The sequence below is a fragment of the Lontra canadensis genome, unplaced genomic scaffold (assembly GCF_010015895.1).
Source record: "Lontra canadensis isolate GAN:19392208 unplaced genomic scaffold, GSC_riverotter_1.0 scaffold266, whole genome shotgun sequence".
Classification (NCBI taxonomy): Eukaryota; Metazoa; Chordata; class Mammalia; order Carnivora; family Mustelidae; genus Lontra; species Lontra canadensis.
In genome coordinates this window covers 63,739-135,671 of record NW_022631260.1, presented here as the reverse complement: position 1 = coordinate 135,671, position 71,933 = coordinate 63,739, and the positions used below count along the sequence as shown (strand labels likewise).

Below are 71,933 nucleotides of genomic sequence, written 5' to 3'. Positions count from 1 at the left end.
ACATTTTTTTTTAAGATTTTATTTATTGATTACAGAGAGAGACACAGTGAGAGAGGGAACACAAGCAGAGGAAGTGGGAGAGGGAGAAGCAGGCTTCCCACCAAGCAGGGAGCCCTATGTGGGGCTTGATCCCAGGACCTTAGGATGACGACCTGAGCCGAAGGCAGATGCTTAATGACTGAGGCACCAAGGCACCCTTCCACACCAACATTTCTTATGGTGTCTTTTTGGTTACAGTCATCCTAGTGGGTACAGAGCGGTAGCTCATTGTAGTATTAATGTGTTTTTACAATTATCTTTCCTCCTTTTCCTTTTTAGACATGCTCCAATCTCCAAAATGATGTTTTCTGATGTGGTATGAGCACCCGTCACACTATGACATAATTGTATTGTGAAAATAATAGATGAACAATGAACCTGATGTAGAACCAGAGGTTTTTAAAGTAGGTATTTGCAATCCTCGCTGGAGTTTAAGACATTCATTAAAGATTCTAATATTATAGATGATGCTATGGCCCTATTGCATTAGATCATTTACAACAAATGACTTCATTTATCTACTAAACATGATCTGAGTCGTGCAGAAACATTCTCTAAGTCTTATCCATCAAGTTTACAATGGTCTAAGTCAGTATTATTTCTATTTTGGAAAAGACTCTCAGAAGGGAATAGAGTTGCCCAGTACTATATGGTGGATGAGTGGTGAGGACGGATCTCCTGATCCTTAATGTTAATATAGAAAGTAATATATCCCCAGAATGAGAAGAGATCTTGGAAGTCCTATATCTTATCATTCAGTATAAGAATTCCCATAGTTAAGTACATGATTGAATACTTCCAGTGGCGTGGAAGTTCTTCACCATATGAAGCAGCCCATTCTGTTGGCAGTTCTGATACTTCTTTCTTTCTTTTTTTTTTTTTTTTTAAAGATTTTATTTATTTATTTGACAGATCACAAGTAGGCAGAGAGGCAGGCAGGGGTAGGGGGGAAGCAGGCTCCCTGCTGAGCAGAGAGCCCAATGCGGGACTCGATCCCAGGGCCCTGGGATCATGACCTGAGCCGAAGGCAGAGGCTTTAACCCACTGAGCTACCCAGGCACCCCCTGATACTTCTTTCTTATACTGAGTCACCTTCTGTTCCCAAGTCCCTTCTACCCCCTGCTACTCATTCTGTCCTTTAGAACCATGAAGAGTAAAAGTACTTAATAGATGTTCAATAAACATTTGTTGAAGGATTGAAATTATTCTCTAATTCTTTACAGTAAATGTTCATGTATTGCTTTTATAATTAAAAATAAAAATGAAGAGAGAAAACCACTAATCTTTCTCCTGTACACATACACACACACAGACACACACACACTCACACCCACTCATACCTCCCCCTCCATCTCACCATGTCCGGTTTTTGTTTCCTCTTTCTCTCTCGTCTATATTTTTACTGGTTTTCATATGAATACACATGTGATATTTTTATTTTAGAAAATTTGTAAACATCAAAGAAGAAACATTTTATTTTTAAGCAAACTTGTTTTATACTCTTCACTTTGTCACTTCCTTTGTTTTTTAAAATGTGAGATCCTTAATGGCTGTATAGTGTCCCATCATACAGACATGCCATAACATATTTAAATATTTTCTTTTTGACACACATTTAAGTACTTTCAAATTTATTAAGAGAGTGACGTCCTCTCTTTCAGTCTTCTTCTTGCCAAATGAACCATACCTGTTACCTTAAAAAACCTCCTTATATGCCCTTTTCCCCCTCTGGCTTGTTTTAGCGTTTGACATGCTCTAATTTGCCAATCTCTCTCTTCCAAAGTTGTTTGCAGAACTGAGCACCTGGTCCAGACAGAGGACAATGAATGTAGAGTTTGCGCGAACTGCTACCATGTTTCTGAACAATTCCGCATTATCCGTGCAGACTGAAATGGCAACTGTTTTTCTTCTTTCTTTTTATTGGGCTTCTAGGAACACAGATCTGCCCAGCCTCACACAGCTGAACTGCTGCTCTTTATTTCTAGCATCTCAGGCTATTCCTCTGTGGCGATGTGAATTCTAAGGTCTCTCCGTTTCTGCTGCATTGTGGGCCATGTGTCCCCATGCGGTGGCTGGCCACTTTACTTGGTCCAGCGGATCCTCTTTAACACCAACAATTTGCATCACCTTAAAAATACTCTAGATTTAAGTCTAAGTGATTAAATGCAAACAGCTTTTCTTACTTGAAAAGACTTTACTTCCCAATGGATAAAAGTAGGGAAGCTAAGTGATATATGAGGTTTCATAACTCATTTGTCTTCCTCCCGTTTTGCAATGTGGGAGCTAATACTGGAGATTAAATAATGGACTTCGTTGACTTCAGTGCACCTGCTGCCGAATGTGTAAATGCATCCCTGCTCATACAGTCAGACATGACTCGCTAAGCAGCTTCCAAAGTAAAAGTAGTGACATGAATAATTCTGCCTGGAAATAAGGTCAACCCTGTTCTCCTGAGATCTGCACTGTGAGCAAGGAGCAAAGAGCTACATAAACCTTGTACCTCGAAGAACTCAGAAGATCTGTCCTCCTCCCTTCCCCCAGTGCCTAAACACCAAGAAATGAAATACGGGACAAGAGATTTTTAAAATCTTGGTTTTGTGGAAAGAAAGAGCATAATCTATTAAGTAAGAGACGGTTGCCATGTAAAACTATTCTTGAAAAAACTAGGAAGTCTATAAATGCATAAAATAGGGATACATACAAAAGAAAGAGTTAGTAGTGATTTTTTAAAAATTAATGATTGGAGAAGAGTTTTTTAAAATCTAGACTTAAAACAATTTTCTATAATGACCATATATTACATTATAATTTGAACAAAATTAATTAGTGGATTTATTCCTTGTACTTTGATTAAATTAAAAGGCACAGATCTTTTTTTTTCTTCCTTGTGATAAATTATTTGAATACAAGGAAATCTGAGTGGGAGGCTGGACAAAATTATTTCAAAGTTTGTTCCAGCCCCTAAGGCTTTATGAAGTCACTGTCAAATTCAGTAGGCAAAATAGATGGCAAGCCATGACACAGCACAAATCATTATTTTGTAGATTTCCAGCTGTGAATAACAGAAACCACTCAAACTAACTGAAGTGAAAAAAAAGCAACATTTTTTTTTTATAAGGACACAGACAGGGCTGATAGATGGTTGCACTTATATGATGATGCTGGTTATTTATATTTTAAAATGCTCTGTTCATGGGATGCCTGGGTAGCTCGGTCGCTTAAGCATCTGCCTTCAGTTCAGGTCATGATCCTAAGGTCCTGGGATCAAGCCCCGCATCAGGTTTCCCGGTCAGCGGGGAGTCCACTTCTCCCTCTCCCTCCACACCTCTCCTCCTCCTTCCATGCCCTGCTTGTGTGTCCTCTCTCTCTCTCTCAAATAAATAAATAAAATCTATTTTTTTTTTTTTTTTTACAGGGGGAGGTTCTTCCTTCCTTAAAAAAAAAATGCTCTGTTCCTATTGCTCTGAGACCCACAAAGACCTCCTTATTCCTCAGTCAGCCCAACTTATTTTCTGGGGATTTCTTGGGATTCTGTGTGCCATTACAGAAAGGGTAATGCCTAGAAGGGCAGTAGACTTCCAGGACCGTGTAGCAGCCATCTGACCCTGACCTGTTTTTTTTTTTTTTTTCTTGTGCCACTGTTAAGTATTTTGAAAGTCTCTGCCTAGGATACATGGAGCTCAAGGACAGAGATTTAACTGGGCCTCAGGAAGGCACTAAAACCAGGCTCCTAGAAGCTGTCCAGCCTCTCCTACTGTTCTTTTCTCTGTGCATCTGTTCCATCCTCTCTTCCTGCCTTCTCTGCCTTTGTGTTCATGGGATGGATATTATGACCTTTACCAGTTCTCAGAATTTTCATTTGATACATCTGTCCGCTTAGAGACTGATCTTTCTCCCTTTCTCCCTCCTTTCCTTCTGATTTCAAACATCCAGAGAAGAAAATGAATGGCCAGTCTTCAATCATGTGCCCACTCCAGTGCCAAACATTTATGACCGTATGGGGGGAGGGGAAAATATTGGCCACCATGGCTTTTCCCATTATAACCGCCTAGATGGGGCTTACTTCCAGATAAAATGGGGAGAATTTTCTAGAAGTCCAAGAGTGAGGCATAAAACACAAGGTCCCTGGCACATGGCTTTTTCTCAAACTGCCCTTAATTGGGACTTCTTTTTCCAACAATCTCATCTCTCCATAAAAGGACCTCTAAATAACTTCATATCAATGCTTATAATGTTATATATATAAAAGTACCTAAATCAAACTCTTAAACTTTTGTTCTACACACATTTTTAACAAACTTGCTTACTAGTTTCTATGTCCAAGGCAAACTGGAAGTAGAAATTAAGAAGAGGCAGTAAGGGGGTACCTCGGTGGCTTAGTCTGTTGAGTGATTGGGCATCAGTCTCTTGATTTCAGCTCTGGTCATTGTCTTAGGGTCATGGGATCGCCCTTCATGGGCTCTGGTTGGGCCCTGGCATCAGGCTCTGCACTCAGTGGAGAGTGTGCTTGTCTCTCTCCCTCTGCTCCTACCCCTGCTTGCTCACTCGCTCGCTATCTCTCAAATACATAAATAAATAAAACCTTAAAAAAAAAAAAGAAGGGGCAGTAGGAAAGTAGGCAGGGTTGCCAGGATGGAATCTGTGTGTGTGTGTGTGTGTGTGTGTGTGCACGCGTGCACACGTGTGCCTGTGCATGTGTCTATGTGTGTATACACATAGATTTATTCAGGAATAATTATTTGGGAATGCAAAAGGTAAAAATATATCTGGGGCCATTTTCCCATAAAAATTATTATAAATTTAAATAACCTAAGAAGTCATCACTGCAAAGAAATTAGTATATAATTGTTGATAATTCATTTTAATAATTAGAACCCTCCATTTTGAAAGGCTAAATTATGTTTGATATACATTTAAGAAGGTAGAGAAAATTTTGATGCATTGATGAAGAGAATAATTCTCAAAGTAGGAGTGGGGGTCCTTGATATCTAAAGACATGAGTTTCATGTAGCTGGAAAATTACTATTCAGCAATTCTCCATGAGTACAGAATGCTGGGCAGTTGTTGCTATCATTCAAGCAGTCAAAAGGCTAACTATATTTTTCACTTGAATATTTGGGCAGTGGGATATCTTGGATAGGTCTTTACCAATTCTTTTACCAGAAAATGGGACTGATCATTACTACTCAGTTGTTAGGGTAGAAAAGCTTATATATGTGAAAATCTTTTGAGATCTTTGAAGATGTCAAGAATGTTATTAAGTAGAAATTACATAAAAATCTATTTTGGATTTTTTCAAAAGATTTTATTTGACACAGAAAGAGAGAAAGCACAAGCAGTGGGGAGTGGCAGGCAAAGGGAGAGGGAGAAGCAGGCTCCCTGCTGAGCGGGGAGCCCAGTGTGGGACTCGATCTCAGGATCCTGGGATCATGACCTGAGTCAAAGGCAGATGCTTAACGACTGAGCCACCCAGGGGCCCCAGGCCCCACCTTCTTTTTTTTTTTTTTTTTTTAAAGATTTTATTTATTTATTTGACAGAGATCACAAGTAGGAGAGATGCAGGCAGAGAGAGAGAGGAGGAAGCAGGCTTCCTGCAAAGAGCCTGATGCGGGACTCGATCCCAGGACCCCGGGATCATGACCTGAGCTGAAAGCAGAGACTTTAACCCACTGAGCCACCCAGGCGCCCCCTCCCGTCCCCCGCCACCTTCTTTAAAGCCAACAATGGCGTGTCCTTCTCACATCCCTTTGCTCTGACTCTCACTCTCCTGGTCTCTCTCTTTCACTCAGGACACTGGGCCCATCCAGACAGTCTGGGATAATCTCATCTCAGAATCTTTAATCACATCTGCAGAGTCCCTTTTCCATAAACATGTTCACAGGTTCTGAGAATTAGGATGCAGACTTCTTTGTGTGGGACAGGACTCTGCCTACCACGGTGTGTGCCAACTGAATTCATCCTGATCAAATCTGCTCCTCCTCCCATCTTTTCTTCCTTGGTGACTTAAACCACAGTTCATCAATTACCCATACCGGAAGCCTGGATGTCATCCTAGGATCCTCCCTCTTACTCATGCCCCACATCCAATCAATTCTTCTTCCTGAAAAGCGGTGTAAGTCTACTGAGTTCTACCTGCACTGTCACTACCCTAGGCCAGACCCTCATCATCATCCCTTACCTGTCCCCCACCCAGTCTCCCTGTCACCGGCAGTGATAGATCTCAAAACATACCAGACTCAGGTTTATGAGCAGAAGCTCTACATCTTCTTTAGCACCATCTATGCACCTGGGGAGAAGATGCGCGCATAGTAAAATGCTGAAGGCTCACATTTGGATAGCACTTCACAGACCACTTTCACATTCTTAGCACAATCAGTTCTGCAGCTGTGAGAGTCAGGTACTCCTTTCCTTGTTAGTTCTGTTAAATGACTTAGACTTGGGTTTCGAGACAAAGTTTCATTACTTTCTCAAATCAGCCTCCTACAGGGTCATTTCAAATTCCACACGTTCGAAGACACTTCCTCCTCTGGCTTCCCTCCTTCTGTCATTGAAACCCCCACCCCAGCCTTCACCCACCCTCAAATATACCCTTGACTGACTCCATCCTTATCCCATATCTAGCCAGACGCTGAGACTGGTTGGAATTTCTTTTGAATTATCTCTTGCCTCTGCTCCCACGGTCTCCACTACAGTCAGAATGCCCTGTTTTCCCTTACCACTAAGCCGATTCAGCTGCCTTGTTCCTAGTTTTCCTTCATCCTCTGTCTCACTGCCAGAAATAGAATCTGAAAACACCATTTTATAACGTCGCTCCCTAGGTCAAAATCCTTCCGCGGCGCCTTGTTTTCTATTACACAAACCACAAGCCTCTCAGTGTAGCTTTCAAGCCCCGCGGTACTTGGACCCCTACCCCTACCCATCACATTTACGTAGTTGCCCCAGTATTCCAAACCCTTCTTGGAGACAGGCTGACCACCTCATCGACCCTAGTGGTTTTTCTCTCCATGCATTTGCCCTCGTCAGCGCCTCACTCAGAATGCCTGCTCTTCTCCCTCTGCCTTTCCAAACCTTGTTCTCCTTTAATACTGGCATCAATTTACCTCGTCTCTGAAGCCTTTATTCATTAACCCGTCCTCTGGGATCATGCCCGCCATAACTTAGTGCCCTTACGGCTCAGTAATCAAATGCCTCATGTTGTACTTGTTGTCTCGTTGCAACCAACTTCAGAGCCAGGCCTGTTTTCTGTTTTCTTTTTACCATAAATAATTTTTTTTAACAGATTCCCTTAATTACCCCCAAATTGGAGATTTATGACTGGTTTATTAGTTCAATTCCTCTTAGTATTTCAAACCATTAAGATATTGAAGTCTACTTGACAGTTCAAGGATTTACGTTGATTGACGAATAACTAATAATAGTTGAAAACCCCAACTGAACCATCTCCAGTTTTATCCCACATCTAGTTTCTGAAGCAGGATAGAATATAACTGACAAATAAAAACTAAACACAACCATCATGACAGTGAATTCATAGACATTCACAGTGAGGTCTTCCTTGTATGTCAAGTGCTACATGAGACTGTAAATTTGGAGAAGACTGAAGCAATTGGAAACTGGAAATAGGAAGAGAGTTTGGCCCACTCCCCCAGTCACAAGGAATTTAGCAAGTTTAGGAAGGGTAGTGTACAGAACATAGTCTAATGATCAGATCGACATAGGCATACAACAGAGGCATACGAGAACAGTGTTAGAGTAAGATCTTTCGATCAAGAAAGTGAGTGGTTAATTTACAAACTGACTGAATTGTTGCTCTGAAGGCTGTCATAACCCTGATTTACAATCAGTAACAGCACCAAAGCCAACACGAAAGCAGGCAGTTCTGTAACCAGAGGATCCAAGTACAGGAGCAACTACTCTGAGAAGACCTATCTTAAAAAGATTTCTCTCTACACATGATCGATTTACTAGTTTTGAAACTCAGTTTCACAATCTGATCAAATAGGGTTGTTCAGGTCTTTACAGGGGGAAGAGGAAACTTTCTTTTCTTTTTTTGTTTTTCCCATAAGAAACAACTTTATTATCATACAGTGATTTTTAAGACACTGTTCCAAAAGCAGCACAACCCCTTCCTCCACAAAGTGCACACACACATACACACACACACACACACACACACTACGAAATGTCAAAGTCATTAGCTGTTTGTATCTTAGATGTGGAAGAAGGAATTCCCCAGGTGATTTTTAAATTCTGGGGCAATTACTACATACAGTTTCGAGAGCCAGAAGTAAGAATCAATCTGCCAAGCAACTATTATGAATGAATTGCTTCTCCTTCCAGGTATATGCTGGATTAACTTCTAAAGTAGTTAATTACCGTTCAGATCATGCTGTAGTGACACACAGCTTACATGGAAAACTACGGCCACCTGGGGTTTAAGGAGGTGGGAGAGAAGGAAGGTCATGATTTCTGTTATCTTTTAGACTGTGTCTAATGAGACTAGCTTAAAAACCAAAGAATCAAAAAGCAGGGTTTTTTGTTTACTTGTTTGTTCATTTTAGCCAAACCAAAATAACAAGGTTTATTTTTCTTTAGGTAAATTAATTGTTTAAATGAGTCAACTACTGGTTATTTGATCATTATATAGATTTTACCCAAATTGGAGCTGCTTGTCAAAGACTCAGGAAATAGCCAAATGCTTTGGTTGAATAACTTTCAAATCCATTTTGACTTTGATAACGGACTAAATTTTCCTAGCAGAAGATGGTAGAATACAGGTCCCCCAATTCATTTCCCTTCAGAAGTACCTCATGGCAGGTGAAGAAAACACTGGTCTCAATGGAAAGATCAGGAACACAGATGGCACATGGCAGGCCTGGATTGCTGTTTCCCTCTCTTTGGACCCAAGACGATCCCCATTTCTCATGGCACTCTTCAGTCCCACCAAGTGTGTATCTGGTTTCAGAAACCTTCTCAACTTGGTGCTGTGGGAGCCTGCTACTGTCACAGGACTGCTCTGCCTTCAGTGCCCACAGTTCTTGGTCACGCTGTTTCAAAGAATGAAGAGGTAGACCAGACCAGATGAAGAGTGGTGGGCAGTAAAGCAAAGCTTATTGAGTGATAGTACAAAGCTCCTGAAGAAGGAGTGACCCCAAGAGGGTTACCCTTGGAGTTTCTAAGTTTGGGGGTTTTTATGAACTCTTTTGTGAAACTACCTTAAGCAATCAGGGTGTGCTGAGTCGTGCCAATCAGGGCTGTGATCAAGCATTTGTCTATCTATTAGGCTAATATTTATGTGCTAATAGTCCTTTTGGGGCTGACATTCTGGGGGCTGACATCTTAACTGTCCCTTGCTTGTGATAGGGACAAATGCTTTGTGGTTGGGGTGCCTGGGTAGCTCAGTAGGTTAAGTGTGTGCCTTTGGCTTGGGTCATGATCTTAGGGTTCAGGTCATGATCTCAGGGTCCTGGGATGGAGCCCTGCATCCAGCTCCCTGCTCAGTAGGGAGTCTGCTTCTTCATCTGCCTTCTCCCCCTGCACATGTTCTCTCCCCCACTCCCCTCTCGCTCTCTCTAATAAATAAAGTCTATAAAAAAAAAAACAACACAAATGCTTTGTGGTTAATTGTTTTATTTTAGGATGTTTTGCAGAAGTCATTTCTGCAAAGGCTGCAGAGCAGAGCGTTAGTGCGGTTCTGTTTAAGCTAAAAACAGGATGTTAGGGCTGTTTTGTCTTAGCTGTCCCAACTCCATATTTTCTTGTTGGCGACCCCGGCCCTGACTATCTAACTGTCCAACTAACTCCTAACACTACTAGCGAAATGGACTGGACCTGCAGATGAGACTTATTTACGATGTCTGATTTAGAAAGAATATAAACTCAGGGGGAGGAAAGAAACTGCTAGAAATAGATACTCATTCTCAGAATTTGTCGATATCTGCCAAACCTAGGGGAAAGAACCTATTTGGTTCTTTGAACCTGTAGGGTGCATTGACACCTCTGATGGATTTCAGTCTCGGGATACCTTATCAAAATATTAAAGTTGAAAAGGCCAAAGTCACCTGTCTATGCCCTCATTTCTATGACTCAAGAAACTGCGTCAGGCTTGAACAGTGTTCAGCTGGGCCCCCGGGTCCCCTGCTCCTCTGTTCTTCTTCCATCTCATGTTGCACGTCCACTGACCATGTTCTGCGCCCAACAGATCTTTTGTGTCCTGCTTATATCGTGTGTGTATTTATATAGAGATGTGTATGGATTATTGTATGAAATAGTACTGCATGAAAATGATTTATTAGTAAACTAGCTATTTGACCAATTTGTAAAATTCTTTTGTTCTTTTTACAGATGTATTTATTTATTTGAGAGAGAGAGAGGGACGGAACCAGCGAGAGGCAGAGAGATCCACTGCTCAGTGCAAAGCCTGACCTCGGTTTGATCCTAGGACCCTGAGGTAATGGCCTAAGCCGAAGTCAGAGGCTCAATGGACTGAGCTACCCAGGTGCCCCAATTTGTAAAATTCTAATCACAACTTACTTCAGAGGTTAACTTAATGGTCAAAAACTGCACAACCTAGTTGTCTGCTGATTTTTGAGTAGCAGTAAATTCAGCATCTGCTTCTAACATGGGCAGAAAGAAATGACAATACCAGTTTTCAGAAATTCAAAACATAACAGGGATGATTAAATGATCTATAACAACTCCCTAGGATTTCAGCATTTCCTCTGCTTCCTAAAATTTCTAATTAAAAAGGAAGTCTCACTAGTGTTTTCTTAAGGATTCAGAAAAGTAATATTTAAGGTCTTTCTAGGACCCACAAAGGAGTCAGAGCATAGACCTCTTCTCTTCAGGCTTCCCTTTCACTAAGAAACAGTCCTGGCCTTCCCATTGACTTCTTCTGTTTTTGCCAGGCTATGTAAGGTTGACTTTTCCTCTTGAGGCCAAAAGCAGAGATAATAATACCAACCCTCTGCCACAAAAATAAGAGGTGTGCTACTTTATTTATTTTTAAAGAATTATTTGATAGAGGGAGAGCCAGTGGGGGGAGGAACAGAGGGAGAGAGAGGATCCTCAAGCAGACTCCCCAGTGAGCATGGAGCCTGATGCAGGGCTTGATCCCAGGACCATGAGATCATGACCTGAGCCAAAATCAAGACTTGACCGGTTGGTTGCTTAACCGACTGAGCCACCCAGGCACCCCAGAGGTCTACTACTTTAAACCAGCAGTTCTCAACCTTGGCTGCAATTAAAATCATCTGCCTTTTTAACATTCCCCGCCCAAAGCAATTGAACCAGAATCTCTGCGGCTGGACACCAGGCACTGCTAGTTTTTTAAAACTCCCTGGTGAAGGGGCAACTGGGTGGCTCAGCTGTTGAGCCTCTGCTTTCAGCTCAGGTCATGATCCCAGGGTCTTGGGATCCAGCCCTGCATGGGGTTCCCTGCTTAGATGGAAGCCTGTTGCTCCCGCTCCCACTCCCCCTGCTTGTGTTCCCTCTCTCAGTGTGTCCAAAATCTTAAAACCAAAAAAACTCCCCAGGGTTTCTGGTGTGCAGTCAAGTCAACCAACCCCTGACTTGAACCAAAAGGATGAAATGTTACTGTGGGAGCATCATAAATCAGATGAAGTTTAGGCCCCAGATACACTTCCGAGAGCATGAGAGCCACAGCCCACGCTGTCTTACTCTTCCTCGTGCACATCACTGGACATTTAGCATCCTCCTCCGGAGTGTAATGAAACCGGGAAGCAATCCCAGGCTGAGGCAACAGTTAGAGAGATCCCAGCATTCTGGAGTCAGCTGGTATTACTTTGCAAAGTGCAGATGTGAACCTTTCTTCTCATACTCCTAGCTTGAAATTGACCATGGTGGGAATATTTACATCATGGAAATTGGCAAATTCTACCCGCTGGGGCTTTTTTTGCCCTGGGGGGCCAGTGGTTGAACATTTATCCACACTGAGCTGAATAGTTCTCTAGCTTCTGACCCTAGTCAAACATGAGAAGGGGAAAATTAAAGTCACCCTTGATTCGTTAGCAAGTCTGAACTTACATTATATATATTACTGCTCTTTTCATTATTGACTAAAAAGAGGCGGGGAGTAGGTGAGCCTGGGTGGCTTGGTTATTCGGTTGAGTTTCCAACTCTTGATTTCTGCTAAGGTCATATTTTGGATGTCATACAGCCCTGTGTCAGACTCCCTGGGAGTCTGCTTGAGATCCTTTCCTTCTGTCCCTCCCTACTCCCTACCGACTCAAGCTAAATTGTGTGCACTCTCTCTCCCCTTAAAATAAATAATTATAAATAAATATATATTTTTTTAATAACAGGAATAAAGTCAAATAGAAAGAAAAATTAGGAGTTTGCTACTGCCATTATGATCCTGGTAGCTTCTCTGGTAAGTAGGAGAGGACAGCAAGAATTTAACATGGCCTCATACATCCCTTTTCCTTATCACTTTTGTCTAGGTGTCTGTTATTTATTTAAAAACCTTTTTTTCCTATTATTTCTTTAGGTAGAGACCAAGGTAAAGGAAAGGTGGATAGTTATTGTAGTAGTTAAGTTATAGTATAAACTCTTTAATATGGACACTCCAAACCACAGTGACGTAGGCTTAAAAGAAATTTTAACTGTAATGGAAATTTCCATTCCAAGGCTGTGATGGGACCTTTCACCTCTGGCTACTCCCAGTTCTTGTCATCACATCTGCATACCAACCAGTCAGAAGGGAAGAAGGAGTAAGGGGAACACACACCTCTCCCATTAAGGACACAGCAGGAAGGAGTTACATCACCACCACTCATAGCCCATTGGCCAGGACTTTGTCTTAATGGACACACTTAACTGTAAGAGAGGCTGGGAAATGTAGTCCTGACTGGGCGATGTGCCCAGCTAAGCCTCAGAAAATTCATTATTAAAAGAAGGCGGTGAGGGTGAATATTGATGGATAAGCAGAAGACTTAGCCACACCATCCTACTCATTTAAATGCAAGTTTGTGTGTTCTCATGGCTGGAGGTGGAGGCTTAGGAGGACAGTACTTAAAACATCTTGCAGGGGCACCTGGGTGGCTCAGTGGGTTAAGCCGCTGCCTTTGGCTCAGGTCATGATCTCAGGGTCCTGGGATCGAGTCCCACATCGGGCTCTCAGCTCAGCAGGGAGCCTGCTTCCCTCTCCCTCTCTCTGCCTGCCTCTCTGCCTACTTGTGATCTCTGTCAAATAAATAAATAAATAAATAATCTTTAAAAAAAAAAAAAAAGCATTTTACAGACAACAGTATCTTCTCAGGGTTTTCAAGTTCTGACTTTCCCAGGAGCTTGTTGTGTTAATAGAAGACACCATTTCTGGAAATTCACTGGAGCTCATTTTTAGAGTTAATTTCAATGTGCACATGAGAAAATATCATGTATTATAAAACTTGGTCATAGACTTTCCAATGTAGCATTTTACTTGATATATTTTTGGCCCAAATAATTCTTTTAAAGACCATTTTATTAAGACTTATGAAAACACATGGGTTGTTTTTACAGTCACAAACTACAAAACTGTAGAGCATAAATTTGCTAAGTGTAAATAAATTGGAACTAATGTAATTTCCAGTCTTTCCCTCTCCAATTCACTTTACAGTCATCACACTAATCTTTCTTTAAAAATCACTTCTGTCATAGCACTCTTCAGCCTTGAAGCCTGTGTTTTAAAGTCGAAATGTGTTTGCTTGGCACTGTGGGGCTCCATGTACCTGTAGTGGTGTCCTAACCAAACACATATGAGAGAAAACAGAGGACTGATCAGGAACTTCCGAGTCTTGGGTTCTAGGTCTCGTTCTCCCTCTATGAGGTGAGTGATGTTGGACACACCCACATGGTGGGTGTGACTCTGGGTAGAGCTGATCCTGAAGCTAAGATTCAAGATTGGCTAGACCATCAGGGAAAAGAGCCTTCTTTAAAGTAGTTGTGGAGATCAGCTTCTCGCATTATTCTTGATGATCCCTGCCTTCTGGGGTGCACCCCCTTGCACCCCCTTGTCTAATCCCTTCACCTGGAGTGCAAGATGTGCGTAATGACTTGCTTCTAACAAGATAGAGCAAAAGTGATGGGATGTCGCTTCTGAGATTAGATTACAAAAGAGCAGGCCCTTTGCTCCCATGCTGTCTTTGGTTTGTCTTGCCTTCTCTCTGATGAAACAGGATGCCATGTTGTGATCTGTTCTGTGTAGAGGCCCATGTGGCAAAGAACAGAGAGCAGCCACCAGCCAGTGGCCATGTTGTGAATAGCACTCTTCAGAGGCCTGCATGGCAAAGAATTGATGCCTCCATTCAGCAGTCAGCCAGGCTCTGAGGCCTCTCAACAGCCCTAGGAAGGAGCTTGGAAGTACATCTTACCCCGGTCAAGCTTCGAGATGACTACAGTTTCTGCTGACATCTTGACTGCAGCCTCTTGTGAAACTGTGAGCCGAGGAATCCAGCTAAGCTGTGTCCCGGTTCCAGACCCCCAGAAACTGGTGACAGTGAAGATGTTGGTGTTCTAAGTCACAAAGTTTTGAGATGATTTTTATGCAGTGATAGGTAGTAGATATAGGAGCACTAGAGACCAACTATCATCTGAAAATGGAGGGAAATTAGGAAAACGTTACTGAGATGTTAAAGCACTTAAAACTGAATTTAAAATTTTGAAAATCACATGCACAGTAAAAGACAATAAAAAACTAAATAACACCAATAAATCTTGGTCTAGTGATTAAGAGTTATGCTCAGCCTTTGGCCTTCAAAGGAACATGTTTGATCTTCTGTGGAATGATTGCTGTTCTGGCACAATATAAAATACTTCACGCACTGGGAGGTAAAGGATCTGAGTAAGACATTGGTATGTAGGCCAGAAATTACTGGTTTCAACCAATTTCCCGATCATTGTGATGAAAAAGAAGAGGAACCTCATTTTATGAATATTCTAGATCTCCACTGTCCAGTATAGTCACCACATGTGATTATGCATATATAAGTTACAATTAATTAAAACTGAGTAAAATCTCAAATTCAGTTTCTCAGTCCTACTAGCCACACTTCTAGTGCTCAAAAGCCTCAACAACCAGTGGCCGCAATATTGGACAGTGCCAGTACAGAGCATCTCCAAAGTCACGGAGGTTCGGCTGGGCAGCCCTACTGTAAAGGGCTTCCATGATGCCTCATAACAGTGCTTACGAAGTTTGTTTCACTATTGTTCTCCTCATGTACCGTTAAACCAGTAGACGATGTCAAGTGTTCTTGGGCTACTCTGGAGGAGTTGGCAGCTCAGCCAACCTGGAGGTATTCTGAACACACTGCAGAGCCTCCAAATGGAGTGGAGAGAATTTACATTCTAAAAAGCATTAGAGGGGGGCACCTGGGTGGCTCAGTGGGTTAAAGCCTCTGCCTTCAGCTCAAATCATGATCCCAGGGTCCTGGGATCAAGCCCCTTGTCGGGCTCTCTGCTACGCAGGGAGCCTTCTTCCCCGCCGCCGCCTGCCTCTCTGCCTACTTGTGATCTCTGTCTGTCAAGTAAATAAATAAAATCTTTAAAAATAAATAAATAAAAAGCATTAGAGGGCAGGTGCCATAAAGGACTACGAAAGACTCAGTCTTAAGGTGAGCCAGTGGACGTCACCACTGCTGATACCAGCTCTCAAACATAGACCAACCCACGAGCTCGCTGTGGGCTTTAGTTTCCATCTTTGTCAAATGAGAGCAAAGGGCTGATGTTCTCTTAAGTTCCTTCAAGCTCTAAAACTCAGTGACTATACAGCAATCAACAAGAAGGAAATCTTGCCATTTGCCACTATGCGGATGGATTATGTGGGGTGTATTATGTGGAGTGGGTTATACTAAGGGAATTAAGTCAGTCAGAGAAAGACAAATACCATATGATTTCACTCCTACGGGGAATTTAAGAACGAAAACAAATGAACACTGGGCAAGGGAAGGAAAAATAAGATAAGAACAGAGAAAGAGGCAAATGGTGAAAGATGAGACTCTTAACTACAAAGAACAAACTGAGGGTTGCTAGAAGGGAGGTGGGTAGGGGGATAGACTAAATGGGTGATGGGCATTAAAGAGAGCTCTTGCTGGGATGAACACTGGGTGTTCTAGGTAAGTGATGAATCATTCAATTCTACTCCTGAAATCAATACTACACTATATGTTAACTAACTTGAATTTAGATAAAAATTAGAGGAAAAAAGTACAGAATGGAGAAAAAAACCAACAGCATAAAACTCAATGACTGTAAATATGACACTAATGAAAATTTACCTGTGTAAATTATTTGATGACTCACAGATGCAGGGTAGGAGTCCAGCAACTGGCTTAACACTGCCACCTCCAGATTTCTTCCTACAACCCGCCTCCTTTCTTCTTCCTGGATGATATCAGGGAACAGAAGGGAGAAGAAGGGAGGGAGCAGGATTGCACCTGGGGAGTTCTGCTGCCTTCCTCCAAAGATCCGGCCATTCTGAACTCCTGGTCACCTTGCTTATCCCTCAGTGGGTCTTGTAGGGCCTTGGGAATTTCTTCCACGTCACATGACTGCCATAGGCAGCCAGGTCTGATAGTCTCTAAGTCTTTCCTCTACCTAAGGATACTTTACCGCCGTGCCCACTTCCCTAGGGTTACTTCCTATAGTGGGTTAAGGTGCTTAAGGTTTTCCTCAGCTACCAAGTCTCAGAGGGCAAGAAACAAGTCCTTGTGCTCTTGATTCTCTCAAATTTATCTGTTCATTCCATGGACTCGTAACTTCCAACCCACTCTTGGATTTTTAGGTTTGTCCCGGGGTGGCGGCTCCCACACTCACACAGGACCTCTTGCCCTTCACCTCACTTTCCCTTCATGTCTAACCAAAAGTGGGTTTCTACCTTACCCTGTCTCTCTCAACACTGTTTGTTTTTTTAAAGATTTTATTTATTTATTTGAGACTAAATGAGCACAAGCAGAGGGAGGAGCAGAGGGAGAAAGAGAGAAGCAGACTCCCCGCTGAGCAGGGAGCCTGCTGTGGGGCTTGATCCCGGGACTGCAGGATCATGACCTGAGCTGATGGCAGATGCTTAACCCATTGAACCACCCAGGTGCCTCTATACACGGTTTTCTAGCAAACTTTCCTCTCATGCCCTCTACAAGAATTCTGAAAGCTTCCACATTTTTAGGTTGACATCTGAAAATTTTTATCTCACGTTTAATAGTTGCAAAAGATGTTATCTCTGGTGTGTTTTATATCGTATATATGCTCTAAATAGATTTTTGTCAAAACCTTAGAACATTTGATTTTGCTCATTTAACGTATGGAAAATAACCATACAGAACCTAACTGGCGAAGTCAGTTTTTGTTTTCTAGCCGGTCAGCCAAAGCAACCATACTTTCTGTCCAGACAAGTCTGGATTTTATTTCTCAGTTTAAGTCAATGTTTCAATGTAAGTCCTCATGACAACCATATCATTTCTGAATTCTAATACAAGGAAACAAAGATAAACAGATGAGGCCCTTCGCCATGGAAGATGCTGAAGCCCGGATGAGATGAGGTCCCATGACCCTCAGTATTTTCCTGGGAGCTCACCTGGGGCTACTCTCAAAGAACCTTCCCTCGGGGGCACGCATTTTCCAACTGTCCAGTCATTTGGTGACCCAGAGGTTTTTGTCCCCTTGGGCAATGTACTATTTTAGGATTCTGGACAATGAAGGGTATGTTTTTCTTTTGTAAAAGAGGAGAACACTTTGAAAAAAAGCAGGGTCATCAGCAAATTCTAAAAGTAGGTTAATTTTAGGAAAGAATACACATGGAAGTTGATTATTTTGAAAACCGTTCCTTTAAAGTCCCCAGTGACCACGTATCCCTTAGCAAATCTTCATGCATTCCCAGGGGGACACACACGGCAGTGTGAAAACCAAAGCATTCTAGTGAAGTTCTAGGCTCAGACCCCTGAGCTTTGCTCTTTAAGGGTTGAAAAGAAAACTTCTTGAAAGTAGGCAAAACCTTTTTTTTCCTCTTAACAAAGTCTGAAATTATCTTGCTGTGAACTGAAGAAATTTAGTTTGCCACTCCAGGCTGAGTAATGACTTTGTTCTACTGAAGTATGCAGCCTTTCCCTGAAGTAGTCAAACCCATTGATTCAATGAGTGAGGGGTCATAGGACAACACCACTTACAGGGAATGAAAATTACTTTGGTTTAATATTTCAAGGGCATCATCATGCCTTTATCTTTCATTCAGAACCAGGATGAAACGGCCTGAGTTGTTACAGAGCAGAACTGAAGGCACGGAGGCAGACGCAGATTCGGAGCTGCTCTGAGCAGAGCTCTGGGAGGGGCTGCCCCGAGTAACCCATACCCGCAGGCCGCTGGGGCCTGGGCCTGTGGAATCCCAGCAAGACGACCCTCCTCCCTCAGGGACCACCAGGTAAGGGTCCCAAGCCGTGAGTGAGAGTTTGGTAAGTTCCAGCCTTACGGGTGATGTTGACTCTGGGTGCTGTTTCATAGCATGTCTGTTGAGGCTTAAAAGTTACCCACGACTTTGATTTTCACTAAAAAAAAAAAAAAATTTGAGTGGGAGGAAACAAAGCAGAAGAGACAAGGAGCTGTTAACGTCACAGGGAACAAAAGAAAAACCCAAACAAACCAAGTAACAGTCTCATGGTGCCCTGGGTGGAAAGAGCTCCCATCGACCCCTCTCAGAGATGGCTTTAGTGGTCCCAGCTTCTCTCCAGCTTGTGAAATGCCCTCTCTCCTCATCTTTCTCTGCAAAGCTCTCTCCCATTTCCTTCAGGAAGAACACTTGTTCTTCCCCTTGTCTTGTACAGAACACTTGATCACGGGTGTACCCTGGGTCTTGGAGGCTCCCTGCACCTTAGTGCCCCCTAGTATTCTGTATTTCCCCAAACTCTATTCCCATCCCAAATGGAATTCCACCATCATCAGAATTATCTTGTTATACGTGGAAAGTAGTGAGTTTCCCATTCATTCATTAAGTCTGGGTGAGTGTCTGTCAGAATCTTCCAGAAGGGGTCTCAGCACTGGCAGTAAGAGGGTGGGAGTGGTGGAGTTGGATGAGGGAAGCTTTTTACTGTTCCTTCTACACCCAAACTCTTGGACTCTACCCTTCAAGTTGAGTTTTAAAAAATGAAAATGATATTACTGTTGGTTCTAATGATGAAGGTAATATGTGTACATTGTTTTAAAAAGGCACATCATTAAAAAAATAGAAATTCAAATAATTCACCCATATTTCCATCACCCTGAGAAAAGCACTGCCATTTACATTTTGGCATACATCATTTGAAACTCCAGATTCAGGGCGACTGGGTGGCTCAGTGGGTTAAAGCCTCTGCCTTCAGCTCAGGTCATGATCCCAGGGTCCTGGGATCAAACCCCACATTGGGCTCTCTGCTATGCGGGGAGCCTGCTTCCTCCTCTCTCTGCCTGCCTCTCTGCCTACTTGTGATCTCTGTCTGTCAAATAAATAAATAAAATATTTAAAAAAGAGCTTCTTCTTAAAAAAAAACCCACAAAACTCCAGATTCATACAATATTTTTTTTTTTTTACAAAAAATGGGATTGAAACCTGCCACTTTATAACCTGTTTTTTTCCCAGTGAATATACTTCCACACCAACAATTCTAAGCCTACATCATTTTTAATAACTACAGAGATTTCTGTGGCTTACTTAACTAACATCCTATTGTTGGACAGTTAGGTTGTTTCCAGTTCTTAGATCATGCTGCAACAAGGATTCTAGCACATAGCTGGTAAGAAGAGACTTTCTGAAGTTTCTGTTTCCTGAAAACTTTTGACATTAGCCACTCCACCACACATTTTACCCATATGGGAATCTAGTTTTCTTCACTTTCTTAAGTTCTTTAAGACGCAGTTGTAAAGTCATTTTAGAAAATGATAGTTATTAAATAAATACTATGTTGTTGTATCATTAGGTAAAGGGAGCTCTTTAAAAATTTAAATACAGGCTTTATTTGCATATACTCCAATGTAATATGCCATGTTAGGAAATATTTCCTGTAATTATTATTGGTAAACCTCATAAGGATAATTTTTATCAATTTGCAGCTCATTCTGTCACTCCAGGAAAAGTTGGAATAATCTTAATCTCCTACAGGGAAATCCAATTTACATAAAGTTATATATCCATAAAGAAACAGCTGGACTGTGATCCAAATGACTGTAATGAAGCTGATGATATTTAACAATAAGGTTTTCTGTAATTAAATTGAAGTGAGCTCCAAAAATTCTACCTAGAAAAAAGTTTTCAGATGCCCTCAAATCTAATGGCAGGATTTCCTCTGGAAAGAGAATTTTCTCTGTTAATGCTTTGGGGTTGATTAATTTGTATATGACCTGCTGGCTCTATTAGTTAGATGTATCTTTTTGGATCCAAGTATCAGAAATCAGCTCATGCTAACTTAAGTTAAAAAGAGAAATATGTTATGGGAATGCAGAGGTGTCCTGTCAACAGGGTCTTGGGGAGGTTCTGAAACAGGGACCTGGAAAGCTGGGTAGCCACTCTGGCTAGGAGTCAGGAGTCAGCCTTGCTTCTCTGCACATACGCACTCCTTCTGTTCGCTTGTGCATCAGCCTCTCCTGAGTCTCTGCTGTGGAAAGGGTTTGCCCCACAGCTCAGCCTCGCTTACCTTTAACAGGTCTACTCTCTGGAGAGGGAAAGTCAGTTGATCTTTTGCCCTCTCTCTCCGGATTCCAAATGTATAGAAAAAGAAACTCTGGCCTGGATCACATGACTGCCCCTTCCTCAACCAACTGTGGCCTGGGGGCCAGAGTGCAACACACAAGATGGCTGCCTAGGAGGCGGCTGCCGGAGTGGTCACTGTGAGCTGGGAAAATGCTCAGAAGCGTTCCTCTGAGTATGAAACTTGAGAGAGAGAGAGAGAGAGAGAGAGAGGTGAGTCGTACAGAAAGTCAAACGCCATTAGGTTATAAGCATTGATTATAAACTTGGGAATAGATGAGATGGTGTAGTTACTTTTTCACTGTGCAGAGTAAAGAGGAAAGGACAAGCACAGAATCCTGAGGAATCTGACTAGAGGGCTAAGCAAAGGAAAGGAAACCATTTCTCCCAAAATAAACCTGACTTGTCAGTGAAGAGAACTCCAAGAATGTGTCAAGAGCTGCCAAAGGCATTTGCTTTTCATTTCTGGAATTTATCAAGTTCACTGCCTGTTTCTCTCAAGGGATTTCCTAGGTCCTTTGTCTGTTTCCCTTTCCACCTGGTGTGGGTTTTATAAATTTTCCACCTTGATCAATAAGGACTCAGTTGTGCTTTCTATTCTGGCATTTCTTCACATGAGAAGGAATCCAGGTTTGAAAGGACCCTGAAGCTCACACAATAGTGGAGGCCATTTTAAGAAAAAGACTACAAAATTGTAAATACAAAATAAGGTCCAAAAATATTTATTTAGAATGAAAAGAGAAATGACAATAATCACACATTTTTAGAAGTTGGCAAATGCCACAACATCACAAGATCTAGAAAGTCACATAATTTTTTAAAAATTAACTCCTTTAAGTACCTCTAAAATACTTTTCCCCTAAATTTTTGACATGGTAGTTTTAATCACTGATTCATATGATAATGGTTTTGCAATATCACTTTTCGTAGAGTAAATAGGTAATTTTCTCTTTCCTCTAGCGTGGTTAGTCAAGCTTTAAAAAATTGATAGTTTCGAAAGTTTTCTTTGAGCATCACAATAATTATTGATGATGTCGTGTAAATATTTAAGATCGTTGTCAAATCTGAGAAAACTATCAGGCTTCTTTCCTATAAAATTTGGAAGAGTTTTCCATGGACTAGCTCTGGGGTCCATACATTTCATTCCTGCTTCTCCTCCATTAAACACAGGCATCCAGGGCGGGGCTCTGTGGGACGCATTCCTATTGGGATACAGCCTCAGGCTCTGTACTTTCTGGTGTAGGACACCTCACACAGGAGTGGTCGACAGCTCATTGTGGAGGCTGGTTTTGAACAGGCTAGTGGCTGGGGTGGGAGACAGACCCGGGAAACATGCATCTCAAGGTAGGGGAATTTGAAGGAGAGATGGCAGGAAATTGAGGGAGTTCTGCTAATTACTTCAGATTTTACCAGGAGACAAAGGTGGCTGCGAGAGAGAGACATTAGAGGCAGGCTTGCCAGATTTCAGCAAATAAAAATATAGGACATATGAAATGTGGCACGGGACAGACTTCCACTAAAAATTATTCATTGCTTATCTGAAATTCAAATTTAACTGGGCATTCTGTATTTTGTCTTGCAATAGATGGTGGGCCCTTCAAGAGAAATGTGAAGCTTTGGCATAGTCACCGAGAGAATGAGAGAGCTAACCAGAGGTTAGTGCAAGGAGGGCTCGATAAAGATTAGATACCAGAAAATTCATGGTGGGGGTGGGAGGTGTTTTTCTAATGGAGCTCAGCCACTCAGGTGCATTGGCATTCATGCAGCCTGTGATTCCAGAAACAAGTTTTAAGATATATGATAAAAGATGGGATTCAACTAGGTTTCTCATCTCTTTATGCTTACTGTTTGTGCTTTCCATAAAACCAAGGCAGCAGAAATTTCAAAAGAAAGATGTACTGATTATGGATTGGAATCCAAATCGCAGAATATGTTAACATAAGAATATTTTATTCTACACTTCCCAAACATGCCATAATATATTCACCCAAAGCAATAAATCCCAAGCTGCACAAGCAAATTATAAACAAATGATAGAAGCTGAAGTTTCCTCTCAAAAGAGGCTAAGGAACAGATAATTTAGAAAGAACAGATTTTATTGGAACGTCAATAGTTTTCATGACACAGATACTTAAACTACTCGTTTTCAACATTCCCATATAAAGAAAATTATAAAAGGTTTTTTGTGTTTTTTTTTTAAGAAAAGATAATTTGACAGATGGAGTCTTTTTATGGGATCCATAGAAGTGATAAAATTGAATAAATTACCAAGATTTTATCTCCATTTCTGTAATTCTCCCTAAAGATTTAGAGGTGGCAGATTGAATCAACTGGGAAATAAATTTGCATGTTTATAACATGTCTAAAACAGGAATTAAAGACAAAAACTTCTCACTTGTTTTCGAGAGTGGTTTGTCGGGAGGAAACTTGCTCTCATGAGATCACACATTTCCTAACCAAGTATCAAGGTTCACCAAATGGAAATGTATTGCAAAATGTACACGAGGTTTGGTGAACAGTGTACTGTCTATTATTATCATCAGTGTTAAAGAACAAGCAAAAATAATTACGGACTACAAAGTTGGGGCAACTTAACTAAATTCTAGATAATTTTTTACATAGGAGAGGATTTGGTTATGAACAGGCTGGACTTGATTTTGAGTAAAGTTGAGCCACAGTACTTTGGTTCGCAAGATAGCTCACTTTTGTGATCCCTGAGTCACATATCACATTACAGAGCCTGCAGGCCTGCCTGCCCCTTAAGGAGCAGAAGGACCCCTGCCTGGATGGTGGTGGGATGTTTTATGTACAGTGTATGTGTCTTACTTCAAGAAAAGCACCCAAAGACCAGATGCCCCTCCTTCTCCTACAGAATCCTTAGTGATGATACTCACACAGCCAGCAGGCTCTGGCTTAGACCAGAGTTTGAGTGGGAAAAGGCAGTGAGATGTACAGTTTGCATTGACCATGGGAGATGGTATCTGGAGAATCTGTTAGTCCTATACCCCTCACCTGGTAGGTGAGGATCCTGAGACTCAGAGGGCAGAACTGACTTCTCCAAGCCTCATGCACTCACTGAGTGAGTGGCGGAACTGAGGGCAGCATTGGCCAATAGTGAGCGAGACAAAGGCTGAAATGGGAAGCCTTAGAAAGTGGAAGCAACTTTGAGGGTCTTGTCCTAAGTCTCAAGTCAGCTGGCACTGTCATTTTCCATTGGATTTTGGCATTCTCGAATTCAGGATTTACATAAGGAATATTCTCTGTGTTCTGTCATTTTTGTCTTTTTTGTTTGGGCTTGTTCCATAATAATAGCTAACAACTTTATTTATGTACCCATTGATAAGAAAAATCAGTGGTAGGCTAGGAGTCATGGGGAATGGATTCATCAATTTTTTTTAAAAAAGCAGAAAAGCAGCTCTTGTTTCCTGGTATATTTTTGGCTGTTCACCCCTCTCTTCCATTTGCAGCTGTTTGCCTTTGTTCTTGTATTCAATTAATTTTGTAATGTAAACAGTGAGCAAATCAGAATATTTAAGGATTCTTTCTGTTTATGTATTTAATTGTACTGCAGTGTATTTGAAGCAGGACCCCTCTCATCTCCAACTAAATCTATGGTGGGTAAAAAAAAAAAAATTAGGATTTATTTTCTGCTGGGTGTTTTCCCTCTCTGTGTAGGATTCTAATTCCAAATTAGTGTGGTTGCTATGTGTGGAGGAGAGATGTGTCAAGAGAATGTGGCCCCAGGGAAATAAGAAATTGGAAAGAAGTCAGTGCATCCAAACCAAGCACACTGATATCTTCTTTGAGGAAACATTGAAATATTATTTGGATAAAAGATGGCCCTAGAACAAATATGACGTCGACTTGGCTGGGAGGAAAAGCTGAGAAAACTTATAACTACAGTTCTCTTTTCCTTCTTCTGCCAAGAGCAGAGCCTATCTGCTGGCCCAGCTCACCTGGCTGAAGGCACAGCCGGCGCTCACCTGGGAGACCTCCCTGAATGTTTTCAATAACAGGAACTTTCCTTTTGCTCTGATTGAGTTGAGTGATAGAGGTGAGGCCTTGTATGTAGATGGGGTAGAAATCCCACTACCATGGCCGACTCTGGGGAAGTCACTCAACTTTTTTTTGCCTTAGTTTCCACAGCTGTAAAACTAGGATCATAATTTGTAATTTGGAAAACCTCCATGAAATGAAATGAGGCAAAAAAATGGAAAGCACTTCCGCAGTGTCCAACCTGCTCTCTGTTCCTCCTTGCCCACTCCCCTCCTGGTCTGCTGCACTTCCAGCAGGATTCTGAGAGAAGCGCGCTCTGTCCTCTTTTCCTTATTTTCCTCCCACCTCAGTTTCGGGCCCTATCTAGGCCTTTCTCCAGATCTAGGATCATGTGATATTGTCTGCCTCAAGTTTTGAAGGTGTTCCTTTGCTAACCATCCTATGGATGTAGGCTTTGTTTTCTTGTCCCTCTGAACCTTCTCGACTGCCTTCTGATGTACTGATCCCATCTTTAATTATGGCTTTGCCTCATCTATAGGGAAGACTCTCAAATCTGTTTCCTGTAATGACCCCTCAGACCAGTCTTTGCCCTCAACTGTTCCTAGACCTGAATTGTTAAGAGGAAACCATACTATCTGCAGTTAGCCATTTTGGAGACACAGCCCATGAATGCATAATAACATCACCTGCTTTTTGTAGATATAGTAGATTCCTGTCTCTTGCACCATAATACAACACAAGAGGGAAATGGTGTGGTTCCTGTCCTTGGGTACTCCTGGGGCAAAGAATGTTCCCGTGCCAGTTACATGCACGGCGTCGCTATAAACACGTGTGACTGAAAATAGAGAGTTTTTTCCACATAAATGCTGTCTTACCTTGTCCCTCAATGCTGTCAGTGGGGTCAGGAATAAAGCATTGGCTGTACTATCAAGTGAGAGAGGAGAAAGGAAAGGAAGGAAAGAAGGAAGGATGGAAGAATAAAAGATTTATGAACAGAAAAGGGGAGAGCCCATGAAGGAAGAGAAAAATTGAGGCGGGGGAGGACAGTATAGATGATATACCACAGAAAATCTCAGAATCCCGGTATTCTTGGTAAAGAAAGAAATGTCACTGAGTCGAACTCCCATCAAATGCTTCAGTTTCCTCTAGTGTTTCCACCCAGCTGTGTTATCCTTCTGCCTGAAACTCACTGACAAATACTCCTGGAGCCCAATCTATGCTGCACTGTGAGAATTATTAGAATAGTCATCTAATAATATGTAGAATCTAAAATGGCTTCCTATCGTTTTTTTCCCCCATTGATTTTGGTTTCCCTATGGGGCCTTAAAGCTAACCTATAATCCTTTCCCTGACCTTCAGAACGTTTATGATTTGGGCCCTGTCTATCTCTGGTACTTCTTGTTGGCTGTGTTTGCTAACACGCTGTGCACCGGCCTTCCTGAGAGCCTTCTGACGAGAGCGCCTGATTCCCGCTCTTTGCATGAGACCCCCGAACAAATAGATGTACATGCAATCTTTGAGGTTTCGTGTCAAGGGCCACCCTTCTGGAGGAGCCTTCCCACAGGGCCAGAGCTAAAATAGCCCATGCCTGGGGCGCCTGCGGGGCTCAGTTGTTAAGCGTCTGCCTTTGGCTCAGGTCATGATCCCAGCGTCCTGGTCCTGGCATGGGTCCTGCATCAGGCTCTGTGATCAGCAGGGAGTCTGCTTCTCCCTCTCCCTCTGCTACTCCCCCTGCTTGTGCGCTCTCTCCTAAGCTCTCTCTCTCAAATAAATAAATAAATAAAAATCTTAAAAAAAAAATAGTTCACTCTTGGAAGTCTAAATTGGGTAACTTTTTTTTTTTTTTTTTTTTTTTTTTTTTAATGTGATGGCAAAGCCCCTAGAAGCTAAGTCAAAAGACCAACAAAAAAACTGGGAAAAATACTTGCATTTTACATATTACTGTGATAGTTTTCCTAAAATATGAAGTGTTTCTGCAGTTTGGTGAGAAAAAAACCAATTAGGTTATTGGTCTACTGTAAACAAAACAAAACAAAACCAGGCAAAGGATACAAACAATTCAAGTAAACAACCCACATATGCTGCCCAAATATATGAAAAAGTACTGAAAAAGAGAGAGAGAGATACAGTTTTTCATCTATCACATTGGCAAAGATAAATCAATACTATTCTTATGCCAGCAAGGATGTGAGAAACAGGTACCCTTGTATCCTACTGGTAACAGTATAAACTGGAACAATTTTTATAAAGGTGATTCCATAATATTTATCAAAATTAGAAATGCGCAAATGCACTTTCCGCCCTGGGATTTTTAGTTCTAGAAATTTGCCCTACAGATATGTTCCTGAATGTGGGAATTGATGTATGTACACAGGTGCTCATAGCAGTGTTTTATATAAGAGCAAGAGGCTGGAAACCACATATGGATCTATCAGTAGAGGAATGGATAAGTGGTGCATTCATACAATAAAATAGTATGCAGTTATTAAGAAGAAGGAGGCAGATCTGTCTGTGGCAGTGGAGTGCTTTGAGTGCATTTTAGCTTACAGGCATTTTATATCTGCTATTTTGTATTTTGTTTAAAGAGAGCACCTAAAACTGTATCACCTTCAGATCCCCCCAAATCTGGATACACTCTTGGCCCCAACCCACTTGGGAGACAGACTCACTCCTGTGAGTTAACAGAGGTTCATTCTATAGTGTTAAGGGGGAAAAGGAGGATACGGAGGTATCGATATGGGTCTTGGGGGGCATGGTGGACAGGGTTGGATCAAAATGATGAGTTTGAAAAAGTTTCACGGGTGATTCTGATATGCTTCCCCCTTTTGAGATGCACTCTTACTCCGTGTTCAACCCACAAACCCCCAATCCTGCACAGCCACGCCATCTCCCTCTGCTCCTTTAAGGCTCTAAAACCACTTTCACTCTCAGATGAGGACTAACCTTGCAGCAAAAGTCCAAATGGCCTTTGTCCATTTCACTGTACCTCTCTGCCTTTGTCAGCCTCATTCTCTGGGTCCTGGAGGTGCCCGAGGAAGGTAGACCAGCCATGCAAACTCCAGAATGGTTTCCTCTCTCTGGCTTTTCTGACCTCTGCCTTGCAACACAGCTACTATTGGCCTCATCTTTCTCGAAAACGTGGCAATGTACTGAAGTTCCCAGATCCTTCTGTAAGCCGCTCACCTTTTTGGAAGCAGGCAGCCTCAAAATAGTTCTTATCTCTTTAAAATCACCTGGGTATTCACTTTCTGTTTGTCTCCGTTTCACCCGTTGTCAGACAAACACCTGCTGCTGGGGAGGTTTGGAGAGATTTTGAGGAGGGTGGGGAGTAAACCAGGCTGGCAGGAAAAATTATAGTCTCATAAATCAAGAAAAGAAGTTATGTGGGATTTTTTTAACCATAATTTTTGAACTTTTTTAAAGACTTTATTTATTTTTCAGAGAGAGAGCAAGCACAAGCAGGGGGAGCAGCAAGTAGATGGAGAAGCAGGCTCCTCACTGAGCAAGGAGTCCCATGTGGGTCTCCATCCCAGAACCCTGGGATCGCGACCTGAGCTGAAGGCAGACACTTAAACAACTGAGCCATTCAGGCATCCCTTAACTATAATTTTTTAAAAAATATTTTATTTATTTATTTGGCAGAGAGAGAGATCACAAGTAGGCAGAGAGGCAGGCAGAGAGAGAGGGGGAAGCAGGCTCCCTGCTGAGCAGAGAGCCTGATGTGGGGCATCATCCCAGGACCCTGAGATCATGACCTGAGCCAAAGGCAGAAGCTTAACCCGCTGAGCCATCCAGGCACCCCACATTTTTTTTTTAAGTAAATGAGGCATCGTACTTTGAAAAATGAAGGGGCACTCAGGAGTAACATGATTCCATGTACTTCCCTAAATTTTTCCCTTTCCTCCTTTCCTCCCTTTCTGTCTTTTTAATGAACAAAATGAGCTAAGAACACTCTTTAAAGGTTTATTTTTTGTTGTTGATATTATTTTGTGGTACCTCCCAGGCTGTGGATTCATCTGATTTGCATTTGGACTTGATTTTGAAGATTCTAACTCAAATCTATAATAGTTTGAGAAGAACAATTTATTTTTTAAAAATTGAATTGTGGCGCCTGGGTGGCTCAGTTAGTTAGGTGTCCGACTCTTGATTTCAACTTAGTTCATAATCTCAGGGTCTTGGATTGAGCCCCTCATGAGGCTGTGCACTCAGTGGGGAGCCTGCTTGAGAGTCTCTCCCTCTCACTCTGCCCCTCCCCCCTCAAAATTAATAAATAAATAAAAATCTTTAAAAACTGAATTGAACCTGAATGCAGCTGAGAGTGAACAAATGAGATATGGCAGAAACCAGCCTCTCAGTCAGTCCAGGAAGTTTTGTCAAAAACTTTAGCTTCCATCACTTTCCATAGCCCACTTGCCTCCCCTTGCCAGGAAGAGCCAACACTCAGAAGAAAGCAGATCCAGAGAGCACCCAGACAGTCACCAGACAGGCAGCAGATGCAGAGTTCTCAAGTTAGAGAAAAGAGGACACATTGCTCTTTGTTTTTTTAGAGAAAAAGAGACGCGGGCCTGCTTTGTCTAAAGTGTCAGCTCTTCAGAAGAGAAGCCCAGGCAGGTGGGCGCATCAGCAGAGCCCCAAAAAACACTGTGCCCTGTGAGAATGACCAGAGAGGAGGACACAGATCAGGACTCTGCCAATAGCCTGCCCCGGTTCTCAGCAGCTTGTCCCCAGGAGAAGCTGAAGAGTGACACCAACGTCCGCACTGTTTCTGATGGCACAGGCAGCTGGCAGAGGCCCTGGGGGACTTCCGAGGCATCTGGGAACAAAATGGGAGGCCAGAGTCCAGAGGTTCCTGTGAAGGCCAGAAATGGGCAGAAGTACATCAGAGGCCTCTCAAAGAGGATGAATCAAATGGGACGACTGGAAAGGCAACTTTTCCGACTGCTAAGAGCTACACTGAGAAGGATACATTGAGCCCTTTCCAGAGAAAAATAAGCCCATTTGCAGATACAGAAGGATTGGCGCTCCCGGACACTTGATGCCTACCCTTCCCATTCAAGTCCCAGCCCCAGGGGACTTGACCCTTACCGTGAGCCCCCATCCCTGGGGACTTACCCCAGCTGCTGCCAAAGCTTCTACCCGGTTCTGCCATGCCAGCCTCCTGCCCACAGGCTCTGCAGAGTGGCCATTGTCGCCTTTTAAAAAAGGGAAAAGGAGGGGCACCTAGGTGGCTCAGTGGGTTAAGCCGCTGCCTTTGGCTCAGGTCATGATCTCAGGGTCCTGGGATCGAGCTCCACATCGGGCTCTCTGCTCAGCAGGGAGCCTGCTTCCCCCTCTCTCTCTCTCTGCCTGCTGCTCTGCCTGCTTGTGATCTCTGTCTGTCAAATAAATAAATAAAATCTTAAAAAAAAAAAAAGGGAAAAGGAAATCATGCTCCCGCCGCAACTGAAAATTCCCCACCAGCTCTTGATCTTATTTCATAAATTAAAAAAAGAAGAAGAGGAAAGAAAAAAATCCATGGATCAGCAAACTTTTTCGGTAGCGGGCCCCTCAGTACTTCAGGTTTTATCTGACATGGTAGCTGTTGTATGCTGTCGTCCTGGGGTGGTGGGCCACACTAGGGGGAGCCAGACAAGTGGCCTAAGGGAAGGAACAAAGTTAAAGGAGATGGTCCCTCTTGGTGGCAGTAGACTCAGACAATGTACAAAGAATGTGCCAGTAAAACTGTATTCAGCCCACAGGCTGGATACACCAAGTTCTCAATCAGAGGCTTTGCAGTCGCTCTCCCTTCAACCTGGAATACTTTCTCTTCAGGTTTTTGCATAGATGGCCCCTGGTACTAGGTCACTCAGTAAACAGATTAAAAGTATACTTTGGAGACCCAGCCAAAAAAGAGCCTCCACAATGAGAAAATATTGTGGAATGAATTTGATTTTAGATATTTTCCCCCAAAGTCTTCAAGTGGTTGTCATTGTTGGGGGGCAGAGGGTGGAGGGTGGTCAGAACTTTGTTGACCTTCTCTGCACTTACTTTAAGCCTTGGTTGGCTTTTTAAATTTTTAATTACCTGGGAGGGGGAAAGAGAGAAGACACCATCATTTTGGTATGTTCAAGTCTCAGGGTAGCCTTGTGAGTGGGGCCTTCTTACGGAAGAGTTCTCGGACAAGAGACTCAATGGTGCCCCTCTACCATGTTTCACATTCTCCTGTTGTATTTTCCCATAGCACTTCATCACGACCTGAAATTATTTTGCTTTAGTTATGTGTTTTCTTGTTGACTGGCTGTCTCCCTTTTGCATGTAGGCCTCCAAAGCCCAGGAATCCCATCTGTCTTGTTTACTCTGTATCCTGCGCCTACTAGAGTGTGTGGCACAGGGAAAGCAGTCAAGAATGTATTTGTTGCCTGACTGACTGACTGACTGACTGACTGATTCAATGAATAAAGGCCTGACTGAAGGATGTAAGAATGCAAGAGCTAAAAGCGTTTTAAAAATGAGATCTGGGGGCGCCTGGGTGGCTCTGTCATTAAGCATCTGCCTTCGGCTAAGCTCATGATCCCAGGGTCTTGGCATCGAGCCCCACATTGGGCTCCTTGCTTGGTGCTTGGTGGGGAGCCTGCTTCTCCCTCTCCCTCTGCTGCTCCCTCTGGTTGTGTTCCCTTTCTTGCTATCTCTCTGTCAAATAAATAAAGTCTTAAAAAAAAAGAATGAGCTCTGATCCTATGTGAAATTCTTTGCTCGACCTTCACATAGCCTTAAAAGAGACTCAGAACCCAGGCTGGATAACTGAATAAGCTTTAGCTAATGGGCTTAAATCAACTCAGGCAAAACCAAATTTGGCCACAGAAGAGTTTGGACCAAATCAGATTTGGTAGAACGTTTTGCAACTGCATCATGGGAAGATTTTTCAGCTCTATTTATCTTTTGTCAATTTGTTCTGTTTTTCCAAAAATTTGTCAATTTGGCCTGTTTTTCCATTTTTTTCTTTCTACTTTTTAGATTTTCATTAACTTTTGGCTTATTCTCTATAGAAACATAAGGTAAACATCCAACAATGGAAAAAATTTTTGAGAAAATCAGATTTCCTTGAGTTCTACGTGTGAATTTAGGAGCACACTTAAAAATGCAGCACAGTCATTCAGTGGATAGCAGACATCTGATTTGTTTCAGGCATGGTGCTGGGCACTGGAAAATAGTGTGGTGAATATGTCTCTGCCTCCAGACTTCTTGGAGAAATAGATGTAAAACAGACCAAAAAAAAAAAAAAAGTCAAGTTTTGACAGGCACTATTGATGGAAATGAACAAGGAGATGAGATGGGCACAGTCTATTTTCATTAGGGTGATAAAGAAGGCCTTTCTGAAGAAAGAAAACGTAGGATCATCAGAAGGAGCTACCTTTCATAGGGTAGGGAGAAATGTATTTCAGAGTGAAGATACCACGTATGCAGTATCATGAGGTAGGAAAGAGTTTGGCTTGTTTTAGGAACTGAAAGAAAAGTGTGACTGGATCACAGTGAGTGAAGAAGACAAGGCACGATGATGACCTGGTCACCGGGCCTAGACCATGGTAATGAGTTTGGACTTGATTGTAAAGGCAAGGGCTTCACAAAGGGGAATGATGCCAACTTACTTATGCCTAAGAAAGATTTCTCTAGCTTCTGTGTAGAGTATGGATCTTTGGAGGGCAAGTGTAAAAGAAGGGAGAGCTGAGAGAAGGCTGTCATAATGTGCATGGGAGACGATGGTGGTCCAGACTGGTCTTGGCAATGGAGATAAGGAGCAGACGAGAGGTTGGAGTTACAGTTTGGCAGTAGAGGAGTTATCAGTGAATTTGAGGCAGGAACTGAGGGTCCGTAGGCATATCAGTCAGTGTCCAACTGTGAAAACAGACGTCATTCTAGGTATTTCAAACAGGGAGTTCAGCTTAAGGAATCGGTTACAAGTAAATGTTGGCAAGATTAGAGGAAGAAAAAGGGGAAGTTGTGGTAACCTGGAGGTAAGCATCTGCAGGAAGTCAGGACCAGTCCTAATACTGGAGGAGAGAAAGGGAAGTGGCGAGGGCCTCTGACATTGTGAAGCTGCTGATATTGTTGGAACTGACCACTGCCCTGGCCATTGATGCTGTTGCTGGAGCCCCTAGCTGCTGGTCATGGCCACAGCCACTGCCAGAAGCTTTTAACAAAGGGGAAGATGTCTCTCCATCATTTCATTCAGTTTCCCACCAATGCTACTCACTCAGCCAGTTGGCAAGGGAGTCTGGGAAATGCAATTCACAGGATTCTAGCCACTTCCGACAGAGCACTGCACACAGAATGGCGGGAATGGTCCTTGGCACCAACAAGCCAATGACCAGCACATGGAAGAATTAAGGATTTGTTTTCTGTAGGAAAAACAATCCCTTATCCTTTACAAATATGTATTATGTTGTTTTTACAAAAACAATATGTGCCCATTACAGAAAAATTAGAACCACAGACAAATAATACAACATAACAAAACTTTCATATTCGCACTTACTCAAATAATTATTAATAACATCTTGGTCTCAGTCTCTCTCTTTTTCTCTCTCAAAAAGTGACTCTTCCTCTACTTTTCAGTTTTGTAACCTACTGCACTAAATCTATGCAGTAAACATTTGCTGGACACTTACTTTGGTCTAACTAGCTCCCAGTGTTGAATATTTATGTTTTACTCATATTTTCCTATTATAAATATAAAAAAGGAATTATTGCCTGAAAACAAATTTGCAATTTAAGAAAACAGCTCATGAAGCATACAGTTATAACTTCCAGTTTGACTATTATGAGATAATTTGCTTAGGTAGATAGAGAAAACTAATTATTTTCAACAAAAGGTGAAATGCGAGGTCTTTCCTCATCCTGTTCATTTCCTCTGTTGGGGACAGGACAACAGAGTTACAGAGTTGGAAACATGCAGTCTGGAGAGGGAGAGGCGCTTAGCCACAGACTATCCCAGAACTGTCCTCTACCCCATCTGTCTAGTCTCCTTGAGTCAGATTTCTGACAAGGAAACTAGTCCCCTGGAGTGTACAGAGGGGTGACACTGAGCCAAAGTATCGTTAAGAGTAGATGCCATTTGTGATGGCCATGGCATGACCATTTCTCTGGGGTCACCTGTTAGAATGCTTCTCAGTACTAGTTGCTGAAAACTGTAACTTGAATTGGTTTTTAAAATGAGGAAATGTGTTATCTCACATTCTCCTGTAACTAGAAGTCCAGAGGTAGGACAGTTTCCCGGAACGGTGAGATAAGCCTCTCACTGTTGTCACCAAGGTCCCAAGTTCTTTCAACACTCGGTTCTGCCTTCCTCAGTGTTGGCTTCATCCAGACCCTGGCTCCCTTGGTGGTAACTAGAGGGCTGCCAGGGGCCATAGAGCTGTCTGTTGCTTTTCTCCACATTCAGCATAAAGAAAAACAGAGAGACATCTCCCTCAAATATAAATTCTTTTCAGTTCAAGCCAACCAGTGGTTCTCAATACTGCTACACATTACAATCCTCACAAGTGCTTTATTATTTATTATTGCTATTATTTCATTTTAATGGATTAATTTTTAATCAATTTATTGTTTAGTAATTGGTGTTGGGGATGGTGATGATAATGTATTATTTATTTACTTGCTATTTTAATTTTTTTTAAGATTTTATTTATTTGACAGAGATCACAAGTAGGCAGAGAAGCATGCAGAGTGTGGAAGCAGGCTCCCTGCTGAGCAGAGGGCCTGCCTTGGGGCTTGATCCCAGGACCCTGAGATCATGACCGGAGCTGAAGGCAGAGGCTTAACCCACTGAGCCACTCAGGTGCCCCGCTATTTTAATTTTTAAACTGCTCCATACCTATGCCTTATTGCTGGAAATATTAATTTATTAGTCTGGGATGGGCCCTGGCTGGAAGTAGTTTTTTAGGAGCTCCCAAGTGAGTCTGATGTACAGTCAGTGGGGAGAACCCCTGGATTAGGCTGGTTAAGGTCACCTGCCCACCCCTTGGACTAACAATCGCCAGGGTGACATCAGGAACGGAGTGGCTTAGAAAAGTGGATCTCAGAGTGTGACCCAGACCAGTAGAAGCAGCTTCATCTGCATATTGCCTATGCATATGCATCAATAATGCAAATTATTGGGCCCCACCCAGACCTGCTGAATCAGAAGCTCTGCCTGTGGATCTGTGCTTTAGCAAGCTTGACAGGTGATTGGGATGGATGCTAATGTTGGAGACACACTGCCTTAGACCAATCAGACTTTTTCTCTGGAGCTAGGGAGGAGGTGTAAATATGTGAACAAAATAAAGTTCTTTTAAACAGTGATCCCCAGGTCATTGGAGCCTTTAGTATTCCCCCTTTCATAGGCTGGAAAAGGGAGGAAAGGGGAGGGATTAGTGTCCTGAACGCCAGAGATCCCTGGTTGTACAGAACCATCTCTCAACGGTTCAACCAAGGCTCAGGCACCACAGTGGGCTATTAGGATGGGAAGAAGACATATTCAATTGGTATCCATTCCTTCCTACCTTGGGGAACCCCTGGAAGTTTCTGCAGGAGCCCAAGGGCTGAAAAGACTCTCTTGGTCTAGACTTTCCTGAAAACACTGTGAACTCATTTCAACCACTGTACAGTTTCAACAGGATCCTGGAAAAGAAAAAAGACCTTTAGATAACAAAGGAAATCTGAGTACAATAAGGACTTTTGTTAAAAATAATGTATCAATATTGGTTCATAAGTTGTGACAATATACCATATCTGTACTAAATCAGATATTAATCGGGAAACTGGGCATGGGGCATATGGGAACTCTGTATAAATATTCACAATTCTCCTGTAAATCTAAAACTAAAATACAAAGGTTTTAAAAAATACAGTGCATTAAGGGACACTTGAGTGGCTTAGTCAGTTAAGTGTCTGCTTCCTGCTTGGGTCATGGTCTCAGGGTCCTGGGATGGAGTCCTATATCAGGTTTCTAGTTCAGCAGGGAGCCTGCTTCTCTCTCTGCCTGCTACTCCTGAGCTTGTGCTCTCTCTCTCTTTGACAAATACAATCTTAAAAAAACAAACAAACAAAAAATGATACATTAAGATGTGAAATTCTAATGGATAAAAACATTTTGGAAAAGGCTTTATGAAATTAAGCATAAATCATTCTTTAAAATACTCCATGTTAATATAAGCTTGACCCTGCTATATGTTTATGATCAGTGTCACGTTTTTAGTCAGAGCAAATGCTTTTAAAACATTTTCGGCTTTGGGGCGCCTGGGTGGCTCAGTGGGTTAAGCCGCTGCCTTCGGCTCAGGTCATGATCTCAGGGTCCTGGGATCGAGTCCCACATCGGACTCCCTGCTCAGCAGGGAGCCTGCTTCCCGCCCCCCCCCCCCTGCCTGCCTCTCCATCTACTTGTGATCTCTCTCTGTCAAATAAATAAATAAAATCTTTAAAACAAACAAACAAAAAACATTTTCGGCTTTAAGCAGGAGTTGACTTGGAAAATATTAATGAAGATTCCTGTTAGTTCACACTTCCCAGAATCTGCACATGGCCTGAATTACCAAAGAGCAAATGAGAGAGGCTTAAGTTTGTCCATATGTTAGAACAGTTATGAACCCATATAGGGGTGCCTGGGTGGCTCAGTCAGTTAAGCCTCCAACTTGATTTCCGCTCGGGTCATGATCTCAGGGTTGTGAGATGGAGCCCCTGTTGGGTTCTGCGCTGAGCGGGGAGCCTGCTTTCGATTCTTTCTCCCTGAGCCCTATCTCCCTTAAAAACAAACAAACATACAAACAAGACACATACTGAAAGTTGCTTTCTTTGCCATCCCACTAGACCTGGAAAGGAGTAGGTTGGCTTGACTCACAGGGAATGGCACATAATCATATGCATCTTTCTTTAAACCCAATTCATAGCAGTGAGCTAGAGCATAGATTCCCTTCAGGCACTCTCCTCTTGTTTTGTCAGCTCCATTTAAATTAGATGCACTTCCTGTGTCCTGAAGGGCAGCCACAGGACCCAATGAACTGAGGTGTGGGCTTATTACCAGGGACTACTTGACTATTGTCAATAGACTTTTTATCCCTGGATTTATGTGGGATTCCTGGAAACACTGGTGGCCATAACTGGTGGAAGGGAGCAAGGAACAAATCCTAATTTGTAGTTTGGAGTTTTGGAGGATTACTCTTAATGCAGCTGACTAAATAATTTATGGTAAGTTTTGTTTATTTCCCTTCTGCACCAAATATCAGTAAGGGAACCAATAATTAAAATTGTCATTGAGGAGTATTATAACTAAGAGTTATAACAAAAAAACAGTATTTAAGGGTGAAAACATTGCTATGTCAAGCAAGTGGCTCAAAATGACTTTCCCCCTGATCTTACTACATTGGAATCTCTCTGATTTTGTCCATTGTGGTTATACTCTCTTACTTTGTGACTTGGACAAGTTCCTTATGTCCCATTTTCATCATCTTTATCATGTGGAATAATAACAGTACCTTTTTCTTGGTAGTGTCATCAGAATTAATGGAAGTAACATTTGAAACACTTTAGCACAGTGCCTAGAATGTGGTAAATGTTGCAAACAAGATAACCCTTGCCCATTTTCAGGTCATTCAATGTAATGATCAACCTCTTGATGTGTCATGGCAAAAACATAAGGAAGAATGGTAGCAGATAGGAGAGAGGAAACCTCAGGCACACCAGGATACTGAAAGGGCAGGAGAAACGTAGACAGTGTTCATCAAAAATGAAAAAGGAGGGCACCTGGGTGGCTCAGTCAGTTAAGTGTCTGACTCTTGATCAGGTCATGATCTCAGGGTTGTGAGATTCAGTCCTCCTTCCTCTCTCTCCGTCTCCCTCTGCCTCTTCCCACCCACCTCTCACTCCATCTCTAAAAAAAAAGAAATAGAAGAAATAAAAAAGGATGTGTTGGAACTCTCCCACTCTTCCATGTTGTTGGTGGGAACGTAAAATGGGGCAGCTGCTGTGGAAAATAGTGTGGCGGTTCCTCAGAAAGTTAAACAGGATTACCATATGACCCAGCAATTCCACTCCCGCATATATACCCCAAAGAACTGAAAGCAGGTTCTCAAATATTTACATATGTATGCTTATAACAGCATCACTCAAAATAACCCCAAAGTGGAAACAACCCAAATGTCCACTAGCTTATGAATGGATAAACACAAGTGGTATATCCATACAATGGAATATCATTCAGCCTCAAAAAGGCATAAAGTCCTGACACATGATATCACATGGATGAACCTGGAAAACATGCCAAGTGAAAGAAGTGAGTCATGAAAGATCTCATATCCTGTGGTTCCACTTATGGGGACTATCCAGATTGAAAGCAGACTGGTGGTGGCCAGGGGCTGGGGGGAGGTAGGAACTGGGGAGTAACTGCTTAGCGGGTACAGGGTTTTCATTTGGAGTGGTGAAAATGTTTTGGCACTAGACAGAGGCCATTGTTGCACAACATATGAGTGTACTAAGTGCCACTGAATTGTTCCCTTTAAACGAGTTTATTTTATGTTTTGTCACTTTCACCTCATTAAAAAGACAAACACAGAAGAGGATGAGAGTGAGCACTCTCTCTGTTCTAGTTGAGAAGACAGAGGCATTCCAGGTTCCTTCTCCCACCTACCAGAGACTCCTTCATGAAGAGCTGATGTCCAGCCCCTCGGGTCTTGATTTTCTCATCTGTAGGAAAATGAAGTTGGACCAAGTGACCACTAAGATCCCTTTCAGCTCACATTCGAAGGCAAAGAAATTCACCACACTTCTTTCTCCCTGACTCAACCACGTGCTTGAAAATGACAGCATCTGTCCCGCAGATGGACCCTGGAAGACAATATTATTGTAACTAAATGACATGGACATTAATTTTAGTTATGAAAATGAAAAGTATTTTAATATTATTATAATGCCACACATTAATGGGCAAATAACTAAAGCAAATGTACTTTAATGCTTAGCTTGGGGTTTGCCACTCTGAGGCTCAGCCTCTGAGCCTGCCTGTGGCTCCAGCCTGTCTGCCCCCGTCTGTGTGATCATACCGAGTGCTTTTTGCCAGGCACAGTATCTCGGGCTTCTTTGCCAAGTGTGGAGCTGGCGGCCCCAAGTGGATCGGGGGACCTTGATTGATTAATAGGCACCCTAGCTGAGCAGGAAGGGTGGGAAGGGATTGAATCCCCTTCCATACTGCCCATATTGTGCAACCAAATCATCTAGAGCAGTTGAAGGCTGTCAGTTGCTAGAACTTGTTTATAGACTATTATTCTAGTTACAACTAGATTAGTTACAACCATCGAAACATTAGCTTCCTAGTAAGCCAAGGTAACCCAGTTCTGGGATTTAAAGTCCTGGGTCAATACGTGCATTCTGGGAGATGGGTACGAATGCAGTCTTCTGTGTTTTGCTGACTGCTACTTCCCCTGCCTGCTACTACAGATTTTCAGCCCTCTGTAAGTTCCCTTCTAATTACTCCTCTGAGTATCAGGTGTATCTGCAGAGAAGTTTTAACCAGCAAAATTTCAGCCAGCTACCAAGGATTATCTGTCATTTCCTCCTTTTTTCATTCAGGTATCAACTTATAAGGTCTACAGCAGATCCCAAAGCTGCAAATGCTACAAGCCACATCCTACCAGGGCCCATATTCAGGCCACCTCAGACCACAACTCTCCTGGGTATCCCGTTCTCCATAATGTCCCTGGAGATCACTGAATGGACCAGAGCAATTCCTTGCAGACTGCCTCCTTCACTGGCCTCTTCAATTTGGTTCTGGACCAGGCTGATCTGCCAGACCCTCTTTCAGTGACTTCTCTTTGAGCAGGTTCCCCAGGTCCTCAAGCAAATGGACCTTTCTTGTAGGCTTTCAGACAAGTCCAGACATGACCCAAACCCTTGTGGAAGTTGCACAGCAGATTCCCAGTAACTATTTGTTAGGCACCCTAGGGAGTCCCAGGAGGATGGGCTCCTGTCATCAAGAAGCTGCCATGGACATTTGGACAACAGCTCGTCGAGGCTGGCCGAGTCAAGAGTCAAGACTTTACCCCAGTCGGTGCAGCTCCTATAGAAGGGTTATGCGGACAGTGCCAACTAATCATCGTCTTGGCAGAGAACCTCCTCTCAGGATAACAGAAGTTCCACCAAAGGTTTCTTACTGACTGCTCCTCAGGAACATTCCTCAGGTTCTTATTCCACCAAGTGCCCCTGTCTGCTTCTTTCCATCATGTAGCAGCAGCCCCTTTCCTATTCTACTCTTTGTTCTTGGCTTGGATTTCACCATTTCTTCCTTTTATATCTCTCCCCTAGCCTGCTGAGCAGAGAGGGCTATCGGAAGGAGAATGAAAGTGAAAAAGCTGTAGAGGATTGTGTACAAAATACACAATACCTATAAAACTTGTACATTCTTTTGTTCCACTTAAATGAAGAACCTGAATGTAATCTAATGTAAAATTTAAAATATGGAAATAACTTTGCATGCGATTTACGAACCTTTTCCCCTGGATTCTAATCTCTGGTGTTTGGTAGGAAAGGGAATGAAAAAATTTCATAAAGCAGTCAGCTTACCTTTGGATAACTAAAAAGTTTTTCAGGTGGTGTCCATCCCTCCTACAAGTGTAGTTTCTTGTAAAAAGAAAAAGTGAGTTTGGAGACCTAGAATTTAGTCTGTCTTTTGGGGGATATACTTAGATGGTTGTTACATGAGCATGTGATTAATTCTGAAGGCAGACTTTCAGAACACCCTATTTGAGTAAGCAGCTTGCAAAAGAAGTCGACGAAAACATCCAACAAAGCAAAATACAGCATTTTCAGGGTTCAATCAGATAAGATCCAGCATTTCTTCATTGTGCATCCCCCCCCCCCCACCACCATTGAGAGGACACAGGGCTTTGGGGACACAGGGGTTAGGGAAATGAGTTCAAACTGGATTTCTCCCAGTCCTCAGTGGCTTGAGTCTCCTGACCTGGGTCAAACAGCAGAATCAAGGGTAATAAGGAAAGGAACCAGGTGAAGCTAGAACCAGATCACGGTTTAATACACCTACTTGTTCCTGAGTTTGTTATTCTGTTCAAGAGGTGACCGGCCCAAAACGCGGCCGTAAACTGTGCTGATTTCATTTACATTTACAGAGTTGGGATCCAGGTTTTCAAGTTTGCGATGGGACTTTATGCATAACATATGCAAATCGACCACAGTCTAAAAATTCCGTCTGTTCTCCAACCCCCCCTCTAGTCACAAACAAGCGGGGCTGGCGCGGGGCAGCGGTAGTCGGGGAGCGGGTGGGGGACGGGCGCGGGGAGGGCTGTCCCGGAGGCGGGCCCGGGGCGGGGCATGGGCGGGGCCCGTGACGCGCCCAGTCGGCCGGCTTGGGGGCTGGACCTCAGCCTCTCCCCGCCTGGGGCCGCCGCGGCACCAGTAGTGGCTCCGCATCTCCAAAAGGGGCCCTCCAACTCCTCGCTAGGCCAGTCCGGCGCCGGGTCGTGGAGCCCTGCGCAACTCCCACTGGCCTCTCGAGGGATCCCTCCTCCAGAGTTTAGAGCAACTTTCCCCTCTACCCCGCGCGGCGGCGGCGGCTCGGGGACAGTGGCCACCTCAGGTAGCTGAACCCTGGGCCACGCTCCCCGCGCCTCGGCTGCGCGCGCGCGTCGGTCGCCCCGGGTCTCCGTGCACGCTGGGGATCCCCGAGCTCGGCTCTGAGGGCGAGATGCCCCTGGGACACATCATGAGGCTGGATCTGGAGAAAATCGCCCTAGAGTACATCGTGCCCTGTCTGCACGAGGTCGGCTTCTGCTACCTGGACAACTTCCTTGGCGAGGTGGTGGGCGACTGCGTCCTGGAACGCGTCAAGCAGCTGCACTGCAACGGGGCCCTGCGGGACGGCCAGTTGGCTGGGCCGCGCGCCGGCGTCTCCAAGCGGCACCTGCGGGGCGACCAGATCACGTGGATCGGGGGAAACGAGGAGGGCTGCGAGGCCATCAGCTTCCTCCTGTCCCTCATCGACAGGCTGGTCCTGTACTGCGGGAGTCGGCTGGGCAAATACTACGTCAAGGAAAGATCCAAGGTAGGACGCGGGCGGGTTCCCCGCCGCCGCTGTAGCCCGCGGGGACTGGGGACTTGCGGAGCCCGCGGTCTGTTGGCTTCTCGGGGCTGCGAGTGAACTTTAGTTTTTCACCTGAGAAGCGAGCAGTCGGTCTGCCTACCCCTCCCCCACCCCTCCTTCGAGCGAAAATCCAGACTAAGGGACTCAGGTGTGTCGTTACGGTGACCTTCTGTTAACTGAAATAATGGGTCCGGTGGGTGGTGCGAACCGGACAAGCTCTGGTTTTTTTGGTCTGGTTGTAACACGTTAATGTTCTCAAAGATCCAGACGAGGGACAGGTTATTGGAAACATTGCGTATGATCTGAGACACGTACCAATTCATGCTGCTAAATGGCCACTTTAAAGTCACCTACTGTTGTACTTCATGGTGTTCAGAAGGCATTTTGAATAAAGAGCGTGCTTCAAGGCTTCTGGAGACGGTTGTGATTTTTTTAGTGTGGCAGTTGGTGTGTGGAGTTTGGCAGGTGGGAAGAAAGTTTGTCCCGTGAAAGAGTAAAGCTGCTCTTCCCTTTTGAGAGGTGCCCTTGGCTTGTTGTGCCCAGGACGCTCCTAGATCAACTGCTTGATTAGAACATTCATTCTCTCCTGGTGCTGAGCCCTACACCACCACCACCTTCCCTTTCCTAACTCTCAGATCCACTCAAAATAGCTTGTTAAGTGATGGGGAGTACACCTTGGGAAAGAAATCCATATTTTTGTTCACAGGGCCAGAAGTGACTGCCTGGGTGGTAATTTATCTTGGAAACATTTACAGGTAGATGGGCAGAACTACGGGCCGTGGGGTACCCTGATGTTGGTCCGTGTACCTTACTGTCGGATAGTCCAGCTACTCAGTCTTTTCTACAGATGGTAATTCTGCCATTTTTCAGTGGCAGTTCTGAGTGATTTGCCCTTTTATTGTGGACTGGTCAGGGGGCACGTGGAGCTGTGGAAAACTTTTACGTTAACACTAGTGAGGCAAATGTGTGCTAGCACAAGAAGAAAGGAGCACCATTCTTCAACAATACATGTAGTATTTCTCAGTTCAAGACTGACTCTTTGATAAAACACATCCTTATTGTCTCATCTCTCTCATAGACCCAGGACAGTTTAAATAAAGGGCAAGTGGTGAAGACTGGAAATGTGTGGACAGGAAGAGGTTGGAGTGGGGGAACCCAGTTGTTGAGAAAACACATTGCTGTATGCCTTTCAAGCGGGAGGACACGAATAGAATGTCTGAGAGCACTTACTAATCAGACACAAAGTAAATCTTGGGAGAAAACGCTGCTTTCTAAATTTTATTTTGATTTGGGGAAAATTCGGTTACCTGGACTCTGGAAGGTTGACGTTGAAGTGTTTCTTTGCTCCTTTATCTTTGGGTGATTAGAAAGCCATTTGTCTCGGTTGGTTTTGGTTTTGCACAGAGTGACCTTGCCTCCCTGGGGCGGGAATGGGGAGGGGGGAAAGGGCCGGCCTCAGTGTTGCAGAAGTGGGTGTTGCTCCAGTCTGGAAGAGCAGATGGCTGCCTTATCAGTTATTCAAGTTTCATTTCAACTCAGGTGCTAAGATTTTACCCCCAGCATTCTGGGAACGTAATTTGCTCGGAGGGAGGGCAGAATTAGCTGGTTGAAAGATGTCAGGAACAGATTTGGGAAAGTTAGATGTTTGTATTTACCTGTGACTTAAAGGACCGTCCGTGCTGGGGTTGTAGGCTAGAATTTGACTGACAAATTGAATGAGAAACACTGTGTACGCCTGGGTAAGGGAAAAGAAAGATCTCTAGATAAGATTCTTCAGTTATAGATTCTCTTCTGCGGAGAACAAATAACTTCTCAGTTAACTCTTTCAGAAGGTGACTGAAGTGAAAAGAGAAATACATGTTTTGTCCCTAGCTAGATCTCCAGCTTTTCTTTGGTTGTTTTTGCACAAAGCTCTTCATTCCGGTCTTTTAGAAAAATCACCTCTAGGCTGGGCTATTCCGTGGCCAACTGGATTATTAGAGTCAAAAATAAAAAGGCTTGATTGGCTTGTTATACCATTGTCCTTAGCTTTGTGGCCTTGGGTCTTATTAAAGCATGATTTACAGTAGTTTCACATTAATTTAACTTTCTTCTCTTCCTCATCTGAGTGCCTTACTCCATGATGCTTCCCAGAGTAGTGATGTAAACCCAGTTTCCAGCTGCATCCTCCAAGCAGGTTTTGAGTAGAAACTAAATTTTTGAAAGGTAGGATGTATACATTTATCTTCAGAAGTTATTTCTAAGGTCTTATTATGGAAAATTTCAAACATGTATATGAGGTACAGAGGTCAGCGTAGTGAATTTTGCTCCGATGACCCATTTTCAGCAATTGCAACAGTTTTGGTTTTTTTTTTTTTTTTTTGGATATTTCTTGGAGTTTTATCTATTAACCCACTCATCCTAATTAAATACTTTTTTTCCCTTGGACTTTTAAAGGTCAATGAATAATGCAAGAATGCCCTTTATCTCAATGAAGCAAAAGCAAAAACAAAGGCATTGGGAATAAAATAGAAATATGTATATGTTGGGCCTAAAGTTGAAATTGTGGAAGAGACTGGAAAGAAATGTTAAAGGCTTCCTCCTTACTGCCAAAAAAGGTGTTACCAGTCAGACTTTATCTTCCTCCACTTTGTTGGAGAAAAATCCAAGGGTGCTGGAGACCCTCTGGGGAAGGAGTTTCCTAAAATGCACAGCGGCATGGCGCCCCCTAACTTCAAGCATGGTCATTGCTTCCAGGCTATCAAGAGATTTCTTGATCTATTACTCCCTTTTGGAGAATTCAGACCCCATCCAAGATAAATAGTGGTCATAATTTGCTCCCTTTGCTTTGGCTGCCTAGATCTTGGAAATGGCTGTTTTCCAGAGAACGTGCAATTTATGGAACCAAATGTTCTCCTGCTTGAAGCCTCTCACTGTAGGCTCACTATTTAGTCACTTTAAGAATAATAACTACTTTTTATTGAGCTGTGTGCCCTGTCTGGCACGGTGCTAAGCACTTTATAAACACTGTCTATCTGATTTAGCCTTCAGAATCACAGTCTTCAGCAAACTGAGTGATTAAATCATTTCCCCAAGGTCGCAAATTGAATGGTAAGCTGCAGTTTATCCTATAGGTGTTAGGGACTTAGGCGTGGGCTCGGGAACTTTGTGGCCTCAGGTAAGTTGTTTACTTTTCATAAAGTGTAAAACAAGGGGTAATAATACCTTAAAGCTTTTTGGGGGAGGGAGTATTAAATAAGATAACGTACGTAAAATTCTTAGTGGAGTTCTGTACCCCGGTGAATGTGACTGTAAGTGGAGGATTTAGAATTCTAACCCAGATCTGACTCCAGGGTTTATGTTCTTGACTGTTCTCCTTTTCGTCCTTTGATTTGTTCAGTGGCGTTTGCTCTGTGTGGGGTGCTCTGCAGGGCCCGAGGACACCAAGGTAAACAGGCATCATCCCTGCCTCATAGAGCTTCCATTCCCATGTACTGTGGAATCGTAGGATCCCATAGTTCCACTCAATTAATTCTCAAGCTTAAAACAGCGAATAGACAAAAACCTAAGCATTGAAGAAGAAAGTGGAACGCGGGGCTAATGTTTTCCTTCTGTTATTTGCAGGGAAAGTGCTCGCTAACAAGGTTGGTTGGTAGGATCCCCTGCCTGGTGTAGTTCTGGACAGTGGGGTCACGGGAGTTGTATTGTGAACAGATAGATCAGCCCTCCTGAAGCAGCACAGACAAAAGATGACTCAGCGATAAGTTGTGAATAAAAGAAAATGTGTTGCAAGGTAGTAGACCTGTTCCTCTCCAGCTGAGCACTGACAGTTGTGGCCCACCGTTCTCCGGTGATATGGGGAATATCTTTGCCTCAGGGGCGCTTCTTATGGTTGCAAAAATGGCATAATACACGTCAAAGATTAGGATATGTCTCAGGACCCAAGTGCAGGAAATGAGATCAGGGTTCACAGAAGACTGGGGCCATGAACTAGGAACCTGAAAGTCCAAAGGACAGCTGGTGTGTTAGTTGTTTTCTCTGAAGGTTTATGGCCCTCATCTTTGCTTCTCTTGAGTGTGCTCTTGAATTCTGCCCCAATCTACTTACCATCTAGCTTTGGCTCCTTCTCCATGCATCTGGCTCAAGATGGCTGCCTCACAATGGCCGCCTCAGCCTCAGTCAGTCTGAAATCAACAGAAACTTGATGAACATTCTAGAATCCTTGTTTTCATTCTCTGGAGGAAAGTCTGAGGGTTTCACCTTGGTCCTGGGGACCTGTCAGTCTGGGTTGGGGTGGTAGTGGGAATGTATAATCATATGAAACCACAGTTGCCAGGGCCGAAGAAAGGTCCAGTTCTTAGCATGGTGTTTGAGGACTAGACACCATGCACAGTGTCTCTGTAATTAAGACTTTAAAAGTCTGTCTGTGAATAAGATATTTTAGGGGGAGAGTCACTGAGTTTGAAGCACTGGAATATCTTCTAGTAGGGATGTGAAGAATGTCTAGAAAAGGTTTTTATTTCAAAATAATTGAGCTCCTGGAGGAAGGATATTAATTCAAGGAAATAATTTGTAGGATACAACCTCAGTGACGGGAAAGCAAGTTTCCCCATTGGGTGGGTTTTCATAATATTCTTGGTGAATTTTGTTGAATGACACTTAGAAGCAAGGAAAAGACTTGGGGTGTGTGTGTGAGTGTGCATGCGTTTACCTTGTAATTTCTTTTGCTCAATTTTGGGCCTCTGGCCATTCCACCACAACTTACCTGCTTGCATTGAAGTTGCAAATCAGTGGGTATCAGCTTAATTTATTTACTCACAAAACATTAAATGCCTTGCACTGTGGTGGACCTGTACATAGATATGCAAAGAGATGTGGAAAGTGATTATAAAACTACCTAAAAAGAGGGGCACCTGGGTGGCTCAGTCGTTAAGCATCTGCATTCAGCTCAGGTCATGATTCCAGGGTTCTGGGATTGAGGCCCGCATCAGGCTCTCTGCTGGGAGGGAAGCCTGCTTCTCCCTCTCTCTCAGCTTGTGCTCCCTCTCTTGCTGCGTCTCTCTCTGTCAAATAAATAAATAAAATGTAAAACAAAAAACAAAAAAACCCTACCTAAAAAGAAGTATACTGAAAACGGAGTAGAGTGAGATCGTTGTCACCAATTTTGCTTTTTCTTTTTCTGGTTAAACAGTCCCCTCGTTCACTGATTCATCATGTTTGTTTTTCTTCTTTGGGCTCTCAGCAGTTTCTCTGTTTACTTAAAATGAGAAGTGACCAAAATGTACTTAAAATTTAAGTGACCAAAAACACACAGACCTTTAATAAGAGGTCTTTAGAGCTAGAGAGGTATGAGACATCACACCTATCCAGTCCACCAGTCAGTCAGCAGGTAAGGTGTTTTTATATTTGGAGCGATGAGCTCTTTCGCAAGCCATGGGGAAGGGATTAGGGTGTGCCTTGGGCTGGAGCAAGGAAAGGTGTTTCAGAGAGGGGCTGGCCTCGTGAGTCAGGTAGACTAGGAGACGGGGTCCTTAGGTTAATTCAGCCACCTCAGCATGCAACTTGGGAATTTGAAATACAGTGAAGACTTAAAATTGATAGACACCCTTAGGTGGAATTATGTGCGCTCGACCTTGGGTATCATGAATTATTTCCCTTTCTGACCTTGTTCAGCTCGGGCAAAATTTGTAAATTCTTTCCTGTATCCTGACTCTGGCTGGAAAAATTTCAAATTTGTAAATAACAAGCAGCCTCGCATGTTACAACACCATTCCGAAGACACACCATGTATAGAGGATTTCTCTGCCGACATTCTAAGGTGGGGTGGTTTAACCCAGCAGGAGCGGAGGGTGTCTGCGAAGTATCTCCAGGCACCCCAGTGCCATGCCCTTCAGGATGAAACATGGAGGGCCTCGCCTGTGACCAACGTTTGCTCCGTTTGGCAAGACCTCTGCCTCTGACACACTCTTGTGGCCTTGGGTACATTAAGTGACATTTCGACCCAAGTCTATTGAGCACCCAGGAAGCAGCTTGCTGGCTAGCCTTCTAGGCTTTGCAGGTAACCTTCCAGAGAGAAGGTTCTTCGTTCCTTTTTCATTATTACAGCAACAGATTTGACCGTTCCTTTGTAGTATCACTTCATAGTTGTTAAGTAATATTCCTCTAAGAAATGGGTGTCATTTTCCTCTAGTGTTTGTCAAATGCTGACGTTCTGACAGTAATGATAGTTCAGATGTATTCTGCTGGGCCCCTGCCAGGGGTGCCCAGCGGGTAGTGGAATCCAGAGGCACTGGAATTGTAAATGCGACAGACAAATCATTTTATGATGCCAGACTAAGGAATTCGGTTTTGGCAGGTGGCCAAGAGCCGATGATTTGGCTCACATTCAGAGCCCTGTGTCTGTTTGCCAAGCGAGATTAGTTAGCTTGGTTCATTGTACATAGAATTTATACCCTGTTTCCCTTGATTATCTCAATCTTAAACCAGGGTGGCACTTACCTGAATTTCGTATCTTCTTTCGATCATGATCTGTGGGTTACATTCCTATTCTGGGTTTGGTGAGTCGGGAGGGACTGAGGGTTGTATTTTTCACCCCCTCCCCCAACTTGATCCCAGCCTTACAGACCTGTGGGTGTTCCGTCGTATAATGCAGGCTTTCAGATCCGGGACTGGATTCGGTCCGTACTTCCTTGCTGGGCAGCCCTCATGTTCTGTGCCACAGGAGTCCCTCCTTATCAGGCCACGCCAGGTTTTCATCCTTCAGGAGATAGAGTGATTAGTGTTTCTCAAGTTCTGGAATAAGTGTGCCTCTTTCATACTAAATGTTATTTTTCCTTCCAAAATGAGGCCAAAATGCTATTACCATATTTAAAAAGTTCCGAGCTACAAAGGCTCAGAGAATATGATGGTAGTCTTGATTATTTTTTCACTGGGAAGGAAACAAAATGACAAACTCAATTCCAGGTGTCAGTGACATCTATTTTTGGTTCTGTTGGGGGAATGTGAAGTTGTTTTGAAGTGTTCGGGATAATATTCTTTTGAGCATTACTTGGAAGTGGTAAGGACCTATGATTTTAAACAGTCTGAATTTCTCTGGGAGCTTTGCTCTGTGTTCTCCCGACACAACACAGCACATAGAACAAAGATTCTGCCTGTGCCCCTCATTCCACGCCCCCTCCTATGTCTCCCCGTCTTTCTAGTTAAACCTGAGAGAGAGCTCGGTGCTCTACACAGAACTGACAGGGAGTCTTTGTGGGTGTGTGTGCGCTTTTGGGTTTTTCTGGATGGCTCCTTTTGGATTCATACTGTTTTGCAGGTTAATTTGAATTACTGGAGTGGGTGGAAGAACAAAACCTTTTCATTTTTAATTTTAATTATTTAATAATTTCTTTTAAGATTTTATCTTCTAAGGAATCTCTGTACCCAACGTGGGGCTCAAACTCACAACCCCAAAATCAGGAGTCCCATGCTCTAGTGACTGACCCAGCCAGGCGCCGCCTATACAGGACCTTTTTAAAACACAAAATATTGGGGCACCTGGGTGGCTTGGTCATTAAGCGGCTGCCTTCAGCTCAGGTCATGATCCCGGGGTCATGGGATCGAGCCCCACAGGGGCTCCCTGCTCGGCTGGAAGCCTGCTTCTCCCTCTTCCAGTCGTCCTGCTTGTGTTCCCTCTCTTGCTGTGTCTCTCTCTCTGTCAAATAAATAAAATCTTTTAAAAACAAGCAAAATATCAAACACTCAGGCAGGAACATGCAATATTATTGGTTCAGACTTGGCCTGTTTTGGATTTTTGTTTTTGTTTTGTTTTAGGTTCACTGTGGAACCTCAGGTTTTGTCTTTTTTTCTCAAACCTCTTGACTAAATTTTGTTTTGCTTTCGTAGTAGGAATCCCTGAGGAGGGAATTATTTTAAAGAGCCTTATTTTAACCATAAATCACCTGCCTTTGTTTCTTGCGAACGATCACTCCTATGATCCATTTTAATGTGATTTTAATGTGGTTTTGCCAGAATGTAAGTAGTCCAAAACCCAACACTAATCATGTCATCTCCATGCTTTCAGCAGACTAAACCACACTCTCACCCCAGTGTCTACCATATGTGCTGCAAACTTCTTACCGTGTCATTTAAGGCCCTCCATGTCTGACTCCGTTTGACCCCATCTGACCCTACTGTGCTTAATCTCCTGATGACCGACTTTTCCCTCCCACTCCCTGAAATGCTAGAAGCTGATTTGCCAGGCACACTGAGCATCCCTGTCGTCTTCTACTATTCAGAATCCATCTTAGTGACTTCTCCATGAAGCTGTCCCTTCTGCTTTCCAGAACTCTGTGGGTAGCTCAGTCCACGCCTCCCTGCTACATACAGACATACCTGTATTTACTTACTTAGTTACCCTACCCTCCATTTACTTACAAACTCCGGCAGACTGTTAAGCTTGATAGAAATTTCTAGTGCCTCGGAATAGTCTCTTAAAATTCATAGGTGCTTGACTTAATTTCATTATCTTCAAAAGGAACTTTGATTTCAAAGGATGTCAGGGTGTCAGAAAAGCTATAAATATTTTGTTAGGTGAAAAAAAGATTTTGCAGTGTGGCCCCTAATTTGATGTCAAAGTCTTTAAATATTTTATTATATTAACATGCTATGAAGGAGCATCTCAAAGACAAGACTTCGGCTTTATGAGGTTTTTTTTCCCTCAGTTGTGAAATTTTATTCTTGGCCCCAGCAAGTACTGGGGTCACGCCCAGATCTTGGCAGCTCACACATTTGGACGGGTCTGGCGCCGGGAAGCAAGAAAACCCCAGACCGTGAGCTTAGAGCCCTGGCTTCTGGCAAGTTCTGTCTCAGGACCTCCATCTCCACTTATTAATGAATGAGATGGATTTTTATTTTTATATAAAGTTCTATTTAGTTGGTACCTACCACTAGACCCTAGGATGGGCATTTTACATTTTCATTCATCTCGCCTTGACTCTGGGCAAGCCTGTTTTCTGAGCCTTGCTTTCCTCATCTACACCATGGCTATGATACTATTTCTCTGCCTCAAGGATTATAGGGAATTAAATGAAAATTGAGACTGAATTTCCATCTGAGAGGGCAGATGGGTGCTCTTAGCACTTCTTATTTGATTCCAGAAGCGACTCCTACCAGCGGTCACACTCCAGCGCTGACATGACAGTAATCCTCAGCCATGCCACCGAGTTAAAATTGGAATGTTTCCTGCCAGCTTTAGGAATCAACAATGCCAAGCCTGGGCCAGAAACTGCCTGAGGAATTCCTCTCCCTTCCTGCTGTTACCCACCTCCTCCAGGTACCCACCACCCTCCCCAGATTAACAAGCACGGGTGGTTGGTGACTCTCCACCGTCTAGGAGGAGGCGTTGCTCAAAAACTCTTGGTTTGGCCACAGAATCGCCATGGTTTGCAAAGTGCGGTGGTTGGGTCAGCTGCATCAGCCTCATCTAGAAACTTGCCGAAAATGCAAGTTCTTGGGCCTCTCCCCAGACCTCATCAGTCAGAAGCTTGTGAGCCCGCCAGGTGATTCTCACACTTGCTCAAGTTGGAGAAACAGTAAAATGAATCAGAGGATGCTGAACGGGGGTGGGGCTGTATCTTCCTACACTTTCCCTATTCGTGAGAAAATTAGAGTTCAGTCGTTTGCTCAGATCTGAGTGTTTTTATTGCTAAGACAAAAACATACAAGCACGTGAGGCTCATCTGGGAGATTTCTGAGAAAAACCCACCACCTGTGAACATGTTAGGATTTTTTTTCTGTTGTTTGTATCAGTAAACAAGTTTTCTAGAGCCAGAATTGGAGCGCAGCTTGGAACTGATGGCCTCCTCCTTCTGTGAAATGGTGGGGGAGGGGGGTTGAGGCGGTGAGAATCTTGGTTAAGGACTGCGGGGTGTGGTCGCCCTCCACCTGCCCAACAGTGTCGCAAGAAGTGGGAGCTGAAGGCTCCACGAGGAAGGGGGACAGGCCCCTCGTGATTTTGGATGAGTGCAGACCACACGCATAAACCACCTGGCTTAGATGCTAACTGCCTGTGCTCCCTGTGAATCCCACACAGAAGCCTAGAATGGTCTCTGGCCCTCCAGGGTTAGGGATGGCTGCCCCATGGGAGACCTGAGAAGGCAGACTGGGGTGGGCTGAAAAGCTGACCGCCAAATCCAGCTTGGTGGGAATCGATGATAGGACCTGGAGAAGGGCTGGCAGGAGCAGTTGCTTGTCCTTTTCTTCCTTCTGCGTGGAGGCCTTTGAATCCCCAGTTAAAGGTTTGAGTCTGCATCTGGTAAGTCAGGAGAGTCATCTGAGAATCAACCTACTTGCTTTATCTTGGAGTTGAAGCGGTTGCCCTGGAAATAAGAGCACCTGTTTTCAGTTAACAAATGCTTCCTGATATTTTAGAAGTGGTGTTTAGTGGTGGAAGGACCATGCTTAGTTCTACAACGTTCCATGCGTTACTTTGGGTTTCTCCCCCGCTATAAACTGGGGCTTTGTATAGGTCTTAGAAGAACACGGGGACACATAAATGAATGATCCCTGTCCTCCAGATTCAGAGCCAGCCACCCCTTTATTTCTAGTCTCCTTGCTGCGCCCCCAAATAGTTTATACTTCGCTCTCAGAGGAGCCTTTTACTTTCTTCTCCTCTAAGTTACCCCTGTGGGTCTCACCCCTCCTCTGGGCTTCAGTGGGCCTGTAGCCAGCGTATTCTAGTTAACGTGCTTTTTAGAAAGTTCTGTGTACAGTGATTTCCGGTTGACACCGTACTGCCGGAGTTGTCTCCTGAGCAAGCTCGGCGCGTGAGTAAGGACAGCTTAATCTCATCTCTGGCATTCCTTTGTGTTTACCAGGTGCCTCTCTTTTGACAAAACACTTTTGTATTTCCTTGAAGATTTTTTCTCCCTTGGTCATTTATCTTCCGACTTTGAAACAAGTGTGAAAACCTTGGCGGGTGTTGACCTGAGCTAACAAGAAAAGCTCCCGAGACGCCGACCTCCTCCCATGGAACCCCGGGCCTGGGAGCAGCCCCTGGGGGCGTGGGGTTTAGAGTGGGCATGAGTTTGCCCTTCAGTGGGAGTATCTGAAGCAAAGACCCTCTGGACAGCTGGTGCTTTCCACCAGGAGTGAATCAGTCTCCTTTACCCTGTGCTTCTGTTAACCGCTCTCCCGCCTTGAAGCCTTCGTTCACAGACTCAATACGACCGCCCTTCTTTTTCATATTTTGTCTTTTTTTTTCCCTTTACAGTTTTCTACGATTATGGAATGGGTGCTAGGCAAGGGTGAGACGGATTTAAATGCTTCAAGTAGAACTGAAGATCTCTGTTCCCCCCAAACGGGTGACTTGGCTAGTGTTGGGCATTGGGTAAGCGGTACTGATGAGGCATGGCTTGGTGATGGAGGCTTCACACTCCGCAGCCAGAGTGACTGGGTTCGAAAAGGCAAGGGACTGAAACTCACGGTGCCTCAGTTTCCCCATCTGTAAAATGGACCTGAAGAGGGCTCCTGCCTCATGAGGTTATTTATGAATATTGAGTGAGGGAATATTCATGAAGCACACGGAACAGTGTCAGGCACGTAGTAAGCACTATACAGAATGTTCAGTAAATCAGTGTGTCTCCTCAATGTCATAAGTTCTGATTCCAGCTGATTTGCTGTGTGTCATTTCTTTAATTGAGCTGATACATTTTGCCAGGTGTTGAAGGGCACATGTAAATATAAGATCTGGCTTCCTAGAAAATAATCTGACTTTATTTACTCCAGCATAGCTGCAGTGTCCCTAGAGAATTGCAGGTAGTGTTTTGGCTGGTTTCTCTTAGCTTAAGAAGATTGTTTCAAGGCATTTTTCATAATGTGTTTTGACTGGTAACTTTTTTTTTTATTACCCATTTATAAAATCTTGTCTTCCCAATTATATTTGAGTTATGATTTCCTTAACATGTTTGAGGATTCATGGCTGAAGAGAACTTAAGGACAGACACACCTAGTTTCTGAGAGTCCTGCAACCACAAACATTCTTGTTTTCTCTTATTTTCAGAGCCTTTCTGAGAGCTGCAGGTAAAATTTTGTTCTTCTGATAAGCCTATTTCTAACATCAAAAGAAGTCAAATATTGTGAGACCCTACCCCCATATTGCCTTAAGGATTAGTCATGAATTTGTTTTTCTATACAAAGAAGATAACTTGGAGAGGGGGGTGTGGTGGTTAATGACTTCTACTGAGAACTTGGGGGCAGGGGAGACTCCTGGCCAAGGCTGCTGCTCACCGTCCCCATAATCAGGAAATGAAACAGGATGGTACGTGGAAAGTGCCACCCCAGAGGGCCACCTGGCTACACAGGTCCTCGGGAAATGGCAGCTGTTAAAGTGTGGAGAAAGGCATTGGAAAGGATATGGTTAAACGCCTCTCTTAATGTCCTTCACCCTGAGTCTGGCTGACTTTTGCTGATTTCATAAGTGCAAGGAAGCCCTTATTCAAAACATGTCTCTGGTGACTCGGGGAGCGCCGGGGGAGGGCTGTCCTCTGCCGGTTCCCTCCGCAGTCTGCCCTGCGGTGTGCTCGGGCGTGGGCTAGCTGCCACCCTCACGCAGCGCACGTAGCCCTGTCACTCAGCCCTCACCCTGCTGGCCGGGAGCCAGGCCTCCGGGGGGGAAGGGCTGCCTTTCCAAACCCAAACGGCCTGTATTGATATGTCGATGTTCCCCAGCCTGTTTACTGTGTTTAATTGCAGAGCTCTGGCTGAATCCTCTCCAAGGAGAGGAATTAACCACAATTCAGAAAGGAATGACAATAGTTTCTGAAATTCTTGGCCTTACAGAGTTTCCACGGCCTCTCCAGGGAGGGTGATTCACTCAAGTTCATGCACGAAGTGCAGGATTCCCTGGAATAGAATCTTGATACAGTGCAGTCTTTACAGGCCTGTGAATCCCCTGTGATTTTATGCAGGCGGGTGTGTGTGTGTATGCGTGTGTGTGTGTGCGTGTGCGCGCGCGCACGTGCATTTCTGAGGTGAGGGTGGGAACCTAACTCTTTAATGAAGAATTTCAAAGAGCTTTGGCATCTGGTAAAGCTGCCGTCATTGAGCTAGGAGAACTAAATCGAAGGTTCTAGAGTCTGGGTAGTTGGTGGTGGTTTGGATGATTCCAGAGCTAGGACCAAATTCTTAGTAGAGTTGAACAAGGGCACGGATGGAAAAGTCTACCTGGGGACAGGTTTTCAAGGGAAGATGGTAAATTCCTTGCCTTCACATGAACGATGCTCTCACCTGACCTGAAAGCGGTGGATAGACCCACATCATCAGAGCAGCTGAGAGTGGGTTTGGCCTTATTACTTTTCATTTTCAGAATTACCAGTGCTCTTGCATTTCAACAAAATCCATGCATGGGGTGCATGATGATTATTGCTGTAAATTGAAGGTGAGGTTTTGTGTCCCAGTGCTCTGGGTTCAGGAAGAGGCTTTTCTTTTTTCTTTCCTTTCCTTTTTTTTTTTTTTTTTTTTTAAAGTCAACTTAGGGCTTGAGCTCAGGACCCTGAGATCAAGATGAGCTGAGATCAAGAGCCAGATGCATAACCCACTGAGCCATCCAGGCACTCCAGGAAGAGGTATTTTTAAGTGTAGATTTAGAACAAATGAGGAAGGCAGAAGTGGTTCTCATTATAGAAATAGAATAGCAGAAAACATTTGAATGAACAACTTGAGGTTTGTTGAAAGGATTACTTACTTACAGTTGTAGTGGTCTGGTGTTCTGACTCCTCTGAATTGTCTGGTCAGATACTGAGACTTTGGGAAGGAGAATATGGTACGTAGTTGGCCAAAGCTCATGTTATTGCCCACCAAAAGCACATTTCCTATTTTTTCCTCATTTTTTTACATAAGTCTTTAACTAGAAGCACTAGGCGGAAGGAAACAGCTAGGTTTGATCTTAACCAACCAGATAGACAACAAGCAAGATGCCAAGATAATTCGTGACAGTTTGCAGAGTTTCCTGCTTTGTTCTCAAAAATGCCTACATTATCTACAACTAATTTCTTCATGCCAGTCTGGATGAAGTTAGAGTGAGTATAAAAGGTTTCTCAAGTACTTTTTATGTTCATGAGCGGTTCGTCATCACCTTGAGAGTTTGCTTTTTTGGTTGTTGTTCAATTTCAGATGAAGGCTAGAACTGTCAGAAGTGTGAACTTTGCAGAGTGACTTTTCTGGAAACTCCGCACATGGTTGCCTTTATCTTGCAAAGATGCCTTATGAATATTGTACAGTAGGAATTTAAGTGACAACAGTGGGTCCCATGAGCGGGTCCTTGAAGATTACATACCCCTGAACAAAGAAGATGGGGAAAGGCTAATGCAGTGATCCCAGCATTAGCTTTCTTGTCCTCTGGATTTAAGTTCCTTGCCCTTGCAAAGGATTTTTTGTAGTTTTCTTCTCTCAGTCCTTGTCAGAGCCAAGTGGAAAACCATGGAAAATGACATTTTGGCTTAATTTATCTTTCGTTTTTTGTTTTGTTTTGTTTTTCTTTTCTTTCTTTCTTTTTTTTTTTTTTTTTAAGAACAAAACTTGGAAAGATCATGCCTCTTCCAGTTTCTCTCTAGCTTTTCTTACGGTTTACCTGCATATAGCAGTTTGAATACTTCTACTAATTTTTGCTTTTCTTTTTAAATAGGAGAACTTCAATTTTAGAGCTAATGTCTTTGTTGCAGGGACTAACACTCCCCCTACCCCGTTCCGAATTACCAAAGGGGACCCCTTCCTCAGTGGGGGCCTCTGAATACAGGATGTAAAGTATACAGCCCCAGGACTGCCCTGTTCACTGTCCCCATGAAATGTGTGTGTTTAAATATGTGCTGAACTCCAAGCACACAGAAAAATGACCCTGGGAGTATATAGCCTTCAGCTCCTTGGACCCAGAGCTGACTAGGAAAATTGGCAGGTTTATCGCCTTGGCGGTTGTCACCCATCTATAAATTGGACCCATTTCTAGCCAGAAAGTTTGAACTCTTACCTTTTCTACTATGGTGAGCTGCTTGGCTATTTTTGCAAGCTAACAAAGCTACTTGATCCCCTATATCTCTTCTCAAGTCTTTACACACCCGAGTTCTCTTTATGGTTAACTGTCTCAGGGTGGAGAGAGGAAGGACCCTGTCCAGAGCCCACATGGGGGAAGGACCAGAGGAGGCCCATGGGATGTGGATGGCGTTGAAGGATGAGGCCTTGCATTTGGATGGGGTACATCTGAGCTGGGCGAGGAGAGATGGGGGAGTGCCCCCCTGGAGCTCAGGAGCTGTCCCAGAGTAGCTTGACTTCTTAGGAGACCACAGACGGCAACCTCAGAGTACAGCCTGATGTAATTTTTTGTGACCATGATTAAAAAATTGGGATAAAAACCATTCAAGAGAGTTTATATGCAGATCTGCTTTGGTTGCCCATATGTCTCCTAAAAATCTGCGGATTTGGAACACTGGGCCTTCGTTGCAAAGACCTGCAGATTTCCTGGTTGTAGGCAGCAGAGCACACATTCTGGAGGTCACACATTATATTCCTGATTAGCTTCAGTCATTTCTGTTACTTGGAAGCACCAAAGCTATTTGAGTCGGCCAGTCCTGGATTGGAAGCTGCAGAGTACTTAAGTAGAATCTGATCCTTGAAGGGGAGACATTCAGAAGCCCTGGCTGAGGGGAATAGCTAAATATATAGTGAAAGAAGCAGCGTTTAGTGTATGCCAGGCCTTGAGCTCAGCATTTTACAGGGCTTAACTCCTTCAGTCCTCATAAGCCCATTTTACAGATGAGAAAACTGAGGTAGAAAGAGGTTAAGTACAGGTTATCCTGTACTTTGGTTGCATTTTATTCCATGTATGCGTTTGCTCAAGAGCATTCATAATTGAAAGCAAATCCTTACAAAGACTGACTGGTATTTCTGTCTAGCAATGAGAGGGGTCTCGCATTTGGCAGTGGACCAAAATACGGGCTTGAAGGTCACTCAGCCAGGCAGCTTTGAAGTTATGCTATTCTTGACACCTTTTTTACAGTGGATTCACATTGATTGCAAATTTTATGAATAAAATGAGTTGATTAATATTTTGATGTACTAAATTCAATTTTATGTAAAAGGCCACTTTATAACTTGTTTAAGACCAAGTCATACTAGTGAGTCTGACTCCAAAGTCATGAGCGATGTGAAGTATGTTTCTCTAAAAATCTAGGTCATTCCTAAGGAAGTGGTTAGTCTAATCGGAGGCTGGATGAGGCAAACATATCACCTTTCCACCTATGGGTCTAAAATGATCGTCACTGCTGAGTAGACAATGTGTGTCCCTGCCTGAATGTGGCCACCCAGATGTCTAGAACACCTGTCTCTGGTCTAGAGCCAGCCTGGGAGGGTTTCACCCCTCCGCTCATTTCCTTCTGCTACAGAGCTCTGGAAAGGCTTCCAGGGGTGGTGGTGGTGGGTTGTTGTGGGGCACAGCGGGGTCGGAGGAAGAAATGATGAATGCATAAGGGGACACGGGATTCATTTGCACATCCAAGAATGCAGATCTACGGCTGTATTGTATGAACTACTGTGGGCCACGCTAACATTTCACTAAAGTTCTGTAAATTTCAGGTATCAATCTAGTCAGCAAGTTTTGGCAAATAAAAAGTCTGCCATTAATGAGTCGTTGTCCTGGTCAGTGCCAGTGTTACTGCTTGGCATGTTGGTCCCGCGATAATTCAAGTGCTCTGGCCCCGTTTTTACTATTCCAAAGCGTTCTCTGCCTTTATACGTTATAAATCCCTTCCCAGCCTCGATGAGGCTTAGATCGCCCTGCAGTTGAACCGATCTGTTTCCGGGGTTTGTTTCTGTCCCGTGCACAAGTTGGCCCAGAATTGCATGCCCAGTTGTTGAACGGAGCCTTGCTTCTCAGGACATCCTTACCTCCTGGTTCTAGACTGTATCAGAGACCAACTTATAGCTGGGAGCATGACCAAGCCAAGACCTATCACCTGTGGCTCATGTCCAGAAAACACTGATAAAACTGGCCTGTGTCGTTTGGACAGGCCCACTGAGGCCCCCAATAATTTCCTTCCATTGTTTCAGACTTGATGCTATGGTTTCAGAAAGCAGGGGAGAGGGCGAAGATTTGCTCTGGCCAGAAAAATTCCCTCTGCTCCCCTTCCCTAAGCAATTAGATTCTCTGCTGACACTTAGGGGTTTTGTCCTAATAAGTCCCTGGGAGGGTCTAGCTCTTTTTCTGTGTGTGTGTCTGTGTTTTACAGATGCAAGTATTTGTAAAGGAGGTACTTTTGTGAGTTTTTATCTCTTTTCTCAGTATTTACTGGAGACTGCATTCTGAGGTAGAGAGGTGTTTCATAACACCCTGAAGAACCCTGATGCTCCTTCTAGAGTTGCTGCTTAGCTGGAGTCTCAGACCTTCAGAGGCCCTCCAGCCTGTGCCCCTCCTTCTAGAAAAGAAACTAAGCCCGGGATCACATAATTAGTTGCTGAGTGAACCAGATGGCAGGCATCCAGACCACTGACCTTTTCCATAGAGTAGGGCTGTTTAAGAATATAAGATTATATAGCATTGACGGAATGCTGCTTCTTTTCAGGACTTCACAGTGGGGAGAGGCTGAGATGGTAGGGAATCTCGCCTATAATTGTTTGTGGCTTAAGTGACTTTCATTATTGGCTCAGTGGTGGCTCTTATAATCCTAATAGCTGCTTCCAGGGATGAGTAATTCCCTAGTCATTATAGGTGACTTCATTTATCTCTTCTTCCCAGCCAGGCCCATCATTTCTGCCTGTTACCGATCAGCTCTCTCCAAGCCATTCTTTGCTTGATGGTACCATCATTTGTTAAATCTTGATTGCAGTGGCCTCAGAATTCCACTTTCTGGATGAGGTTCAGGCCAACAGCCTCACGTCAGCTCCAAGATATGACATTGCATCAACATTGTAGATGGTCAAAGGCAGGATACGGGGATCGATAGGCGCCTGAGGGATAGGGTGATTTCAGTGTTAAGATCATTGTAAAGCCAAGTCACTGTTGAGCCTTACTCTTCTAGTATGCAGCATGTGTGATGCCTTTAAAGCGACACTCTTTGTTCATGTTATCATGCTACGGCTCACGGTGACTTGGCAGCCACAGCATGGAAGCTGATTCATTGAGCCGCTCGTGCATTAATTTGGACCTCTACCTGACTGATCATTTTACCGGTAAAACAGCCCTGCCCTTTATGAGGGACAATACCAACTGATCAGTACGTGTATTTTGAGGATAGGCTTTTAAAATGACGGAAATCTTGGGGCAGCTGGGTGGCTCAGTCAGTTACGTGTCTGCTTTTCGCTCAGGTCATGATCTCAGGGCGTGGGATCGAGCCCTGTTTTGGGCTTTCTGCTCAGCAGGGGCATCTGCTTCTCCCTTTCTCACTGCTCATGCTCTCTTTCATGCTCTCTGTGTCTCAACTAAATAAATAAAATCTTAGAAAAAATTAAAAAATAACAGAAATCTTGGGGCACCTGGGTGCCTCAGTTGGTTAAGCATCTGACTCTTGATTTTGGTTCAGGTCTTGATCTCAGGGTCATGGGATCGAGCCCCATGTTGGGCTCCATGCTCAGCAGGGAGCCTGCTTGAGATTCTCTCTCTTTTCTTCCTCTGCTCCTTCCCCCTACTTGTGCTCTCTCTCTAAAATAAATAAATCCTTAAAATAAGATGACAGAAACCTCTGTTGATCTAGGTAGAATGTAAACTTACTCTGTAGAGGACAGAGCCATTTGCTAATTTATTTACTTAATCACATTTTAAACAGACACCTTCCATGTGGCAGGCACTGTGTTAGGCACTAAGAAGGCATCAGCCAATAAAATAGGAAAAATATCCCTGTCCTCATCTTATGTTGCCAGTTCCAGTATCTTCCCTGCATATGTCTCATCCCTATGAAAATATTTTAGGAATAAAGGCAGTATCCTGTGAAGAGAAATAGCTTTTGCACTTTGCCCATTGTTTCTACTCCTTGCTGTAATCTTCCCATGGAACAATTAGAGGTTTGGTACCTGCATAATAGTAATTCTCTAATAGTAATTTTTAGTAGGATTTGTTGGTATGGCTTTCTACTTTATTCCTCTGCCTGGCTGATACAGGTAGTGCCTGGGCAAAGGAAGAGAAGAACTTCGGGTTCTTGCCTGATGTGATAGTTATCAGTAGGCAAGAAGACAAGCATTGAGAAACATACTCCGATGTTTCTGTGGCTTCATCTATGAATTGGACCTGATTACGCTGCCTGTGGTAACAAATTGTGGCACAGCTTCCTTCCTTTCGACTGACCCTTCCCTCTTCTTTCTGTCCTAATCATTTTATTGAGCAAGCCTGATCTTTTCCTTTGTTGTGATTGGTTCCTGTTTCTTTGTCAATGCAAGGATCTTTAGCCATTATTCTAAGACAGCGGGTGATTTGGTGAGATTTGGTGATTCAGGAGCACTTCTTATAAGGCATAATCCCTAAACTCCATTATCTACTGCATCTGATTTTGTGGGTCTAGGATGGGAGCCCAGAACCTGCTTTTTCAAAGAGGAGGATTAGAGAAAAGAAGGGCATCCTCATGATGCTATAGCTGGGTTACTGTCTAAAATATTCTAGGACTGGGGGAATATTGCTGAACCGCTTTCCACGTGGGCTGAGCCATAAGGTATGACTTGGCTGTTAATCTTACATGACGAAGGATCTCGATTTATGTACTGTCCATGCAGTTAAGGAGCCCACGGCTGCCTGTAATGTCACATAGCGCCCAAAGAGACTGCATTACTCTGCTGTTCCCCAGTGGGAGAAGGTGTCTCAGCTTTGTTAACCGGCTTTCTTGGGATGTCTCCACAGGCAATGGTGGCTTGCTATCCAGGAAATGGGACGGGTTATGTTCGCCATGTGGACAACCCCAACGGCGATGGCCGCTGTATCACCTGCATCTACTATCTGAACAAGAATTGGGACGCCAAGGTACAGTGGAATAAAGGGAGTAGAGCGCGGGGCTAGAGAACTCTAGGGAAAGAATTCAGGTGACTTAGAGGAGTTCATGATTCCCACGGATGACTCTTTTCTACTTCACCATTTCCTTTTTTTTTAACCATTTCCATTTTGTCTCCTACTGTGGTGTTAGTACTTAAATTGACCAGATGAAAATAATGGATATGACGTTAATTGGGAGGGGGGGGGCAGTAGGAGAGGGTCATTACAAGGTTATGGGAAGGGTGATTGATAGGAAGAAGGTAATTCACTATTTCAGGAATGGGGAGTCAATTTTTTTTTTTTTTCTGCCTAAACCAGAGCTGATAGGACTTTCAGTGCACAATAGGATACATACTTTTTCCTTCCAGCAGCAACATTGACAGAGTCCATAAAAATAGAACTAACTGTAGGATATAAAACCGGCCCCAAGTGAGGGTTCCCACACAGCCTGGGTGACCCGTCTCATTGGTGGCCGCTTGCCATGGCTCACCATGGTTTGTGAATGTCAGAGGCATTCTGGCTTATTTTTATATTTTTGAACATATAGATATATAGAGATATGAAGTCTGGTTCCATGCTTACGGACATTTGTCTGGAATTTGTATGCTTTCCGAAACTTAAGGATGATTTAGGAGTCTGAGAAGTCAGAGAACTTTTCAAGCTCATTTGGCTTTTGAACCTTCTGCATCTCCATTTCCTGTTCATTGGGGCAGATACTGGTCATCCTGAAGCACAAGGATATTTTATCTGGGGTCAGGGAAACAAAACCTGGGAAACCAGTGAGTCAGATGTCTCGTCCCCTCTTTGGTAACATGACAGGAATACATCCCTTAGTTGTCTTTTAAAATCTTTTAAAAGGTAGTGTTATAGGCAAGAGAGTAAAGTTACCATGTCAGTGATAAAAAATCATGAAGTATGAAATCATGCAACAAATACATGAGTGCCTGTTAATGCCAGGCCTTGTGCTATGCAGAAATATTGATGTGTGGGGCCTGGATTCTATCTTGATATGGTCATCCCAGCAGGCGGTTCAGGTGTACGTATTTTTAAGAAGAAATCCAAGGAAGAGAGTGATGCATGTCCTAAAAAGTGTAGATAAGGTAGTCGGAGTTCAGAAAAAAGAACATGGACCTTCCAGCTGCTGAGATAACATAGGAGCTGGAGCAGTTCAAAAGAAAGCTGTAAATTCTAATTGAAGGGGATGTTATGTGTGATGACTGTCCTAGGACATTCTTAATATTAGATGGAACCCTATGAAATTTCCGGTGGGTTTTTGTAGGTCAAAAACATTCAGATGTTGATAGTTTTGTGTGATTGGACCTAATAGCACTCCATTTTGTGTCCAGGGGTTTCATGACTGGGGGTAGGAAGGCTTCATTCCATGTGAGGTCGATAAGGAGAGATGACTAGCTAAGTTGGAAATAAAATGAAGTATAAGGTGTAAGGCTGTTGAGAATTTTGGGAGTAATGCACATCCGGACTGGAGGTTGGAAGATGGCATTGTCTCCAGATGAGGCTGAAATACTGTTGGTAGTTAATTATGTGTGAGGCTAGGAAATAATCCATCTTCTTTGTGGCCCTCAGCTACACGGGGGGGTCTTGCGGATATTTCCGGAAGGGAAGTCATTCATAGCGGATGTGGAGCCCATTTTTGACAGACTCTTGTTCTTCTGGTCGGACCGCCGGAACCCGCATGAAGTCCAGCCTTCTTACGCGACCAGGTAATAGCCAGAGCCATGATGCCTCCTGAGAAACTTCTGTACAAAACCCAGTTCCCAGAGAAGTCCCTAAACTCATGTCCCATGCATACGAAGGACCAACCGCTCTCCAAGGCTGATAGCTAACCTGTTTGGAGGCTATCACAGTTGAAGGGGAAACTAGATTCCTTAGGTCAGCTGGAACTATTAACATATTGTTTTCTGTAATGTCAGCTGGAACTAATAACAGATTATTTTCCATTAGGTGAGCATGGTGTATTCCCGATTTCCCACAGTGCTTTTCCCTTTCTCCTTTGCCACTCCTCCCTTAAACCCGCCTAACTTTGAAGTAGTCCTAGAGAGTTTTGGTCATCACATACCAGGAATTCTGATGGTTAACTCTGGATGAATTTATAAGTTGCCTATTGCAAATAGAGAGAGAATCTTGAGAAAAGAGAGAGGAATTTGTTCTGACTTCTTTCTCTTTTTACCCTTTCCTTCCCTTCAAGTTGGTTTGGGCCCACTGTACCCATCATGTCCCAGTAATGGGATATTTAAAAGCCCCTTCTTTAGTTGAAGCATGAGAAGATTTTCAGGGGAACATGACAAACTTGTTTAGTATTAGTCTAGAAACTGTTGATGTCATCTTACTTTCAGAATATACCTTTCATTATCTTTGTTTTATGGCCCGAGCTGTAAACCAGGCAGTGGCAGTGTGCTGTGGGGATGCAGCCCGAACTGGGAATTGCAGTTGGGGGCAGGAGGAGACAACTATGGTAAAATAATGACTGAACCTTAACAAGCCTAACTAAATTAGAATCGCATTTAAGATTTATAGGTGCCCCCCCCCCCAGGAATCCCAGATCTGAGCCCCACACAGAGTTGCATATTAAATGTCAAATTGGAATGCGCCCTAGGTGAGCAGGTAGCTGATTCTCCCCTCCCAGAGCCTGGTTGTGGCTTGTTTAATAGGGTATGATAATTGGGCCCTGTCATTTGTGCCAGCATTCCCTCGGTATTCCCCAATCTCTTGATCATCCAAGTCACAGGAGAAACATTAGCAGATGTTGATGAGCCCTTGAAAAAAAAAAAAAAAAACAAGGGCTATAGGAATTCCAGTAGCTAATAATAATTAGAAAATGAAACTTTCTGAAAACTCATGCATGAAATGATTCCTATTACAGTCTATCCCATAGATGGGATAAAGCAAATTAGTGGAAACACAATAGAAAGCTTGAGGGCATCATTATTCTGTTGCATCCTTGCCTCAGTATCCAAAACCAAAGAAAGCAGGTCAAAAGAGTTTTAAGTGTCCTGTTGTTTAAATAAGTTGCTCTTCAAAGCTTTACGCATCTGTCACCTCCTCTTCTCTGTGTTCCCCCCCCACCCCCAACAGCTTGGGTCTCTCAAGTCTTGAGCAGAATGACTCCCTTTGGGGTGCTTGGGTAGCTCAGTTGTTAAGCGCCTGCCTTTGGCTCGGGTTCAGATCATGGACCCAGGGTCCTGGGATGGAGCCCTACATCGGGCTTCCTGCACGGCAGGAAGCCTGCTTTTCCCTCTCCCACTGCTTGCTTGTGTGCTCTCTCTCTTGCTGTGTCTCTCTCTGTCAAATAAATAAATAATCTTAAAAAAAAAAAAAAGGCTCCCTTCTTGTCCTTTCTGTGTAGATCATCTTGACCTGTTACATTATTCGTTGAATTGTTTGTCTCCCCTATGAGAGCCTGAGCTCCTTGAGAAAGAGGCAGATTTATTCACAAAGATCATTTGAATTCCCATTGCTCAGGATAATGCTTGCTTCATACTTGGAATTCCTTACGTGTTTTTTTACATTAAAATAGAATTGAAACCAGAGAAGTTTATTTTAAATTAAAATTGGGATGAACTTCTAATAATAGGGAGAACTTTAAATGTTCGCTTTATGAATGACTCTGATGTGATATTTATAAGTATTTTTTATTTTTTTGGTAGTATTTCTAAACTTCTTTTCTTATATTTGCTTATCTTTCACAGATATGCTATGACTGTTTGGTACTTTGATGCTGAAGAAAGGGCAGAAGCCAAAAAGAAATTCAGGAATTTAACGAGTAGGTGTTTGAAATTTTTCTGTGACTTTTAATGGGGTCAGTCTGTGACTTTTATTTAACATTTGTCTATGTATTCTAATAAATACTTGACCCTTGAACAATGAGCGTTGGGATTAGGGGTGCTGACCCTCTTTCCGATAATCTTCATATACCTTTGGACTCCAACACTTCCTGTTGACAGGAAACCTTAAATATGAACAGTTCAATCAGCACATATTTTGTATGTTCTATGTGTTATATGCTGTATTATAATAAAATAAGCTAGTGAAAAGAATGCTGTTAAGAAAATCATTAGGAAGAGAAAATACACTACTACGCTGTATTTATCGAAAAATATATGTGTAGAAGTGGACCCATACAGTTCATACCCATATTGTTCAAGGGTTAGCTGTATTCTGTTTGGTCTTGACTGGGGCTTAGCTTCATATGTAATGACATCTTGGTGGGCTAAATCCCGAAACCCTGGCCTTAGCTGTGCTGGAAAAATCAGAAAAAAATGCAAAGGACCTCCCCTATGAATGTCCACTGATTGCGTGACAGTAAATAGTTAACTTTCTCTCATTAATGTTCACCCATCAAACATAACATTCAGTTTGGCTCATGATTTTGGCACATTGCATAGGGGATACAATGGAGCCCAGCTAGAATGGTTAATGTATTATATTGGTGTGGGACTGTTGACTGTGTCTACAAACACTCACGTAATACAAACTGAATATGTCCTTTCCGGTGTTAACACCATTCCTGTCCTGCCTCTAGCTGTAAGGCAGCATTTCCCAAAATATGTCGTACTGAAACATCCCACTAGTGATCTCGCCATGTTGGTTTGTGAAGGGAAAACTTCTGGCCCCCTAAACGTGGGAAATGTTACATGCTGTGTCCTTCTCTCGAAGACTTACAGTGGTCATTGGCATATTAATCAAGAGAAGTTAATCTGAGATTGAAATAAAGATATGTGCAGCATTGCCTGTTACCCATTTGGTACCAAAGAAAACACATTGTGCTAAGTCCTATGGGGGTGGGCATCATGCTCAGCTTTGGATTATAAAATGGGAGGTGTTCACTGGAGGCTTTTTTGATGCCATTTGTGGCCTTAAACTCATCAGATCTGGCTCCTTACCCTCTTCATTTTCTCTTCTGTCCCCAACTCAGGGAAAACTGAATCTGCCCTCACTGAGGACTGACTGTGCTCTGAAATCCGCTGGCCTCATTCATTTTGGTAATGGTTCCTGAGGTCTCTTGAAGAGTTGAGATCCAAAGAAGGCCTCTTCCGTGACTCGGTGACAAGAAGCCCCCCTACTGCTTGCGTCATTCACATCCCTGTCTTATGTATGGTACTTTGTGTTTTCTTGCCAAGACTGCATCCACCTTCAGACACTCTCTTTGTCAGATGAACTCATTTGCTAACTCCAGAAATACCTGCAGACGACCTAGCTGGCCAGCGGTTGAACTGATAGATTTCATAATACTGGCTACCAACACAAGATCCTGGAAGCATGGGCAAGGGAATGACTCTTACTTGCACTTTATGTACACTTCCTGGTTTGAAAGGAGAAGGTTTGCAAAGAAAAACAAAATGGCGACAGATGCCGAGAGGCATTCATGAAGCCTTAACAGCAGGAAACAGAAATTTGTGTCATCTGAACAGTTTCCAGATATTCTTAATCCCGGGCTTTTTTGGGGGGTTTCTGGAGAATTATCACAACCTAATGACATTATTACCTCTAGAAAGGGCTGCTGTCATTGTCATCAATTTAGAAGTATCCTGTGGGTGGACACTCTCTTTTTCCTGGTCCTGTAACCTGGATTTGCTGCCTGTGCCCCATTTTGCTGAAAACAGAGTTTTCTGGTCAAAGGTGATCTACCATGTATTTTTTATTTTCATTTGTTAGTTGAGAACCTAATTCCCCAAAGGCAAAAACTAGACCTTAATTGTTTGGGTTACTTTGTTGAAATGGAATTTGAATTTCAAGCAAAGGGGAAAAGAACCCACTTGGTAGGTAGTTCAGAGGCAACAGCCTCTGGGAGCTGGTATCAAAAGATGTGGGTCTGCTAATACACTGTAAACCTGTGTGCATCTTGGATTGTCTGAGAATGGCAGAAGGGTTGGAAATGTAGGCGCTCCCGCATTTCAGTTTTCCCTTTTAATGAGCTCACCCTTCTTGTTTAACAGAATGAGAAAATAAGAAAAAATGGGGTGTTGTGTTTTAAAAAGGAAAATGAAAAAAGAAAAAAAAAATCCCAGAAGACTATTTTCTGTCCCTAGTAGCCTTTCTTTAACAGAATTGACTCTCAGATCCACTGTGGTTGGCAGTATGTCCAGAACTATGGAATTTACCAGAAATGGGGAAGGTCCTACTACTGCAGTGAGCATAGGTCCCACTGTCTCAAGAATCCTGAATTGTGCACCTATCTTATGAAAGTTAGTCTTCCTAGTTTTCAATTCCATTCTCACGTTTTTAACTCCCATTAATTTCTTGCATACAAATCCCATGAACATGAAAGAGCCAGAAGTATATTCTTTTGTCATTTATAGATATATATACTTTCCAAGAAAGAAGCTCCCCACCCCCCACCCATTTCTGGTTTTGGAAAGTTCCCAGATAAGACTTGTCTTCATTCTCACAACTGCTCTATTTTTTTCATAGTGCTTATCACCTTCTAACTTCCCATGTAATTTACTTATTTATTATGTTTATTGTCTCATTTTCTTTCTCTAGAGTGTAAGCACAATGAAGACAGGGATTTTTGTATGTTTTTAAATCAACGGAATGTACTCCCAGCACCTAAAATAGTGCCTGGCACATTAAGGGCTCAGTAAATACTTTGTTGAATAAACTTGCTTTCCTACCTTAGGGTATTCATGGTTTGATTCATTTCCTCCATCTCTGGCAAAAAAAGGGACTGCTGGAAGTTTTTATATACCTCTCTCTCTCTCATTGACTTACAGATTGAGGCTAAGAGTATTAGGAAGTTTTGGTCATAGTGTCGTTCCGTATCTGTTTCCCTATTGGAATAGGTCTTTGACAACTAGGAATCTAAAAACAGAGCAACGAAAAATTCTGCCCTTCAGCAGCTTGGGACTCCAGGAGGAACCTCAGAACAGCTTCAGATAGGACAGAGTACATCCCTCCTTTGGAATAATTTTGAAACACTTTAGTAAGAGAGAAAGAAAGAACATTGTTCACCAGGAATTTTATATGCCATTAAATTGTAATCAGGTTTTTCCCATGGTTCCTGATGTCATGAGGGTGTTCGTGACAAGATTCTGAAGGAATATCGTATCATTCCAATAGTATGTCTTGTATCTTTCATTTGAGACATTATTTCGACTTGCCCAAAGCTCTGCCTTCTTGGGCCTTGCTTATTCCTTTCAGACAAAAGTCCTATAAGCTAATAAACTAATAAACTAAATAACAAATCAATTTTTAATGCACTGATTTTTCTCAGGGTTGACTCTGAGCCCTGGAAGGTTGAACCTAGAAAATAAAACTGTAATAGTGTCTGCTTTTTGCTCTTCTCTTTGACAGCCCACTTAGGGGAGGACTCAGCCCCGACAAAGAAACATTATTTGGCAAATAATCTGATCAATTTTCTTTCTATTCCTGGCAATGAAATGTTAAGAGGCCACCTCAGTGTTACGTCACCTAAAAAGTGCAGAGTCCTTGGCAGGAGATTCAATTTTGAACCAAAGATCCAATTTCATGGAAATAAAAAGTCTTACCTAAGTGCATTAAATAGATCTTTAGTAGAGTAGTTAATACCAATTAAATGCTGGGCTGTCTGTATCATGAATTACCCATTCAGACATGATTTTGTTTTTCTCCTTTAAATAACTCAGGTTTTTTTCGAGGCTGGGTCATCCTCATTTCTTTCGGCCATTCAATCCCGAAATTTCCTGTGTTTCAGAGACCAATGATGGGAAATGCCATGCTGGGTCAGCAGCTTGTATTAAAGAGGAATTTGGACATGTCAGGTACTTTCATATTTGATTAACTACAAGGACTAGCCCAAAGGATGTTCTTGGTCATGTTATTTTAAGTAAAAAGAATACAAGATTGACCTAGCTTCAGTCTTGAATCCTTTGAACAACACAAAAAGAATACTGCTGGTCAATGAGGTGCGTTTTAGAGACTTGTCAAAACAGTAGACAGAAATAGTTTTTCTCAAAACAAAGCTGGTTATAGTTGAGCTCTTTTGGGTCATATATGCTGGTTTGTATTCAAGAACCAATCTACTCTCAGACCCACTCCACTCCCATCTGAATGTGATTTTTTAAGTATGTTTCTGTTTCTCCACGTTGATAGGTTAGGTCCTCAGAGAGGCTGCGTTTACTAAGGCCTGTCTTTACCCTTGCAAGCCCGGGGTCAGAGGTCAAGGATTCTCCACAGAGAACAACTGGTAAAATGACACCCCCGCGCCCAAGAATACCTCTATGCCAGGCCTGTGCTTCGGGCTGTCACGGGTTTATTCTCTGCAGCTGCTGTGACACAGCTCTTCTCTCCACACGAGGACATGTTCTCAGAACAGTGAGGTGGCTCGTCTGAGATGACAGGGTAATGGAGCAGCACCCAGGATTTGACTTGGGACTTGCAGGCTCCTCAGTGACTGTGGTCTTTGGTGGTCTCCGCTTCCTGTGGAGGAAAGGCCAGACAGAAGAGTAGGATTAAGTGGATTTGAGAGAAGGGGAGATTAATGCTTAGATTTTTACATAATGTTTTGGTTATCCACAGGGGTCTCCTGCCCAGCCTTCTAAAGGAATGTCAGTTATTCAATGTAAAGGACAGGAGCAGAAATTCCTTGCCTGGCAATGGGATATTTTCCTCCTGCCTCTCAGGATTTGGAGGAACTTCGGGTCTGTGTCCAACATTGGCCTGTCAGGCTCAGGCTAGACAGGAGCAGGGCGGGGCCACCGGAAGGGAAAACAGATTGGATTTCCTGGGCACCATTTGGAGGCCTCCCAGCAGACCACGGTGCCTCATCGGGATGTCTGGGCAGTTTGCAAAGTGCTACCGCCTCTTGTCCCTGCTTTGATGCACTCTGGGGGAGGAAAGCAGATTTTTCTTTTTGATGCTCCTACCTTCCCAATTTGGGGTTGAGGGCGGGCTGAGATGTCAGCGTAGTTCTGTTACTGATAATTCTCCATCTGATTAAGTAGAAACTAAGGGAGAAGGGGCGCCTCTGGCTCGTTGGTTAAGCATCTTTGGGCTCAGGTCATGATCGCAGTGTCCTGGAATTGAGCCCTGCATCGGGCTCCCTGCTCAGTGGGGATCCTGCTGCTTCCCCTCCTAGTCCCCCTGCTTGTGTTCCCTCGCTGGCTATTTCTCTCTGTCAAATAAATGAAATCTTAAAAAAAAAAAAGAAACTGAGGGAGAAGACCAAAAAGACCTTGGCATCTTCAGCAATACTTTCATCACCTCTGAGTGACATTGAGTGGGGATTTAGAAACATTTTTTTTAATTCTCAAAGGCACTTGGGCAGTTTCTGCCTAATCTTTTTAAGGTGGCTTGTAGGAGGCTGTCATTTTAATTTCTTTAACACCGCTCTTTTGCTTACTTAAATGTTCTGAGTGACGAAAAAGCACCAGATTTCTTTCTTGAATCCTGTTTGTTTGACCTTTGATAAACTTCGCACTTAGAAAAAAGTCAGCTTTTTTTTGGAAGTGGTTGCTGCTCATGCTCCCGAGTACTGAGATTTTTCAGCAAATTTACAAAGACCATTTTGTGATTTTTTTTTTAAAGCTAGAGAAGGAGCTCAGAGAGTGGCCATTGGGTTTTATCGTCATGATTTCTCGTCGCAGATTTAAGAGCAGTTATGGAATGAAAATTCATAATTTTAGGAGTGGATAAACACTGGGTCATTAAAAATTAATTTAACAAGTAGTCTGTTTTGTGCCTTTTTTTTTTTTTTTTTTGAGGGAAAACAGCATCACCCTTATGACAGATGCCTGGCTGGTCTAGAGGCAGAAGGTGACTTGGGACGGAGAAATGGAAGGAGCATTTTATGGATCATTTGTGAGGTTCAAGGGAAATGGGAGTTAAAAGGGAATAGGAGCCGGGTGTGGTCAGCCCCTTGCTACGGGAGCTTTGGGAGTAGCCCAAATTCCTGTCAGGTGTCCCATAAGCTGTGGGTGGTGGTGGGGAGGTGGGCAGCTGTTCCCTGTGTCCAAGGGCTGGGCCAGGATGAAGGAAGTGGTAGCAAGCAGCTGGGGAAGGCTTAAGCACTTGCCAACTTTTGAATCTTGAAAAATTCACTGGGGACAAGGTTACCTGCCATAAAAATGCTGGTAAGTAGGAATTCCCCAAGAACATTTTCCATAGACCTTTTATTTTTTTTCTGAAAAGATAATTAAGGCACA

At 43.3% G+C, this 71,933-nt stretch overlaps 1 protein-coding gene across 1 annotated transcript; it reads left to right on the top strand.

Moving 5' to 3' along the window:
• Positions 1–41,138: 41,138 nt before the first annotated feature.
• On the top strand, positions 41,139–67,803 carry LOC116862576 (egl nine homolog 3). Its single transcript, XM_032849935.1, has 5 exons — positions 41,139–41,798; positions 61,666–61,785; positions 63,379–63,515; positions 65,502–65,575; positions 66,728–67,803. Exons 1-5 carry the CDS (start codon positions 41,442–41,444, stop codon positions 66,757–66,759), a joined length of 720 nt encoding a protein of 239 aa, XP_032705826.1. The 5' UTR covers positions 41,139–41,441; the 3' UTR covers positions 66,760–67,803.
• The last annotated feature ends 4,130 nt before the right edge of the window (positions 67,804–71,933 follow it).

Coding starts and splice junctions, on each gene's coding strand:
- LOC116862576 (XM_032849935.1), top strand. CDS start 41,442: ATGCCCCTGGGACACATCATGAGGCTGGATCTGGAGAAAATCGCCCTA. Junction 61,786..63,378: donor ACAAGAATTGGGACGCCAAG/GTACAGTGGAAT, acceptor TGTGGCCCTCAG/CTACACGGGGGGGTCTTGCG. Junction 63,516..65,501: donor CAGCCTTCTTACGCGACCAG/GTAATAGCCAGA, acceptor TATCTTTCACAG/ATATGCTATGACTGTTTGGT.